Source organism: Rhinoraja longicauda, chromosome 13, assembly GCF_053455715.1.
Source record: "Rhinoraja longicauda isolate Sanriku21f chromosome 13, sRhiLon1.1, whole genome shotgun sequence".
In the NCBI taxonomy this organism is placed as follows: Eukaryota; Metazoa; Chordata; class Chondrichthyes; order Rajiformes; family Arhynchobatidae; genus Rhinoraja; species Rhinoraja longicauda.
Window position 1 is genome coordinate 37,543,221 of NC_135965.1, and position 68,149 is coordinate 37,611,369.

At 41.3% G+C, this 68,149-nt stretch overlaps 1 protein-coding gene across 2 annotated transcripts; it reads right to left on the reverse strand.

Annotated features, from left to right (window-relative positions):
* Positions 1-21,810: 21,810 nt before the first annotated feature.
* On the reverse strand, positions 21,811-54,813 carry per2 (period circadian clock 2). 2 transcript variants are annotated; one of them, XM_078410023.1, is made up of 23 exons: positions 54,519-54,813; positions 51,782-52,039; positions 49,435-49,524; positions 47,228-47,382; positions 46,402-46,523; positions 45,184-45,385; positions 42,573-42,624; positions 40,153-40,295; positions 39,349-39,427; positions 38,898-39,004; positions 38,510-38,663; positions 37,900-38,008; positions 37,664-37,795; positions 36,049-36,139; positions 34,775-34,940; positions 33,577-33,683; positions 32,736-32,894; positions 31,352-31,618; positions 30,193-30,893; positions 28,995-29,160; positions 28,186-28,285; positions 26,116-26,266; positions 21,811-22,736 (listed from the first exon to the last, which is right to left on the reverse strand). In XM_078410023.1, the coding sequence occupies exons 2-23, from the start codon at positions 52,027-52,029 to the stop codon at positions 22,527-22,529; spliced, it is 3,711 nt and encodes a 1,236-aa protein (XP_078266149.1). In that variant the 5' UTR covers positions 52,030-52,039; positions 54,519-54,813; the 3' UTR covers positions 21,811-22,526. The 2 variants fall into 2 exon arrangements, with proteins under 2 accessions (XP_078266149.1, XP_078266151.1); XM_078410025.1 differs by lacking the exon at positions 54,519-54,813 and adding an exon at positions 54,095-54,157.
* Between the last annotated feature and the right edge of the window lie 13,336 nt (positions 54,814-68,149).

The window sequence follows — 68,149 nt, forward strand, 5'->3', positions numbered from 1 at the left end:
TGTTTGAATATTCAGTGAAAATAAAGAGTCATACCTGATCTCTTTGTTGTCCATGTCTGTGTGCATCTGAGAATAATCGTTTTTGGATGTTTTTTCTGGGTGTCCTCGGTGAGATGTGCAATTGGCAGTACGAGTATAATCTGCCATTTGCACAATACACCATGAATAATTGGTAATAAGTGTACTACCTCGGTTTTAAGGAGGTAATTTGGTAGATTAGAACACAAAGCTTCAGTGCAATGCACATTCGTTCTACACCGCATGGGATTTTCTTTAAATTAGATGAACGCATTTAAAATTTGAAACTTGCATCTGATGTTATTGCCAGTTGCATAGAAATATTATTATAAGTAATGCAGTATAAATAATGCAGTGGTACTAAGGGGAGAAATTGGAGATTGGCAGCGAAAGCCCTGAATTATACTAGCCAGAAATAAATATTCTCTTTGGTACTCAAAGTCAGCTTACATTTTGGCAATAAATGGTGCATGTGGGTGATAACGCTGCTAAACCTAAATGGTTACATATGTAAAAGAAAATCAATTTACAATGGCAATATATCTCTCCTGTGAAGCAAAAGAAGAGCTATCAAGGTTGTTCATTTAAATTGCTGGTTTGAATCTGATGGCTTTATGATGGAATTACATTACACATATTGTGTAAACATGCACTCAGAATCACATATATGATTACAACTGGTCTTGAAGCATATAATGTATATTTTAAATATTTTGAATTTTGGAATCTACTTTAATAGATGGCTGACAAAAATTATGAATGTAGTAACCTAATGTTTTGGTTCTTGTTAATTGACATGTGGGATATGGAGAGACTTTATAGAATTCCTAGTATGGAGGCTAAAGAGGAGCCCATCCTTGGGTTTAATAAGACAAAGGATCTTCTTCCTCATATTCCTATATAATGCATCTTTTAGCAATTGCATACATCAATTCATATATTAAAAGCTTACACCTGTTTTTATCATAGTCGTACAACGTAGAAATGGGCCCTTCGGCCCAACTTGCCCACGCCGACCAACATGTCCCGACTACACTAGTCCCACCTGCCTGCATCTGGCCCTTATCCCTCTAAACCTATCCTATCTATGTACCTGTCAAAATGTTTCTTAAATGTTGTGATAGTACCTGCCTCAACTATCTCCTCTGGCAGCTCGTACCATACACCTACCACCCTTTATGTAAAAAGTTGCCTCCAGGTTCCTATTAGATCTTCCCTCCCTCACCTTTAATCAATGTCCTCTGTTTCTCGATTCCCCTACTCTGGGTAAAAGACCCACATAAAAAAGTCCAAATGGACTCTGCATTAGTATTCTGACTTAATATTTGATATTTAGTTAAATGCTTTGTCAGGAAGGTAGGTTATGATAATTAAGAATAGGAGAAATTGAGAAGAAGGAGGCTTAGAGTGGAGCAAGTGTGCTCATGATGTAGACAACTGAAGAAAGGCAATGAGGAGGAATTTCTTTAGTCAGTATGGTGGATTTGTGGGATTCATTGCCACAGATGGCTGTGGAGGCCAAGTGATTGGGTATTTTTAAAGCGGAGATTGGTAAGGGTGTCAAGGAAGGAGAATGGGGTTGAGAGGGGAAAAATAGATTAACCACGATTGAATGGTGGAGGAGGCTCGATGGGCTGAATGACCTATTTCTGGTCCTATGGCTAGCATTTACAAACTGAAAGCACGGCCACCAATATCAATGATGGACATAGGGGAGAACTGGTTGAGTTCAGTGGAGTGGAGAAAGTTACAGATATAGAGGAAGCTGTGTACATGGAGCAATTAAAAATGAGTCATTAAAAAAATAAAGATATCAAAAGGGAACCAAATACCAACTTGAAAGCTTCATGATGGTGGGTGACCATGACGATGATAGTAATCCCTCTCTTTACGATCTCCAAAAACCTTACAGTCACGGAACATTTGCAAAATCCACACAGATAGCACCCAAGGTTAAGATCAAAACTGGATTTTTGGAGCTGAGTGGCAGCACTGTTACCTGCTGTGCCATTGTGCCACTCAGTCGTTCTAATTCATAAGATCATAAGACATAGGAGCACGTTTAGGCCATTCAGCCCATTGAGTCTGCTCCGCCATTCGATCATGGCTGATATATTTTCCCCTCTCAATCCCATTCTCGGGCCTTCTCCCTGTAACCTTTGATGCCTTACAAATCAAGAACCCATCAATCTCTGTTTTTAAATATAGCTAATGACTTGGTCTCCACAGCCATCCATGGCTATGACTTCCACAGATTCACCACACCAATTCATATATCAAATTCATATTTAGAAATTACTTACAATTCATTATTTGCAACTTAACCATTGATCAATTTAAAGACTTATCCCATAAAAGGAAGAGAATCACTAAATGCATAGAGAAATACAATTTATCAACGCAAATATACAGATTGGCACATTATCATGAATGCATGGAGATACCTATTTTATTGATTGATTTTAATTGCTCATTCTTTCTGACTAACACAATTTGAGCAGAACAACATAAAAGCATCATTCATCTTTACACTGTGGATGGCTTGATTTTATTCATGTATAGTCTTTTCTTTGGCCAGACAGCAGACAAAAGCTTTTTCACTGTACCTTGGTACACGAGACAACAATAAACTAAAATAAACTAAACTAAATTAAACTACATTTTAAGTGGCACAGCGGTATAGTTGTTGCCTTACAGCGCCAGAGGCCCGGGTTCGATCCAGACTACGGCAGGTACCAGGTTTTCTTAGGGTGCGTCGGTTTCTTCCCACACTCCAAAGACGTATCGATTTGTAGGTTAATTGGCTTCAGTAAAAAACATAGCAAATTGTCCATAGTGTGTAGGATTGTGCTAGTGTATGAGATAATCACTGGTCGGCGCAGACTCGGTGGATTGAAGGACCTGTTTCTGCAGTGTATCTCTAAAGTCTAAACTAACTGAACTAAACTAAACTAAACAACACATTAAGCACTGTATACTTATGACAATTGTATCATTTCCACAAAGGATTCTAACAGTAATGAGGATTTACAATGGCTAAAAATAATGTTATGCTCTGAGAAACTATCTTGAAATCAACCATTTAAAGCTGAATGCAAATACAGGAAAAGATGAGTGTCATCTGTGAATTGTCAGCTCCCTATTAGACGAATGGTTGTTTTTACGGTATATCAAAGGCCCGACTTCAATTAATTGCATTAAAGAACCTCTTCACCCTGTCTTTTGTAAAGCTATCACCTTGTCTTGTCCTTGACACAACGTGCCAATATTGACACCGATTCTGAAACAAGTGTTAAGAGACAGCAGAGAAACTATAGATTATCCTGCCAGGATTCTGTTAAATGGACAAGGGGTGTCGGTACTCTGTATCATCAGGAGGAAAGTATCACTTAAGTTTTTAAAAGAAAAGAAGAACTTTACTGCTTCCAACTCACGAGACACTAAACCTCTCGCTGCTTCTGTTTTCTCGATGTTTGGCTGAAGTCTGGAGTTGTGGAAGACTTTTGGTTCATTGAATTAGAGAGAAGCATTTTGTGTTGGGTTCACGAGAGAAGACATAGGCAGCATCCCCTCCCCCTCCCCAATTCTGTGGCCGTTTATAAGAAGAGTGAAATTCTCTTATTTTTATTCCACCCATTCCCTTCAAAGTCATTTCAATCTGACTGCAGTAAACAGATGTCCCTTTTGTGTCACTTGCACCATCAATTTCTAAGAATTGATGAAAAAAGGGAGTTCTATAGCTTTCCAATGCAATACTTCACACAGTTATATATTAAATGTCTTCCTGCTGTCTGATTTACCGCAGTATGATTTTTACTAACTTTTAAAAAAAATTGCGATTGAAAAAGTATTCTTGGGCGACATTGTCTTGTTTATCCAGAAAAGCTAGACCTGTTAATCAAACGGTGGCAACTTAAATTTCCTGACAGCATAATTCTGTTAACCTTTATTGAAAGTACAGTAATCAACCAGAAGCACCTAATTATAATGATCATTTATTTTTTTCTCCGTCAGTTAATGCACCGCAATTAGTTAAATGGTTGAAAATATAAGCAGTCCAGTCATGAAAATAATTTGAAGAAAAAACCACACAATACCAAACTCAGGAGAAATGCTGGAGCAACTCAGCGAGTCAGGCAGCATCTCTGGAGAAAAGAAGCAGATGACATTTTAGGTTGGAACCCTTCTTCAGACTGAAGGAGGGTTCCTTCCCGAAACGTCTTTGGTATCTTTGGTATAAAACAGCATCTGTAGCTCCTTCCTACACAAGATTCAGGAGAGCTGATTTACCGCTGAGACTCTGCCAATGTTGGTATTGCCAGTTATTTCCCAAATTTGCCCATGGAGCAAGGAAAATGTGATATCGTACGTCACACATACATTGCCACAATGTCCAAATTATGTGAGTCTGATGTCAAGGCATAGACGGACACAGTGTTTGCAAACAAAATATAACTAACCTTACAATGGAACACAGTAGTTGTTTGGCAAATTCCATGCTCCAAAAACAACTATTGCACCAGAATGTATCCAGTAAGGAATGAATGGATCAATGGTACTTTATTGTCACATGTACCTAAGTGCAGTTAAATTCTTTTTTTGCATACAGTTCAGTAACAATCCTACTGTACATTAAGCACAATCATACTAAGTTCACGGGTGTAAGATCATGGACCACACAGAGTCGGTACACAAGTGTGGCCATGTTTCAGGCACCATCTTATACCTTCCAAATCCAAAGTTTTTAAAAAATGTTAGAGTCTTATCTTGGCCATAAAGTTATGCAACCTATCTGCTTTTGAGGGCCTGTGAAGAAAAAATAAATATTTTATAGAAAATGACTTCCTATGGTTTAACTATCCTGTCACGGTTCTCTTGGTTGTTTTTCTCTAATGGCAAAACCAACATGTAGCAATGTGGAAGAATTAACTGCAGCAGTTGTAGAAATTGAAAACAATTTCCATCATTGAAGCACAAGAGACTGCATATGCTGGAACATGGTGCAACAAACGGTCTGCTGGAGGATCTCAGTGGGTCAAGCTGCATTTGTGGGTGGGGGGGACGGAATTAGGATGCAGGGTTTTGACCCACAATGTCACCCACTCTGTAGAAACAAAGAACTGCAGATGTTGGTTAATGCACAAAAGGACACTAAGTGCCTGAGTAACTCAGCCTGTCAGGCAGCATCTCTGGAAAACATGAATAGGTGATGCTTCGGGTTGAGACTTCTCTTTCAGACTTCGGTCTTGACTCAAAATGTCACCTGTCCAGATGCTGTCGGACCTGCTGAGTTACTCCAGCACTTTGTATACTTTTGCATATTAACCAGCATCTGCAATTCTTTGTTTCTCCAATTATATGACATCAGCTGAGCGGTTGCTGTGAATGACTGCACTATCGCAGGTCAACGTGTCTGTGGAGTGGGCCACTCGCTGGAGGCCCTGCAGCAGCCAGGGCATCGCATGGATCAGATGCTACTGGAGGTCCCACAGAGGTCGGATGAGCAGGTGGACAGGACCGGCCTGCAACGGCATGAAGCGACGGAGCAGTGGTGGAGAGTATTGACAACATCTCCATGCCAATCCTTACATCACTAACCCAGTGCTATCATTATGCCCAAAATAATACACTACATTTTTAACAACTTTGAAACTTGAAGGGTACAAGATGGCGCTGGAAATGCAGTGACTCTTGCCTCAGTCTGAAAAAGGGTCCGGACCTGAAATATCGCCTATCCATACTACTCCAGAGATACCGTCTGACCCACTGAGGTACTCCAGCACTTTGTGATCTTTTGTGTAAACCAGCATCGGCAGTTCCTCGTTTCTCCAAAGTCACAAGACTGATACAAAGCATTACGACATTGCAAGTACTGAAAAACTAAAAGAACAATTTACAGCCTTGACTTTTAGACTTTCGAGAGAAAAAGCAGTGTTAATGTTTCAAATCAAGGATCGTCCATCAGTACTAATCTCATGGCTTTGCTAGCATGAATTTTGGAAATGACATTCGAAGCAGTTTGTAAGAATTAATTAGCAGGATCCCAAAATACAAATGTTTAGTGCTGTGGTCCAACAGTGGCTTGGTAAGTTTATGCGATGTGGCACTTTGTTCTGTATTATGTGAGATTGACCCTAGCGAAGACAAAGGACATGGAAGTCTGAAGAAGGGTCTTGACCCAAAACGTCACCCATTCCTTCTCTCCAGAGATGTTGCCTGTCCCGCTGAGTTACTCCAGCTTTTTGTGTCCATCTTCGGTTTAAACCAGCATCTGCAGTTCCTTCTTACGCATATGTAATCGGTGTCAGTACCTAGAAAAGAGGATTAAAACCAAGATGCTGATTAATTTTGAGCAATTGTTGCTAAAAATAGAATGGAATAAATTGAGTGAGAAAACAATGCAACTTAATCCATGATGTGATTATGGGCACACTTTGACAAAATTAAATTGAATACTTTATAGTCACATGTGACAAGTCAGAGTGAAATTCTTTGCTTGCACACCCAAGGTATGCAAATAGTTGCCACATAAAGGGCGCTGACAATGTGACAAAGTATCCCACACCGGGACCTCCTTTGTTCTCCCACTCCCCCCCCCCCCCCCCCCCCGACAATAGTTTCCCCTCGCTCCAGGTCCACCTTTGTTCTCCTAACGTCTAGCAATAGTTGTTGAGAACTTTCAGACTAGTCTCGCGAGGGTGTAACACTTTCAACATTTTAAGAAACAGAAGAAAACATTTGAGAAAGAAACTTGTTTTCAGTACATTTACATACAATAATCAACAGTGTTCAAACTTTCCAAGGTGTTGTTATTTATTCAAATATTTTTAAACAAATATTATTAACATTTATGTAACTTTTTGGCTGGATAGCATATCATTGGGATAATTGGTATAAAAGACAAGTATATTGAAATTCAGAGCAAAAGGGACAATTAAACACTCTTAAACTTAAAATGAGACACAAGGAGGCCATTTGGCCCATTGGGTCTGTGTCATCCCTCAAAAGATTAACTCCTCTTTAATTCCTTTTGCCACTAACATACACTAAGATGTGATCTACCAATTATCCTACCACCATGTCTTTGAAATGTAGGAGAAAACTGGTGCACGTGTGGTCATGGAGAAAGCGTGCAAATTCTGTACAGACAGCACCCGAGGTTAGGATCAAACCTGGATCTCTGGAACTGTGAGGCAGCAGCACTAACTACTGTATCAATGTGTACCTATCTTAGTTCAATGCCATGTGGAGTATTGGAATATCTACTCCATTAAAAATGTTACTATCTTTGTATGAACTTTAGCTGCCCTGTGGTATAGATGAAAGACTTCTGTAGACAACATTTGAGTTTCTTCTTCCAATTTCCTCCCTCTTCTCCAAATGAAAATACAAACCCATGGTAAACTTTCAAGGGACCATTCTACACATGAAAACAGACCATCAACCAAGAATTCTGCGAAACTATTCTCCTTTTAGATATCATACATGTGTCATCATTAGCATTTCAGGGGAAGCGCTGATGGTGGTACATAGAGTCATAGAGCTATCGAGTCATACAGCACAGAACCAGGCCCTTCAGCACAAATTGTGCATGCCAACCAATAAGCCCAATCTATGCTAGTCCCACCACCTTTTTATAGTTTAGTTTAAAGATACAGAGCAGAAACAGGCCACTTCGGCCCACTGAGTCTGTGGTGACCAGCGATCCCCGCACACTAGCACTATCCTACACACTAGGGACAATTTAGAATTTTTACCAGAGTCAATTAACCTACAAACCTGTACATCTTTGCAGTGTGGGTGGAAACTGGATATCCCACGCGATGATGGGGAGAACGCACAAACTCCGTACAGACAGCACCCGTAGTCAGGATTGAACCTGGGCCCCTGGCACTGAATGACTGCAACTTTGCCCTTGCCCACGTTTGGCCGATATTCTCTAAACCTTTCTTATGCATGTACCTATCCAAATTTCTTTGAATGCTGTCATAGTACTTGTCTCAATTACCTTCTCCGGCAGTTCATGCCACATACCTACCACCCTCTGTGTGAAAAACAATTCCCCTCTCACCTTAAATCTATGTCCTCTGGTTCTTGATTCCCCTACTCTGGGTAAAAGATTGTGCTTGCATCCTATCTATTCCCCTCATGATCTTATACACATGTACGATATCAAAAATTAGGACAGTCAAGCAACAATCTGAAAAATAATAATGAATATGGTCACCTTTTCACTTCCATGGGGATTTCTGAGGGTCAATTCTCACAGGGATTTTACTTGGTCTGCTAATTACTGAGTTTGTAACTAAACTAGACCAGGATGTTGGCGAAAGTAGAACCACCATTGTAATCTTGGGTTGGTGGGAGGAGGGATATTTTTTTTTAATTGTGAATATGTACAATAAGAAGATCAGGAGATTGAAAAGTGCTGGAGTAACTCGAGGGGGTCAAGTAGCATCTTTGGAGAACATGGATAGGTGATGTTTCTGGTCAGGATCCTTCCTGTTGAGTTAATCCAGCACTGTGTCTTATATTTAGAGACATGTTATTTAAATGTAAGAACTATGTATTAATAACAGAGCAAACAGATCTTATCGTGTAGGAAGGAACTGCTGATGCTGGTTTACACTGTAGACACAAAATGCTGGAATAACTCTGCAGGACAGGCAGCATCTCTGGAGAGGAGGAATGGGTGACATTTGGGGTCAAGACCCTTCTTGAGATCTTATTGTTTTGCACAATTACAAAATAGTAAGATGCTGAATATATCCAGCAACTGAATTGTTTCAACTTTTGTGAAGTTGGCATTTGAACAGCCAGGGATAGTTTTTAGAATCTTTGTCATGATTGGGGTCTCAGTCAAATATACACGATGATATACTTTAAAACATTAAAGCCTGAAAATCTCTTGCCCTGTGCAGGTATTTGGAACACTTGTTTCAAAAGATCCTGTCTTCACAGACCAGTTTACGCCTCCTCATTGACGTTTTGATAATAACCAGGATTTAGCATTTTCCTGTCAACTCAAAGGATCATTTTCCTTACCGCCTGTGTCAGGATTCACACTTTCTTTCAAAGGACTGGGAAGAAGTGAAAATTTCACAAGACTCAAAGTGAGATTTCATTAATTTATGAGGCCATTGAAGGAAGCTATGCTGTCTCAAAAAGTCGTTCCAACTCTTTGAAGTAGAAAGCAAGGGGCTATAATTTTCTGACCAGAGTTTCCTTTCTTAAGTTCCCCTCCACACTGTCTGATGCAATATTACTGAATTTCGCTAGTTTTTGTTAAAATAAATTTAGTATACATCTGAAAAGTAAAGGACAGATTTTTCAGCAGTTTATCTTTCTGATTCTTATCTCGTTTTGTTTGGGAATGTTTAATCACATAAAGTTAAATCGCGTAAGTGCAGAGATCTGACTGGAAAATAAGATAATTGCAACTACGAGTGTAGGAAGGAACTACAGAGGCTGGTTTAAACCGAAGATAGACACAAAAAGCTGGAGTAACCCAGCGGAACAGGCAGCATGTCTGGAGAGAAGGAACGGATAACGTCCGTGGAGAAGGAATGGATGAAAGAAGGATGACGTTTCGGATCGAGACCCTTCTTCAGTCTCGACCAGAAGCGTCACCCATTCCTTCTCTCCAGAGATGCTGCCTGCGTTTCAAAAAGTTACTCCAGCTTTTTGTGTCTATCATTGCAACTACTACATTGTTATTTATTTTGTAGGGACTGTCACTTGTTCTATTCAGTGACGTGATTTTCTTTATTTTTCCATATAGGTGCATTATTCCCTATTCATCAGGAATATATATAACCGGATCTAAATATAAAAGTACAACCACATAAGTAAATGGAAACACATTTTTTTTTAAGTGCTCTTTTACTGTTTTGTATGATTCACTTACAGTTTGTGCATTTGAAAGCAAAGGTCTGATTCATAAAGTGCCACAGCAACAGGATAGGGGATCTTGTCTTCCATCATTCAGAGCCACCCTTTTTAAAGCACACCAACATCACAAATATCGGTAACCTGTATGTATATTTGATATAAATGTAAAGTAATTGTATGGATTCCTCCTATTTTTCAATTTTGAACATCAATAAAAACAGGTTCAAGTCAAGTCAAGTCAAGTTTATTTGTTACATACACATACACGATGTGCAGTGAAATGAAAGTGGCAATGCCTGCGGATTGTGCACAAAAAAGAATTACAGTTACAGCATATAAATAAAGTCAATAAAGTTAATATAAAGAAGGCAAAATTTAGTCCCTGGAGTTATAAAAGTTGACAGTCCTGATGGCCTGTGGGAAGAAACTCCGTCTCATCCTCTCCGTTTTCACAGCGTGACAGCGGAGGCGCTTGCCTGACCGTAGCATCTGGAAGAGTCCGTTACTGGGGTGGCAGGGGTCCCTCATAATCTTACTTGCTCTGGATCTGGATCAATATATTTGTTTTATTCAGCTGTATTACAATAGTTTAGTTTAGTGATACAGCGTGGAAACAGGCCCATCTGCCCATTGAGTCCACGTCGACCATCGATCACCCGTTCGGACTAGTTCTCTGTTAAACTACCTTTGAATCCTACACACTGGGGGCAATTTACAGAAGCCAATGAACCTATAAACCTGCACATCTTTGGAATGTGGCAGAAACCAGAGCACCTGGAGAAAACCCACATGGTCACAGGGAAAACATACTAATGACAGCCCCATAGTCAGGATCGAAAACGGGCTGTGATGTGAGCTACTCTACCACTGCACCAATGTGCAAGATACATCTTCTGGATGCACTGGGACGCATCCTCAGTGATGTGACCTGGGGTCATGGGATGTTTCGGGTCTCACAACATCAGACACCCTCGCCCAGGCGACCCAGCCGGGGTTGATCAGGCCTCGACTTGCGTCCCATCAGCAACCGCCCACGGATCAGCCCTCTTAATAACTACTCTGCAGGGGTTGGGAGACTGGTGCGTGGAGGGACTGGGCTCTGTGGGGTGAGTCCTGGCCGGGCTCCTCCAGGTTCAAGGCCTCTTTCTCCTTCTCCGAGCATTTCATTCTTGCCTGATGGCATAAGGCCTTTCCGTAGCTTATTGGGTTTCTTTCTCACGAAAGACACAGGCTGGGGGGCTAACCCATCCTGTCCCGGGTGCCGTTTTTCTGTGCCGTCAACTGTCTCTCCAGTAGTTACCAAACTATTCTTGGTCCCACTGTGCTGCTTATTATTACTTACTACTACTAAGAATAATTACTATTCTTTCGACATAAGAATTATACTCTCATTACAATTAAATGGCACAATTCTTAAAGCTAATTTCTTTCTGATTTTTATCTTAACATCGATTGAAGTTGAACACTACCGAATGATAAAGTGCATACTTGATATCAATGTACTATTGGTGAGGTCCACTAAATCCTACAAGAGATAATGCAAATTTAAATAAAAGGGTAACCATTGAAAAATAATTCCCTTCAAAGAATAAAGTGATTTTGAGAAGCACAAAGTAGTTCACAAAGAACATTCTTTAGTATATCTTTGGTCAGTGACTTCCTGAACATTTGGAGGCTTTTGACTCTATTGACCGATGAAGGTTCTAAAGACTTAGTGACAAAGACACTGACATCAGTCTAACCAGGGAAACTTGATAGTTTGGCTAATTGCCACATAAATCAGGGAAGAAGGACTGAGAAGGAGGTACTTTTCACACTGAAATAAGACTAAAGAAGTCTGTTATAAACATTTATGGGAGCCCGCACACATAGTCAAGCCTATTATCCAGTCAAATTCATGGCAGACAGCTCAATTGATACTTGCAATAATAGACCCTTTGCTGAAATGTAGATCCAAAGCATTATTCATGTTTTCTTGAAGATCTAATTATGTCTTGATTGTGCATTAAAAAAAATGCTTTAAAAATATGGGCAATTTATATGGTAGACTGTTACATTTGCATTGAATTTGCTGGCAAGCTATTTGTTATTTACTAAATGGAATATCTTGTTTTATGGTATTTAGATGCCAAATGAACACGTGTTGATGTTCAGATTTGCAGATTTACATGGAGAGTTTAATCCTATGATTTTGCAGATTGAATTAAAATGTAATTATTTACCTCTGCAGCAGCCAGACACTGAAATGCAAGCCAAAGCGATTTGTTTTTCTGTGGGGATGTTGTTTAGGGAAATGAAATGGTGGAGCAACTTGATAAAATAATCTGGTCAGGACTACGAAAAGTAAAAAGAGTATTGAGACTCAGGTCACTTCAAGTAATAAAGCTTTCAATTACAATTGCTACAAACCTGCTCCTCATTTTTTACATTATATCAACAAAAGTGCAGTTCTGATCTTAAAGGTATTTTAGAATATCCGGGAGCCATTCTACGCCAAAGAGAAAAAGTGATAGGTCTCTTTGAATTAATTCATGACAATATTTTAATCCAGAAAATAATGTTAATTTAAAGAAAGCAAACACTTCACGTCTAGTTTGCTTGCAACCTATTTGCCGTTCCTAAGTAGAATATCTAATTTAATGACATTTGGACTTTAGTTTAGTTTAGTTTACAGGTACAGTGAAAGCTTTTGTTGCGTGCTAACCCGTCAGCAGAAAGACAATACGTGATTACAATTGGCCCATTATTACAGTACATAAGTGAATAATGTTTAGTGCAAGGTTAAGACAGCAGAGTCCGATCAAGGATAGTCTGAGGGTCACCAGTGAGGTAGATAGCAGTTACCACATCCGGGCAGTAAGGGTGGCATGGTGGTGCAGCGATAGAGTTGCTGCCTTACAGCGAATGCAGCGCCGGAGACTCAGGTTCGATCCTGACTACGGATGCTGTCTGCACGGAGTTTGTACGTTCTCCCCGTGACCTGCGTGGGTTTTCTCCAAGATCTTCGGTTTTCTCCCAAACTCCAAAGACGTACAGGTATGTAGGTTAATTGGCTGGGTAAATGTAAAAATTGTCCCTAGTGCGTGTAGGATAGTGTTAATGTGCGGGGATCGCTGGGCGGCGCGGACCCGGTGGCCGAAGGGCCTGTTTCTGCGCTGTATCTCTAAATAAAAAAAATCCGGGTGAGTGAAAGAATCGAGTGCAGCCTGTGGCAGCTACACGGGCGGCCATTGGAAAGAGCCGACCCCTACTTTATCTATCCAGTGCTGCCAGGACACCGGGCCTTCACATGATAAATATAAGAAATTCCTGATCTCCTTGTGCCTTGATCAGACTTTTCAAAGACTTGGAATTTGAAAGATGGCGCCGGAATGCGGTAACTCTCTGCATGCTGTTCCAGAAGAGGATCTATCGTATTCACATATAGTATGATTTAGTTTAGTTTTGTTTAGTTAAGAGATGCAGCGCGGAAACAGGCTTTTGGCCCACCGACTCCGCGCCGATCTGCGATCCCCGCACATATCCTACACACACTAGGGACAATTTACACATACACCAAGCCAATTAGCCTACATACCTGTACGTCTTTGGAGTGTGGGAGGAAACCGAAGATCTTTGGTAAATGTCTTTGGTAAATGTAAAAATTATCCCTAGTGGCTGTGGGATAGTGTTAGTGTGCGGGGATCGCTGGTCGGCGCGGACTCGGTGGGCCGAAGGGCCTGTTTCCGTGCTGTATCTCTAAACAAAACTAATCTCGGAGAAAACCCACACGGACGCGGGGAGAACGTACAAACTCCATACAGACAGCACCTGTAGTCAGGATCAAACCCGGGTCTCTGGCACTGCAAGCGCTGTAAAGCAGCAACTCTACCGCTGTGCTACCCGTGCTGCTGGATTTGACTGGATAGCATGCAGAATAAATCTCTATATCTCTGTATACATGACAATAAATCAACTAACCAACCAACGAACATCCTTACTCCGAGTGCATGGTTTGTGCTTCTTTCAAGTGTTTAGCTTTCATTTACAAGCCAAGTTTGCAACAAGGAAACGTTCACAGACATTCAATAATCAAGAGCGCTTAATTGTCAATTGCACTTGGAACAGAACAATGACATTTCTACTGGATACAGCTTTACAGACACAAAGAAATAGTCTGGCTAGAGATGGTACACTACCTGAGCAGACAGTTAAAGTGGGAGAGTGCAGAGGGCTTGCACTAGCTTTGTGCCAAAAACACCCGGCTGCAGAATCTTGGTGCACACAAGGCCATGGTGCTGCTGTGATTGCTGGAGTGCACAAAGGTCTTCTAAGGATTAGCTGCTGTCACTAGCAGACCAGAGGAAGTAGACTGGACTGCAGAGTGTGGTGCTGTGTGTAAACAAGAATAGGGCCAGGGCACCGGACATAGAATTGTGGTTAGCTGGCTGTTGTGCCAACTATCTCACTCCCAAATACAGGACAAGGTGACGTCACAGCCCCGCACCCCACGTGACCTCACCCAGCTAGCGGCCACATGCTCCCGCTCCACCAATGGCAGCCGCCCGGTCCAGAAGGCGGGTTGCTATGCAATTCCGTTAGGCGGCGGCCGGGCCTCCGGACCTAGACTGTCCGGAGCTGAAATGTCAGAAACCTCGAGTGTCGGAACCTAAAATCTCTGGAGAACACAGATAGGTGACGTCTCGGGTCAAGACCCTTCTTCAGACTGGACCCTAAACGTCACCTATCCATGTTCTCCAGAGATGCAGCCTGATCTGCTGAGTTACTCCAGCACTTTGCGTCCTTTTTGTGTATGAACCAACATCTGCAGTTCTTTGCTTCAGCAATTTGGTTGGACCAAACTGGAAAGACAGCAGTGGTTCAAGCCAACACATCACTATTATCTTCTCAAGGGCAAGAAATGTTGACATTGTCAGCGATGCCTGCATCCAAGCAATGAATAAATAAAGTGCAGACTATGTACTTAACCAAGTGTAGCTAGGCCTCAATTATACACGTTCGGCCTTATTTTTAGTGGTAGCTGGGATGCGCTTACCAAATTACTGTCCGAAAATCGTTCGAGTGAATTTAGGCTTTATGCAACTTTTCAAATTATCTCCCAGGCTGTAATTATTTTTCTATCTGGTCTTGCACTGTTAATTTAGCACTGCCCCGTATGTGTAATGTCAAGTGTTTTATTTTCATATGTCCAAGAACAATGAAATTTTTACTTGCAGCAGCACAACAGAATATGCAAATGTACTCTGTAAAGAATATAATAAACAAGAAAAAAATTCAATATATACACACACAAAAACAAACAAAAAAATAGTGCAAAAAGGGCAGCGCAGTTGCAGTAAACTATTGCACTTTGGAAAGGAAGCAGAGATGAGTTGCTGCCTTACAGCGCCAGAGGGGAAGGGGAGGAGGGAGGGGGAAGGAGGGAGGGAGGGAAGGTGGAGGGGAGGGGGAGGGGTTTGGAGGGGGAGGGGAGGAGGGAGGGGGTGGAGTGGGGGAGGGGGAGAGGGGAGGAGAGGAGGCTGCACCAATGCAGGAGAGGTTTGGGCCCAATGGGTCCACTTGGTCTATTAGACATAAAAATAACCAGTTAGACCAGTTATAGACCAGTTAGTCTGACATCAGTGGTGGGGAAGATGCTGGAGTCAATTATAAAAGCCGAAATTGCGGAGCGTTTGGATAGCAGTAACAGGATCGTTCCAAGTCAGCATGGATTTACGAAGGGGAAATCGTGCTTGACTAATCTACTGGAATTTTTTGAGGATGTAACTAGGAAAATTGACAGGGGAGAGCCGGTGGATGTGGTGTACCTCGACTTTCAGAAAGCCTTCGACAAGGTCCCACATAGGAGATTGGTGGGCAAAAGTTGGTTGACAGACAGAAAGCAAAGAGTGGGGATAAATGGGTCCCTTTCAGAATGGCAGGCAGTGACTAGTGGGGTACCGCAAGGCTCGGTGTTGGGACCGCAGCTATTTACAATATACATCAATGACTTGGATGAAGGGATTAAAAGTACCATTAGCAAATTTGCCGATGATACAAAGCTAGGTGGCAGTGTGAACTGTGAGGAAGATGCTATGAGGTTGCAGGGTCACTTGGACAGGTTGTGTGAGTGGGCGGATGCATGGCAGATGCAGTTTAATGTGGATAAGTGTGAGGTTATCCACTTTGGTGGTAAGAATAGGAAGGCAGATTATTATTTGAATGGTGTCAAGTTAGGAAAAGGGGACGTACAACGTGATCTGGGTGTCTTAGTGCATCAGTCACTGAAAAGAAGCATGCAGGTACAGCAGGCAGTGAAGAAAGCCAATGGAATGTTGGCATTCATAACAAGAGGAGTTGAGTATAGGAGCAAAGAGGTCCTTCTGCAGTTGTTCAGGGCCCTAGTGAGACCGCACCTGGAGTACTGTGTGCAGTTTTGGTCTCCAAATTTGAGGAAGGATATTCTTGCTATTGAGGGCGTGCAGCATAGGTTTACTAGGTTAATTCCCGGAATGGCGGGACTGTCCTATGTTGAAAGACTGGAGCGACTAGGTTTGTATACACTGGAATTTAGAAGGATGAGAGGGGATCTTATCGAAACATATAAGATTATTAAGGGGTTGGACATGTTAGAGGCAGGAAACATGTTCCCAATGTTGGGGGAGTCCAGAACCAGGGGCCACAGTTTAAGAATAAGGGGTAGGCCATTTAGAACAGAGATGAGGAAAAACTTTTTTAGTCAGAGAGTTGTGAATCTGTGGAATTCTCTGCCTCAGAAGGCAGTGGAGGCCAATTCTCTGAATACATTCAAGAGAGAGCTAGATAGAGCTCTTAAGGATAGCGGAGTCAGGGGGTATGGGGAGAAAGCAGGGACGGGGTACTGATTGAGAATGATCAGCCATGATCACATTGAATGGCGGTGCTGGCTCGAAGGGCCGAATGGCCTACTCCTGCACCTATTGTCTATTGTCTATTGTAAAGCATAATTATCAAAGGACAGTTCAACACTGCCTTCTACTTGACACAGTAAAAGTGACCAAATATGTATACAGTTTCTATTTTTTAGAAATTCTTCAACATACTGAAGGTGCTACAAGTTTGGCTGGAAAGCAACCAAAGCAACAAAATATACCCATTCCTTCTCTCCAGAGATGCTGCCGGTCCTGCTGAGTTACTCCAGCATTATGTGTCTGCCTTCGATTTAAACCAGCATCTGCAGTTCTTTCCAACACAAAATACCCACATATCCATGAGCTGTTATCGATTTAAATAACAATTTCACCCTCTCCACTTCACATTAAAATATAGCAATAACTATTTTCTGGCAGATGAGTATCTTCAATTGTAAGTCATGTCCAAGAATTTAAAGTTAGCCACCAGAAATCTTTACACAGTTTTTAAGTTTGGGCGCAATATAATTCTCGAGGATAAATATATTAATAGCTATAATCAAAACAAGTCTGGACTGTTCAACCATCTTATTTAAAGAAAAACTAAAATGGTCTGTAAAAAGGGATCACAAAGTTATGTGGGCATTGACTTGAAGAGTTACCCAGTGCAATGCTGCCTTTTAACTATGTACAATTGGTAATAAATACATTTTAGGTAAAGAATCGTTGATGTCAGTACCATTCTGCATTATCGTATGCTCAAAATCAGTTTCAAGACAGATTATCATTAAGGCTATCAGAGTGCATTGATCTGAAAATATTTTGGAAATACTAACAAACAAGGCGTGGGAAATATTAAAACTGATAATTTTGAAGTAAAACTAATCCCTTGGAAAAGAATGTTCCACAGAACAGACATGGATAAGATTTAATCCCTGTTCTACCTATTGCAACTCCATTTTCTCAGCATCGAGAAAATCAGGGCACTGTTGGTTCTTTATGTCAAAGAAGCAAAGTATTGAAATCATAATATCAAATTTTTGAATAGGTTTCTGTAATATTAAAGAAATCCCACAGATTGTGAAAAATTCAATAACCAGCTCCATTGTATCTTAGAGACTCATGCAGAATCCAACAGTACATAATAGGAGCCTTTCTCCTGTACAGTAATGTAATGGGGCATTGGTGTTTGCAAATGTGATTTTCAAAGATTAGGAAAAGCTAAATAGAAACAAGGCACTTTCGTATAAAAAGGCACCCAGGCACTCGCATTCCATTTACAGCAAAGGTCGGATAGTCCAGTATCCAACTGTCAGAAATGCTGATGTTTCAACATCTGGCTCCCTCATTATTCTGGACTATTAGCCAAGGGTTCAGAATGTGAGCTGGTGGGTGTGACCAAAGGTACTTCGGCTGAATGGTCTGTATAAGTTAGATGTTTTGCCACCAAAGTGGAAGGAAGTGGAAGCCGTAATAAGGCGTGCAAAGGCTTCTTAGGCCCCAGGGCTGAATGGAGTCCCTTACTGGGTATATAAAAGTGCACCTGATTCTTGTGGATGCTCCTGCGTAGAATTTGGGTGAAGCAGGTTATACCAAAGGTTTGGCGTAGAGCAGGGGGAGTTTTCATTCCCAAGGAGAAAGAGTCTTCAGTTAAGTCTGTTGAGGCCTATATGTGTCCTAGTTGTAGAAGGCAAGATTCTCTTTAGCATAGTGGCACAGAGGTTGGCAAGTTATTTAGAAAGGAATAGATACCACAGTGCGGAAAGCAGAAATCCCAGGTTTTGCAGGTTACTAAGAACACCTCAGTTGCTTAGAACACACCAGATACAGACAGCCAAGCTCGAGAGGAGATATGCATGTAATGTTTTTGGACCTGCAAATGCGTTTGGATCTGTGTCACATCGTCTTATTTGGAGTGCTTTAGATTTCTTTAAAGTTCGAAGAGCAGTAGTAAATTTAGTGAAAGCATATTTCCGAGATGTCCAAATGTGTTTTAGTACAGCAGCCTTTATGACAGCGTGGCAGAGACTAGAGATGGGCATTATGGCAGGGTGTACTATTTCCCCGTTAGCGTTTACAATGGCGATGGAGCTAATGATTAGAGCATCACGGTGGGTCGTCGGCGGGAAGAGACGGCTGGACCGACTGCGCCTCCCTCCAATCAGGGCCTATATGGATGGTATGACCTTGGTGACCACACGAGCCGCTTGTATACGAAGGTTGTTGGAGAAGTTAAATGAAAATCGTGAATGGGCTAGATTGAAGATTAAGCCTCATAAGTCACAGAGTACTTCTTTGGCAAGAGGAATGGTACTAGAGAAAAGGTTCTGTGCAGATGAAGAAGAAATTCCGTATATAATGCAAAAACCAGTTAAAAGTTTGGGTAGGTGGTAGAACAGGAAGTTGGATGACACTGAACAGGTCAGCAACTTAGAAAGGATGTTTCTGATGGCTTAGAAAGGATAGAGGTCAGAGCTTCCAGGCAAGTTGAAGTTGTGGTGTTTGCAGTTTGGGCTATTCCTTAGGTTGATGTGGCCATTGACAGTGTATGAGGTGCTAATTTCTAAGGTGGAAAGGTTAGAGAGATTGGTTAGTTCATATATTGGGAAATGGTTAGGAATTCCACAGTATCTTAGTAATGCGGCTTTATATGGGAAATGTATTTTCCATTTACCATTGTCTGGCCTAACAAAGGAGTTTAACTGTGCTAGAGTGAGGTTAGAGTTGCAATTATCAGGGAGTAAGGATACCTTAGTTAGTAATCTGGTGCTGTGTAACTAGAGGGAGGAAGTGGAACTCAAAGCTGGCAGTAGAAGAAGCACAAGCAGCCCTGGTGCATACAGACATTGTTGGTAGGGTGCAGCAAGGGAAAGGAGGCTTAGGGATCAGCACAGGGAACTCAGTGTGGAGTAAGGCAGGTCCAACAGAGAGGAGGAAATTGGTTGTAGAGCAGGTACGTCGTCAGGAGGAAGCAGTGAGATGTGTAAGGGCAGTAGCTCAGGTTAAGTAGGGACAGTGGATGAACTGGAAAAGTGTAGAAAAGAGGAGGTTTAGCTGGAGGGACCTGTGTTGCATGGAGGCGGGTCATGTAAGTTTCCGTATGGGCTATTTATGATGTGCTGCCATCACCACAGAAACTCAAACAATGGGTAGGTGGGGACCTGGCGTGTCCCTTATATTCAGAGGTGGCAATGTTGAGGCATATTTTACCAGGATGTAGGACTCGGGTTGATATACTTGGTGGCATAACCAGGTATTGAAGTGCATAGCTGCAGCAATTGAGAGGAGAGTACGGGTGAATTCAGACATCAGGACTGGGAGTGTAGCGATTCATTTTGCCCATGATGGAGAGAAAGGTAGAGGAGGGAGGTTTGCAGATAGGTATGAGTCAGGCCAGTTACGGGGAGCCAATGTTTGGGAAATGCGGGTAGATTTAGGAGGAAAGCTTCTTGTTCCACAGGAAATAATTACCACTAGTTTGAGGCCTGTTATAGTGTTATGGTCAGTTAGTCAGCGGATAGTGTATTTTATAGAGCTGACAGTGCCTTGGGAGAACTTAGTGGATGAGGCTTATGAAAGGAAAAGGCATATATATGCAGATTTGGCAGCAGAAGTTGAGCAGTGAGGATGGATCATATTGTTTACAGTGCACTATGTTTACATATTCTGTTGTGCTGCAGCAAGTACGAATTTCATTGTTCTATCTGGGACACATGACAATAAAACACTCTTGACTCTCTCAACCCTCTTGAGTATCATATCATATATATACAGCCGGAAACAGGCCTTTTTGGCCCTCCAAGTCCGTGCTGCCCAGCGATCCCCGTACATTAACACTATCCTACACCCACTAGGGACAATTTTTACATTTACCCAGCCAATTAACCTACATACCTGTACGTCTTTGGAGTGTGGGAGGAAACCGAAGATCTCGGAGAAAACCCACGCAGGTCACGGGGAGAACGTACAAACTCCTTACAGTGCAGCACCCGTAGTCAGGATCGAACCTGAGTCTCCGGCGCTGCATTCGCTGTAAAGCAGCAACTCTACCGCTGCGCTACCGTGCTGCCCTACATCCTACTCTACATCCGGTAGAGGTGGGCTGCAGAGGTATCATAGTGAGATTGACCACATCGCTATTTGGAGAGCTAGGAATTTGCAGACAGAGTTGGCGTGAGGCAGTAAAGCAAACATCAGAGGCAGCAGGTGAAGTTGGTGAAGAAATAGTGTCAGTTGGGGGCAGAAAGGAAACGTATGACATGCAGTATGTGTGTTTCTTTGTAATGGTAGTCTGTGCAAATGTATCCCAGTCATGTGCAAGGATGATATTTGTGGTTACAAGCTTAATGATGGGCTAGGATTAGTGGAAGATAGGATGCAGGTGTTTAACATTAGTTAGAGTAAGCTAATTGGCAGCAGCTTCCTTTATATAGGTGGTGAGTGCAGGTATTGAGGGGGGTTGTTCTGGGATGCCAGAACCAACTGTTGAGCCTTCACCAGGTGTGGTGGGCTTAAGTCAACGAAACATCAATGAAGGGAGGTGCCCACTTGATAACTCCAATGATATACTTGCACCTACAGGATTAGTTTAAAAAAAATTAATCTGTAGGTAGCTGGGTTTTTTTTTGTTGCATATGGTGTTATTTATTGCAAGTTAGTGCATTTAGTTAGATAATACTTTGGTTTGGGGCTTTATTTTCTTAGTTGAGCACATCCTGGAGTTATAGCACAAGTACTTTATGTTTTAATTGTAATTTATACTGTGCATTCCACAGGACTGACAAATTGGGTGATTTATGAGAAACAACTTTAAAAAAAGACATGCTAAGAAGTTGATAACATTGTGTGTTTTGTCAAGAGACTTTGCAGAATCAAGCTCTCTGTTTCTTTGCCTTTGATACCCAGCACTTACATCACTGCCTTCATTAAAAAAAATACCTTTAATGAAGTCCGGACCTTATGATGACTCTAAAATCAGGACAAATGATCTCTAAACAACTTTGTTGGTTTATTTTAATATTTCTAATGCTCTGTTTATTGCTTTCATCCAAAATCACAAAGATTAGCTTCCATTCATCAGTGTTTACATTGCTGGACTTTGGATCTCATTGGAATACACCAACAATGTAAAAGTTCCAGTCTTAGTACATATTCAAATTGATGTCCACAAATTAGTTAGAGTGAATAGCTGAAATCCTAGGTCCAGCAATCTGCATGGATTTTGTTTGAACTTATAATTATTATTATCGCCCATTAAAAAAATCTCTTGTATACATCTCCACACAGTGGAACATTCTGCTAAATTGTCTGTTCCAAAGAATATGACAACATAACTATACTGGCAGTTAAAAAACTTTGTAAATTGGATTACAAACCTCCACAAGGATATTTACCTAGAAGCTGAAATGAACAAGCATCAAGTGACTATAAAATTAATTTTATGGCTAGATTATCAAAAACTGCTGATTCATTTACAACAGACATTGATACTTTAAGATTCCAAGAATATCAGATACAATAATATTGGATTCCATGGACATGTACATAAAAAAAATACTGTAGATACAGTCATAAGTAGATCAACCTGACACAACTTTTAAATAACATGAGGTTTTTTTTCCAAAGAAATCTTCAAACTGTTATTTCTTCAACTTGTTAAGGTGAGATGAAATTTTCATCGACTCCCAAAAAAGAGCTCTGTGCATTCATACCGAGAAAGTACATGTCCTTTTGCACACTTTGAAGACCTCAACTTGCAGAGTTTCCAAATGTGTTTGTTGCTATTGCCAGGTTGGGGTCTGCAATTTCTGAAGGTTTTTGCCCTTCATTTGAAACGTTCGAGACCTGAAGGCCAACAAGTCCTGGCTCATTCAGTCCACTAATATCTAGATTATGGATTTCCATATCCATTCTTGGCAAAATGTTCCGTGATGCATTTTTCGCAGAGAAGATCTTATCCTAAATTAAGAAGAATTACAATCAAATGTATACACAAGACAAATTCCACACCTTCCATACAAACAAAATCATTAAGAGTACAAGCAATGTCACATATTATTTTTATTTTATTCTTACCATTACATTCTTACCATTACATTCTAAAGAGCAATCCCAAAAATAGTCGTCATTTTTTTAAATTAAAGCCAACATTAGCTTCAAAAAGAATCAAAATAAAAGTAGCTGACACTGACTATATTCAGTTGAAACATGAAAGCCAAATGTCCATGTTAATATTTGATTTGTGGAAACAAAGAACTACAGATGCTGGTTTACCAAGGAACGACAGAAAATACAAAGACGTACACCAAAGACGTACAGGTATGTAGGTTAATTGGCTGGGCAAATGTAAAAAATTGTCCCTAGTGTGTGTAGGATAGTGTTAATGTGCGGGGATCGCAGGGTGGCGCGGACCCATTGGGCTGAAGGGCCTGTTTCCGCGCTGTATTTCTAAATCTAAAAAATCTAAAATACTGGGGTAACTCAACGGGTCAGGCAGCATCCCTAGAGAACATGGATAGGTAACATTTCAGTCTGAAAGAGTCCCGATCTGACCTGAAACATCGCTTATCCAGGATGCTGACTGGAGTCTGACCTTAATAATTAATTTATATATATATAGTATAAGAAAATAACTGCAGATGCTGGTACAAATCGAAGGTATTTATTCAGGTCGGGCAGCATCTCGGGAGAGAAGGAATGGGTGACGTTTTGGGAATAATTAATTTCCTTGTCTGCCAAAACGTTGCAGACCCAGTGGCTATTTATTTTAACCAATTGTACAATACTGAACTAAATGCTGCAGGAAAGCAGTGAACAAAATGATTCAACAGGCAGACAATTATGTGTAGGAAAGAACTGCAGATGCTGGTTTAAAACGAAGGTAGACACAAAATGGTGGAGTAACTCAGCGGGTCAGGCAGCATCTCTGGAGAGAAAGAATGGGCGACGTTTCGGGTCGAGACCCTTCTTCAGGCAATTATAATGGTTACTTTGTAAAGTCCAATGCTTGTTGGAAGCAATCACAGCTTTATTTGATCAACTCCCTATTCCCCAATTACATATATGTGCAATAAATGCATTTGCCATTTTTTATTTTGTTAATAAACAATGACATTAAATTGAGAGCCCAGTCCACTTATGACAAAATTCCTAGTCCACATTTATTATTACTATTTAGTTTTCTTCAGTGATCTGTTACAAGGAGACAGGTCAAATTTGTCTTGGTTAAAAAGGTGTTTAGTTTTTCTTAAATACCTGCATACAATTGCTCTCTTTAATAAATTCTGGCATTTCAGACAAGACGTTGATAATCGATCCCAACCTGCTTTTAGTGGGTGATTCACAAGGAGCACTGTCAAGTCTCAGATTCTTAAAATAACAGCTTGAGGATATTTAAATACAAAACAGATCCGAGTGCTGTCAGTTTTATTGCTGTTGCAGAGCAGGTTTGTGGTATTTTCTTTATGGATGAAAAAAAACCCCAGGAGATTTGATTTTCTCCCCCATTCACAATGGCAAATGTTGCTTGCACGCTGGTTTGGTTCAAATTTGAGTTCAGATACTTCAGTTGAAGTTTTCAGACTGTGGGTTATTTTGGCTGCTTCACGGGTGTCACATAAGCAGATCTAAACACAAATGTCGTGTTTGTAAGAAGGGTCTCGACCCGTAACATCACCCATTCCTTCTCTCCAGAGATGCTGCCTGACCTGCTGAGTTACTCCAGCATTTTGTGTCTATCTTCGTGTTTGTGAATTTACTACAATTTGTGCAGAACAAAACAATTTGTGTGCTCTACAAATGTGTGGGAGTAAATTAAAAATATAAAATGTTGGTATAATTTGGTTAGGCAGCATCTAGAACTAATATTTTAAGCTATGAATCATTCATCACAACTTGTAGGAAGAGAGCTAATGGACCTTAAAGTACAGATGGGGAGAGGTGTGAAGCTTAAGGCAGAGAGTTGGGACAATCGACTTGTGTTTGTGAAGCAAGCAGGACTTCTAAATTCTCGATGAAACAACCTGAAACATACAGCACTAATTTCTCTCTCCACAAGGGGCAGCACAGTGATGCAGCAGTAGAAATGCTGCCTTACAGCGCCAGGGACCTGGGTTCAATCCCGACATCGGGTGCTATCTGCATGGAGTTTGTACGTTCTACCTGTGACCGTGTGGGGTTTTTTTTGCACATTCCAAGGACGTGCTGGTTTGTAGGTTAATTGGCTTCTCCAAAATTGTCCCTATGTGAGTAGGATAGATTTAGTGTATTGGTAATCATTGGTCAGCACAGACTCGGTGGGCCAAAGGGCATGGTTCCACGCTGCATCTCCAAACTAAACACTCAAGTTGTTTCCACAACTTTCTCTTTTTACTCAGATTTCCAGCATTCACAGTGCACTGCTTTTCCAAAAGTTTGGAAATGTGCAAATAAAACATTTTTCATGCTTTGTATATCACTCAAGAATTAATTTCTACAATTCATGTATTTTACTTCATTTGGAATTTATTTGGAAGGGGATAGGGAAAATGATGATTTTTTAAATCCTGCCTTATTATTATTTTTATTATGGGAATTTGCCCGAGTTCAATGTATGTGCTCCTATAAAAGCAGTAGAACCACCTGCTTAAGAAGTTTTTCATTTCTGAAATTTAATCCCCAAGTCTGAGTGCAAATGAAGTATCATATTAAAACTTGGGATAATATTAAAGTATGGGAGATTAGATCACAACTCAAATTTTCAAACAGGGTTCATACAGTTGAGAAAGCCTGTCTAGACCCTTTTAACTGCTTAAAAAGGGAGGGTCTCAACCCGAAACATCCCCCTTTCCTTCTCTCCAAGGATGCTGCCAGTCCTGGATCTACTCCAGCATTTTGTGTCTATCTTAAACATAAAATAAGTTTGGAAAACTGCAACAAAACTCAAATGCAAAACATGGCCTTTAATTTAACCCCATTGTTGGCAATCCACACACAGGACAAAGGCTGGTTTATTGCAGAGCTATTAAAAAGTCCCATGGTGCGGTCAATGACGTTCAATAAATCGGATTTGCAATATATTGTTGAGCCATAGAAGCAGCAGCTTTATCAGGTAACATGGAATGCAGGTGATAAAAATGGGCAGATTTTATCATGAAAATATAATTAATCTTTCCTGCCAAGTTAAGAAAGTCATATATGAAGGAAAAATAACTGCAGATGCTGGTTTAAATCGAAAGTAGATCAAAATGCTGGAGTAACTCAGCGGGTCAAGCAGCATCTCTGGAGAGAAGGAATGGGTGATGTTTCAGGTCGAGACCCTTCTTCAGACTCAAGTTAAGAAAGTTAAAAATGGACTTACCATGATGTCAATGGTCTTTGGTGGTGCACCCGTTTTAAACCAGGGAAAGACCTCAGCAATTTCTTGTCTTTGTTTCTCAGTAAATTTGTGTTGGTTTCTCTGCATCAGTTTCAGCTTTTCCCTGTCCTCCTTCAAAACGGTTTCAATGTCCCTGATTTAAAGAAAGGCATGCTGATTATACTGCACTGGGAGATAAATATTCTAAAAACAAACATCAGCAATATATGTGCTTGACATATGAATCCCAGCCATCTCTCTACAAAATGGTTGGTATCAAGGTCACTCAGAACTAAAATTTCACTGCACAATCCATGCATGATGGTTAATGCATTTGCCATCTTAACGACCATGTAACCCATTTAAAACAATCAGTTAATGCTCCAGATAAAGTGAAGGATAAACCTGAAGAGAATTGGAAGCAGATGAACACATTAACTGTTCAAATACTGAAATCACACTTAAGCACATCTTAAATTCAGGATTGATGCTTAGGATTAGGAATCAGTTTAAGTCAGCAAGTCGAGCGAGGGTGATGGGTGATTGGAACTAGCGGCAAGCTAGAAGATGAGCACCAGAGTTTTGAGCAGCCCATTTAAAAAAGAATCAAGAGGGAAATGCTGTCAAGATGACATAGGAAAGGTCAATTTGTACGAGAGCTCCAGTAGCAGATGGACGGCTACTCGAGTAACGTCAGGTGATTCTAAAGAGTTGGAAACAGGCAGCTCACTGAAAGCACAGAGGTACAAGGTCTCAGGATCAAATTCCACAAATTTCACTTTTATGCAGTAGTGTTTCCATTTCATGGGCAAAGACTGGGGTATTAACTTTAATGGTTAATGTTGGCAGAATAATGCAGAAATCAGACACACAGCTACAATACATATAATTTATTATGAAATAGATAGTGCCGAGTGATTCTCTTGTCTCTAGATTTCAGAGGACTATGAATTATTTAATGTTATGCTGGATCTTTCTTATCCGAAACCCAAAGATCAGATTACAGGTGTTGCAATTAAATTATTACCTTGTAACTACAATTGGGCATCTTTTACTCTTCAGACAAAATTGCACTCAGAGATCAATTACATTATTTAAACACTGCCAGGAATAGAAACCCTGTAAGCTCCAACAGATTAGTGTCACTGACACAAACCTTGAACCTTAAGAGAATTAGTTGATGTCACCCAGGGCAAAGGCTGAACACCGCACACATGGGGAAGTCCTTGAGGGCAATGAAGTAGAACTTTCAAAATATCCCAAAGATATATCCACTAATTGTCATTTGGTGAACTTGACCTCGAGTGTGCATGTGGGATGCAAACTAGACTGGACTTATATTGGATGTCCTCCATGGTTGAACAAACTACCACCCAGCTACCAGCTAAACCACATGCCAGTGCGTAATAAGTTGATGTAATAAGAGAATTGCCAGCAATCGAGGAAACGTATGGCAGAAAGGAAAAGCGCCTTCACCACAAGGGGAAAAGTGGAGATTTAATTAAAAATTCTATTGGAGTACAACTCTGATAACCTGCCATCTAACTGCTGGATTCACCAACATCATTTCTCACCAGGCCCATGCTCCCATGCTCCCCTTACTCTCAGAGTCCCAATTCCCTTTTAAAATTCACTGGAAAAATTATGTCACCATGTGACACCAAAAATAAGTGAAGTGTTTTGAGGTAATAATGAGAGTGATGTCCATAAGAAAAATCTCAATCTAGCACCAAGTTCCAATTGTGCTGTATTAACAAAGTTTTATTGTATTCAAAGCACTGCTTAGAAAACATGTAGGGAGAACCAACAGGGAGAATACTCAAAAGTATACATTTTGAGGATATGTGAATTGGAATTGCACTGACCAGAAAGAACCTATTTATAGTATGGCCTCGGTTCATGTGAAGCCAAACGGCAAATATTCACTTAGCACCTCACCCATCTCTTTGGTTTCATGCATACATGATCTTATTGATCTTTAACCTCTCCCTAGGTATTCTTTCACCTTAAGACAGAACAAAATGGAGAGCTTTTGAAGTTCCAGTCAACAAAATCTGGATTTTCGGCACTTACCTCAATGGTAGTTGATAGGTCATCGTGGTCCCCTCATCAATTTTTTTATTGTGAGAGTCGCTGCTTCCAAAATATTTGACGCTGCTCAAGCAGCTACTACCTAATCATGATAAACAAAGAAAAATAAACCAGTTAGTAGCTTGACTAAGCAACAGAATAAAAAGACAAGGAAACTGAATCAATAAGAACAACATTTTAATTCTTTCACAGGATCTGGCTTTGCTGCCAAGATCAGCATCTATTGTCTGCCCCCAATTGATTTGGAGAATTAGGGAGGAGTCAGACCTTCCACTTTATTTGGCTCTCCACTTGAGCCACTTTCTCGAACTGTTGCAGTCCTTCTGGTTTGGTTTATATTAGAGATATAGCATGTTAACAGGCCCTTAGGCCCACTGAGTCCTTGCCAACCACTGATCACCCATGAACCACTTGTTGCATGTCGATCCACTTCCCCATCCACTCCCGACATATTAGGTGCAATTTTTCAAAGGCCAGTTAACCTACAAGCCCGCATATATTTGGTGAAAATGCTTTTAGAGTGTAGCCATGGTGGGAGATGGATTCTATTAAACAGGTTCACTCGCTCCAGAGCAATTGATGGTCTGATCTAATGTGCAGTTTATTCTTTTTTGTCACCCAATCCCAAGAAAAAGCAACCCATCAGTTAGCTTACACAAGCTCTTAAGCAAAGAAAACCAAGGTCAATATTGATCTTTCGTTTTTTTAAAAAGGAATCGATCCACTGATAATTCGGGGACAGTAATTCGTGTTACATCATGGGTTAGGTCAAGACAAAAGGACAAGGTTACCTGTGTCAGTTCCGGACATTCCACAACCATTGGACGGAGAGCCAGACCTTGTCGATTCCATACTCCCCGAGCCGACAGAGCCGATGTCAGACTGCAATAACAGCTTCAGCATGTCAGTAGAAGTGGAGCGAGAGTCATTGTTCTGGGCTTCAGCATGGGATTCATTCTTTCGAGAGCAAAAAAAAAACCCACACAAAATGTTCAGACCAGACGGGTAATATATTATTAATTAAAATGTCAAACTACTGCATAGTGAATTAAAAAAATTGTAGCAAACATGGTATAGAGCACATGGTGTTACTGAGTAATGGGGTACCAGTCTTGGGTATCGTCAGGAGAATGTAGGCTCATAATACTGTCGAGGAGACAATACGATGGACCACAAGTTAATGGCAAACGTCTTAAAATTGTTGCTTATTCACCTTCTTACAGTGAAAATACAAAGTACGGGGAGGGGGGGGGGGGGGGGGAAAGGAAGAGAATGAAAGAGGATGCAACATATATGCAATTTAAAAATAACGCAGGAAATTATAAAGGAGATGTATGGGTGAAATTTAAAAAATGGGTCAATTTTAAATCATATTTAACAGATTTTCCAGACACAATGTCTTCTCCCCACCTTATTCTGGGACAGAGCTTTAGAGACTGGGCAATTGGCATCATCTGCCATTGCAGTCGATGGCCAACAGTCAAGGGATCAGTTGCTAGGGTCAAGGTGTGTGTGGCATGGAAGTGTCAGGTTTATAGATTAGTGGTTGAATGTAGAGTCGTTGGAAGATGGCTGTGGGGGATGGGATGGATGCTAGAATTGAGGGAGTGAAGTGGATCGGGAACAGGTAGGGGAGGGAATGGAAGGGTTACAATGACCTGGTAGGCAAGTTCAAATCCGAACAGGACCTCACAGGTTGGGAGTGGAACCAGCTCAGAGTGGTCCCTTGGCTAATGCTGAAGGCCTCAGGAGTACGAAGAATATCTTCTTCTAAACAAGCACTCACATCTAGGGGGTGAGCAGGCGCACATCAAAATCCTAGTGGAAGTGGCAACCAGGCACATCTCATGCACACGTGTATCAGATGCAGGGAGGGCCCAGGAGGAAAGCTCAGAGATTTTATGCTATTTACACTGTCCTCAATATTCTTGATTTATTTTTTCGCAGAAATTTAATCCAATTATTGTTTTTAATTTGTAAGCCACTTACAAGATTTGCTGCGTCCATTGCAATGGTGTCCACATTTGTACCGTTCATGTTGTTTGTCATTGCTCCCTGGATCGCCATTAATTCATCTCCAGCTACAAGTCCAATTGCTTTCGAAGATCCGGGCACCTCGTCCAGCAGGTTCAGCTGCAAAGGTGAACTGGAACTCGGATGGAAATTTAGAGGGGAAGTGTGGCCTTGTTGCCCTTGAAGCCCTGGTGCAGGCGGCTTCTCATCTTCCGCTGGCTGGCCACGAGGGTGCAGTGCAAAGGCTGGCGGTGCCTGGAATGAATTCCATGCAGGCAAAAAGTTTGGTTGCGAAGGGAATGGCTGCTTATTTGCAAATATTGACTGGCACACCGCCTCGGGCACCGGAGACATGACGAAATTGGGCAACACAACTGCCACCAGCGGGGATACGAGGGGCACGGGAAATGGCGGAGTCTGAGGATTGTAATGAAGACCCTGAGCAGCAAAGTTGGCCAGAGATGGGTCAGTTACAATAGGCACACCTCCAGCTGTTGGAAACACCGGCAACTGGTAGGTAGGTATGACTGCAATAATTGGTGTGGGCCACGGGTGGAGTCGATGATTGGTGTTGCGCTCGCATCCTTGCTGCTTGATTCGCTTCGTTTCAGGCTTCCTGTTCTTCCCGCTTTTTTTGTGCGCAGGCTCCCCACGGTTCCACTCAAACCCTCGAGAGCCTACAAAGGAAACAAGTGGGACAGTTGTAAGCATTTCCTTCAAACCTTATTCTGGACATTTTTATATTGGAAAGCAAGTGACTGAAGATTGATGAAAGGATTGACATAGATACTGGTCCCACAACTCCTGAAATGGACTGTTTAAAATTGAAGCTCAAACAAAGATTCTCCACAATTAAAACTTATTTTAGCAATCAGAGACAAGACATTGGCAGGTCATCCAAGAAGCAATTTATAAAAGTTCTATTAAGGCAACTTTGGAATGACTATGTTAACAGGCAAGGCTCCATGAGAATTTAAAAAACATTTTTTTTCATAGGATCATATGCTAAATTTAGCCTGAAATGCAACATGGTACATTGATCCTCAATTGCCTCTTCTATTAGATAATATACCACAACGCATTTTGTATTCTTACAAGTAAAATGAGTAAAAAACCTTATTTGTACAAATCTTACCACGATCCCTTGAATATCCTTTGTGCCGATATTGCAAAGAGGTTTTGCAAGTTGCTCCAAATGGTTTTAGTTTACTCAACTCCTTGAACTTGGTCAAAAAGATCTGCTCTTCTTTTTGTGTGTGAGCAGCTAGACGTTCTTTGGTGAGGCCGTGTTTTTTTAATGCTTCCTTTTCCGGGTTCACAGAAGATGCTGTGGTGACCAGCATAGCAGATCTCATGTTCTCTGCTGGATCTGTAATGCCAAGTCCATCCTCCATTAGGATTTCTGTCAAGATTTTAAGTTTAAAATTGTATGTGTAAGAGGGTGTTTTTTTTCTGCATTAAGACAAGTGCATCAACAATAATGACATAATAACTCCCCTAACGAGAAGGTGCATGAGTTGGTCAAGCATTATTTTGACCGTGGAAGCATTGCTGGAATTAGCAACCACACATCTGGCAATAGGTAGTGGGGAAACAGATACACGTGTTGTGTGTACACACATAGGTAGCAATCAGAAACATTGTGGCAGAGCCTGTGGAACAATACTATGGAAGAAATATTGTTTCTTCCATAGGGCACCTCAATTGGGGAATAAAAATTACTTGTGTCTCAAGAACTTACATTTTTCTACCATAAATCACACTAAAAGGGCTAAAATCACAGTAAGTTCTGTTCATTCACCATCTTGGTGCCTGATAATCTAACTATACTGGAACCAGGCTCACTAATAGTTTACATTTAAAAATCTAGTTCTTCCAAACAGTATTTTCCACCTCTAGTCTCCTCTGGCATCATTGCTGTAGTAATCCATGCTCCTCTAATTTTGGTGCTTCACTGTGTCTCTTCATTGCTCCATGTTGGAAGATCATGTGTTCAGCTGCCAAGGCCCTAACCCATGGAAATCTCTCACTAAAACTCTCTACCTCCACTCGTTTCCTACTTTAACATGTTCACAACATCTAGAAACAAGGAGCTGCAAATGCAGGTTTATACACAAAAGGACACAAAGTGCTGGAGTAACTCAGCATGTCTGCCTGACCTGCTGAGTTACTCCAGCACTTTGTGTCCTTCACAAACTCTTACCTCTTAGAGTTTAAGACTTAGACCAAGCTTCTGAGCAATGGCCCAACCATCTCGTTAAGTAGTCCACCATTAATGACATTTTAATCATTTGAGATGCTGCAAAATTTTGCTACGTCATGTGTGCTAAAAAAAAAGTTGTGGGTGCCGGGAAATTATTAAATAGTGTCTTTGGTCACTAAAAATCAATATTCCTCTCCTTCCATTCTCGGGTCAGGACATTAGCTAGCTTCACAGAAATGCTTGCAGAGCGTGTGTTAACCAACTGATTGTCTTGCACCTCCTCTTGAGAGATCTTTTAGAACGTGAATTGCAGTACCTGCATCTGCCTGCCGTTTCTTATCTCCCACGTGAACAATGGTGCTGCTGCAGCTTCCTCGGCTGGTGATGCTCGCTGCCTTCCTTCGCAAGGCGAGTGGTGCCAGAGGTGTTCCAACAACTGCTCCAGAAGGCATCAGCTTTGCAGATTTTAACGGAGCTACAAGGAAAGCAATGTTGCAGGTCAAATACTCACATTTAAACTTTACCTCAGATGGATGACTTTGTGAAACATTCTGAATTTTGCTTTCGATAAACTCTGAGTGGTTACTAAATAACTGAGAAAAGTTGGGCAAAAAAAAAAATGTATACAAAACAAAATAATGGAAATATTTAACAAATCAGGCAGCATCCTCGGAGATAGAAACAGAGTTAATTTTTCAGATCTTGATCAGAATTGGAATAATAATGGTATCACAAAATGATGGAGTAACTCAGTGGGTCAGGCAGCATCTCTGGAGAGGTTTCAGTTCTGGAGAGGAATCTCTGATGACGTTTCGGGTTGAAACCCTTCTTCAGACTGATGTCAGGGGGGGGCGGGACCAAATAATAATAGATATTATATAGATAAATAATAGAAGGAATAAAAATCGTTTCTTTCTTCAGAGATGCTGCGTGACATTCTGTGCACTCCAACATTTTGTTTCCAGCATCTGGGTTTGTTTTTAAAGCAAGAATGAGAGGCTAATAAGCCTCAGAAACCTCATGACCATCACCCTTACTGATTAAAGCTTTTAATCAAGTCAGACGTTCCGTACATTCTGTAGCTTGGTGGGTAAATTTTTAACAACACTAAACATCTCAATTTCAGACTTGGTAAATACAGCGCCAGCATGAAATACCTTTAGAATCATTCACAATGTTAGCTTTTTGTTTGTCATCATCCGATGGCGATGAAGATCTACGCTTCCTTTTTGTAGTCCACGGAAGATGGTAGCCATCCAGATATCTGCGAAAGTACCAAAGAAACACAAATCAATTAGGTAACAGAAAAGAGAGAAACAGACTAATTCGGCATATTATTTAATCACTTCCCTCTCAACTTTAAAGCAGTATTCTGGTGTATCTAAAAAGGGCACAAGACGAAAGGTGTGTATGTGCGTTTAAAACATTAGTGATAAAGCAACTATATTTTCTGATCTTACAAGTCAAAAGGGTCAATGTGGCTCAAAGGTGCATTCTTGCCTGAACTCAGAAGGCCACCAGGCTGACTTCTGAACATAGTTGATGCTTTCAGTGTGGCATTGAAAGTGTGCCACACTGTCAAATGTGACTTTTTCAGATAAAACAATAAACCTTGGATGTAAAAGATGCCGTGCACTTTTTACACTTAAATAGCAGAGGATATCCAAATCTAAATACCTGCCACCTTCACGTGAGCAAAAGGATTGTTACATTTGCTGAAAAGTCAACTGTCATAATTCAAAGGAGGCTCAATACGTATATGTTTCAACCTTTGTCACATGCTAAAATATTTAAGGTGATTGAAGCTTGTTTTATTTGAAACTTTCTTGTTTGAGCTCTGGGTGCGCAGCCTGCTGGTTGCCATTACTATTGCTGAGCCCAAGATTTCTACTGGAGCTGGTTTTCGTTTTAAGAAGATGCAGCATGGCAACAGGCCCTTCAGCCCATCGAGTCCAAACTGAGCAGCGATCACTCATACGCAAGTTCTATCCGACACACGAGGGGGGAATTTACAGAAGCTAATTAATCTGCAAACTCTCGAGTCTTTGGAATGTGGGAGGAAACCAGAGCACCCGGAGAGAATCCACATGGTCACAGGGAGAACGTACAAACTCCATACAGACAGTACCCAAGGTCAGGATCGATCCAGGTCTCTGGGGCTGACTGGTGTCTGTTAACAACCTATGTTGGGAAAGATGAAATGTACTTCACAGAGATCCAAGTATCTTTGTGGCTGCTTTCTTAAAGGCCAATCATGAGAGTTGTCACTTCACAACTGACTATAAAATCCAGGTCAACTAATAAAGCTTTGTAGTTTTGGTAAATACATTTGTTCAGGTCCAGAGTGCCACTCACCTTATTACACTGTCCAGACAATTGATTTGCTGATAGCAACATCCAGAATGTTCCTCACATCTTGGTTCATCCACGAACATGTTCTTTCCAGCACTACTTGTTCCAGTACCCTTGGATGTGCTGGCTTCAACATCTTTAGTCTGGCTGCTTGTCTCTTTTTGTGTTCCTGCAAAATATACGCCATTCACATTGGTTTTGAAATAGGATTACAGCTAAAAAAAAAATGTTTCAGAAAGATGCCCTCACATGGAATACAAAAAAAGGTAGGCAGTTTTTCAGCCGCAAAAGATTAAAAACTAAATGACATACCGTATACAGTTTGAAATAAAACCCTTTTCCAAACAAGTTTTTTTTGTGTTTAACCATTGTCAGAGGCAGTACAAATGCAGCAAAATATTGAAATACTTTTAGAGTTTCTGTTCTAGGCTTCATGATGTGCGCACACACTTGGAAGAGATGCTGAGCTTGTGTTTTAAAAGCTGATGCTTTAGATTACAGCGGAACTGGTGTTCAATGAAAATGTGAATTGTGGTACAGCTCCTTGTTATGACGACAGACTTATCCAATCGAGCTGTTTGTTCTTATCATTGGAGTCTGGACTCACAGAAGATTATTCAACCATTTATGATGAGTTGAGGATCAAAATACTAATAATCGGTACATTTCAGGTAATCCAAGGGCAGAGGTACTTTACTGAAATATGGCTCCTCGGTTTCAGGGAGAAGGTCCACTTTTAGAATGACATGCATTGGTTTACAAACCCATAAAGCCTACCAATGCTTTTATTTAAACAAAAACAAAGCATAAAATTCTGAAGTGAGGAGAAATCAAGTCTTTTTAGTTTTCCATGAATTAAAAAAAAAAAATCAGGTCATATTTATTTAAATTGGCTGTTCCTTCAAATACATCAGTCAAAATGAAGCTAGATGTATTATAACCAGACTCCCTTCATCTAATTTTTTTGTGTGATGTTGGTTCTCAAAAATGGTACGAACTGAATATTGAAAAAGAATACATATTCAAGTAAAATTGTAGTCCCAAAGTATTTAAAGGCAAATAGCAACAAATCTTTACATTGTTCCTTTCATTGATGTTTTCTATGTAACCCCAAATGACTACATCGTGTCCACATTGACAGAATAATGCCTACAGTGAATGAAACAAGCACAGCTGTAATGGCAAATGTCATTCTTGGACTCGAGGTGCTTTACACTCAGAATTAGTTTAAACCATTTACGTATATGCCTCGACTGCAAAATAATTAAGTCTATTACCAGTTTTGTGTCTACTCTTTATTTTGTTGAATTCTGTCTGTCCTCGAATTCTTCCTGTGTGGGGATCTTTACCAGCTTTCTGAACCACCATCTGGAAGAAAGAGATAAGGGACTAAAGGTTAATAATTTCCTCCAAAAATTACTGACTGCTCATTACAAGAGCAGACTCTGCTTTTGACACACAGCAAAACTAGATAGAGAATAAAACAAAAGGACATTTAAAATTCAAGATTAGTACTAGGTTAACTGCTGAATGAACTAATGATGGCAGAAAATCATTGAAGCAATATTTTCAACTGAATTCAAAGAGTAGGCGGCACGGTAGCGCAGCGGTAGAGTTGCTGCTTTACAGCAAATGCAGCGCCGAAGACTCAGGTTCGATCCTGACTACGGGTGCTGTACTGTAAGGAGTTTGTACGTTCTCCCCGTGACCTGCGTGGGTTTTCTCCGAGATCTTCGGTTTCCTCCCACACTCCAAAGACGTACAGGTATGTAGGTAAATTGGCTGGGTAAATGTAAAAATTGTCCCTAGTGTGTAGGATAGTGTTAATAGTGTTAGTGTGCGGGGATCGCTGGGCGGCGCTGACTTGGTGGGCCGAAAAGGCCTGTTTCCGCGCTGTATATATATATGATATATGATATGATAGATGAAAATATGATGAACTCCAGTGCACCATTTTCTATATGGGAGTTGACAAACTTGTTTCAGTGGTATCATTGGAGTCTCAAAGCCAATTGTTCGCTAAACAAAGTGCCATCCTTTAACGTAATCTAAAACAACATTTCCATACATTGGTAAGGGGGAGCTTAACAGTAAAAAGATACCTTTCCATTGGGCATTTAAATTGAGCCATCTCAAGGCAAAAGATTCCTTGGATTTTTCAAAAAATGGCACAGGTGCCCAACCATTTTTTGGCTCAGTCAATATCACTAAAATAGATTATTTCACTGCCATTTTTGTGCAAAGCTAACTGCTATCTTTTCCTACAATACACTTTTCCTGCAATACAACACGTTAAAAATAGTTAAATTGATTTCAAAGTAATTTGGAATATCTGGAGATCACCAAAAGGCGCTATACAAATGCTTTTGAAAGTCACTATGACTCACGATTAGACATCCTTTCAATTCTTAAGAGTTTGACAAAGAGCAAATATTTATTTGTCTACAAAGCTATATTCATTTAATTGGCTGTCTACTTGTTTTAAGAGCAACAATTTCAGGCTTATCGATGGACAACATCACCTACATGTCTGATAAGCATTAAAGATCAATAAATAAATGTAATTCCTACTGAACAAATATGAAATGAATACACAGCCCCATGATACTGGAGAATTGAAATTACAAATTTTGAAGGACTCTATATCCTAACTAAACTAAAATAGAGACCCAAAAAACCTGGGATACAGAATAAAAATTACTCTCATGAAATTTATATGCAATAAAAATAAACGCACAATTTTTTTCAACGTGCATTTCTGATGTGTGCACAGATGACGCAGCATTGCATTAAGCTGTGATACCAAACATTTCTAGGAGCGTAACCCCTGATTTATGCATGATAATCAACATATCTGTTTGCATGAATTAGCTTGTGGAAGAGATGACTTACCAGTTTGTCCAATTGGCTCTCTTCATTGATGTTGCCATTAGTATCAATGGAAGAGGCAATTCTGATGATCTGTGCATGGGATCCATTACTGTCCAAACTTCCGTACCCACTGGAACGATTATCGTAAACTGGCTAAAATAAGAAAGCATAAACTGTCGTAATAGAATTCAAAGCACCGAATTAGATACAAATTGCATTTAAATCTGAGAACACTCATCAATGTGAATTAGTTTTACCTGCAGCAAGAGCCGTTGAATCTGCTCAGTGATGGTCTGTATTTCAGGATGAAATGCCTTCAATTCACCACAGCCCGGAGCAGCAAACACATCTTCATTCAAAGGACCTCTACATATCAGAAGTTGAAGGTGAGATACAAGACTTGAGTACCCATTTTACATCTGTCATCATTTACTACATGATTTTGAATAAGTACAATTTCAAAGATTATGTTGCTACGGCCCATTATTTAGGCAAGTATTCATAATAATAGTTCCAATTTTGTTTTTTGAATACTAGGGCAGTGCTAACTGTAGTCAGAGCAACTGGATTCACAAAATAATTACTTCATAATTTCAGTCCATACCATCACCCGATTAATTAAAAGTATTTAAAATAATTCATGACTTTAGGATAACATTTTTCCTTCTACATTTACACCCCTTGTTCTGCACATCCTTGCCACATCTCTTTTCTTTAAACAATCCCTGTTCACATCTCAGTTAAAAATATTAAAAAGACACTGAAATAATATCACATCATCAAATCAGTAACTGCTAGATACAATTCTAATTTGTTGCAAAATGTTTGAATTGACCAATCTTCATGATAATAATCCAAACCACTCACCTTCGGACTTTGTGTCTTCCGATAATGAAGGATACTTTTCTGCTCCAGGGATTGACGAAACTGGACCAACTGGTGTCAATTATGATGTATTCACCATTTTGTGTGCAGAAACGGACTGGCGCATATTCAAAAGGTTGCCCAGCATTTTTCAGTACTGAAAGAATAAAAAAATAAACACTTCACAAAAAACTGAAATAAACCAAGTAGCTGTTATCTACATCTGAAGAACGGTCCCAATCTGAAACATCACCCATCCTTTTTCTCTAGAGATGCTACCTGACCCGCTGAGTTACTCCAGCACTCTGCGTCTATCTTTAGAAGTTATCTATGCTCGAAAAAATGACCAACATCAGATAATGATGATTAAATATTATATCTGCAAACTTACTCTTTTTATGAATGTTTAGCATGAGAGGTTGATCATCAGGGTGTAGATGCATCATTACGGGCATTCCTATGAGATCCTGAGGCAAATAACCTAATAGAGGGACAGCCCTGTGAAAGAAAATTGAATAATTTAATATTCTGCACAATGCAATTTACAATAAGATATTAAAAACGCATTGAGTCAAATACAAGGCTGTTTTACTAAAGTTAAACAAAAAAACTAGCAGAACTATTACCCAAAACTCATTAACTGAAGCATTTAATTGAATTTAGGTATTTTTACCATTTGCCCAGTAGGGGGCGAAACCAAGCTTTTAAAACAATTTTGTTCAGGTTTCGAAGATGGTAATTTTAATTGGAATTTAATTTTGCAAAAGGTTTAATACAATTTAGATTAAAAAAACAAATAGTTTCTTTCCGCCATTGCTGAGTACCCTCAGTTCTCTACATACCTCTCTTCAACGTGCTGGAACACACAGCTGGGCGAGTGAGTGGTGGTGAAAACCCTCTTATCATGGGGAATCCTTGGTGCTGATAAAACAAAATGAACCAACTTTTAAAATACGAAGTCAAACAAAATTTCCCCTTTTAGTCCCACTTGGTTAAACTAGCCTTGGATCTTTCCAATGGCATATATTAATTAAAAAACTTCAAAACATAATGCTCAGTCTGCCAAGTCTCACACTCAATGCAGTCAACTACAAACGGTGTGTTATACTTTGAACCAGGTCATACAGCTTCTTGGAATTTCAATCTATTAATAAGTATCAATTTGGTTTTACATATAAATAAATGCACAAGAACTGCAAATACTGGTTATTACACAAAAGGACACAAAGTGCTGGAGTAACTCGGCAGGTCAGGCAGCATCTCTGGAGAACGTGGATAGTTGACATTTTGGGAAGAAGGGTCTCAACACAGGACGTCACCTTTCCATGTTCTCCAGAGATGCTGCCTGACTTGCCGAGTTGCTCCAGCACTTTGTGTACTTTAGCTTCTAGCAAATATTGTACTCTGAAGAGTTGCATGTAGTCAGCCTGCCATTAGGTGGCTGACCATGTGGCCTTTAAATTAAAAAAATGTTCTAATCACTCATTATCTGACTTGTTCTTCCAGTTTTCCAGCTAGCCAGAAAAAGCTGGTTGAATTTGGTTGAATCATTTAATAACAAATATGATATTGCGGATTTGGGGTGAGGTGAAAACACCAATGAGTGTTTCCTTGCTATAGATAAATTTTGTTGATCATAATCTCACCTTCATATCCCGAATGCACCCTTTCAGCAAGCATCAGGCAGCATAGTTGGTCATCGTCATCATCAGATGCCCGAACCTTTGTGAGATAAGGCGTCATTTGAAAGGGATAATAATGGGTGCTCCGATCTCGCTGTTGGTTTCCACTGTGAAATGGACGGTGACAGTAAAGTCCAGAGTCAGACCAAAAATAATGAAAACAGGTGACTTGCTCCAGCAGTGCACATCTGAAAGGGCACTTGCACAGCATGAAATTATGGTAAGAAACAGTTTCACATCACTCTGGTTACTCCACCAGGTTCTTTCTGGTGTGTTACGAGTTTTGCATCAGATGAACCCAAGGGGTGACATTTCATATGCAATGTTCCTTTTTGGGGATTGTGAAGGAAATTAGCCCACATTGTCCTGACAGTGACCATCACGTTTTTACCTGACTGAAACCCCATTAAGGTCATTGCAAATGTTACCATTGGCCATCAGACCCACAAACCTCTCCGTACAATCTAATCCTCTCTCACGCCTAACCCAGCAATATCACACATTGAAGATTGGCTCAGGCACCAACTCTCTGCTCCCTTGGCAGTCTGATCTCCAAATCTCCACCCAGATTTCCCTCCTCTACCAGCTACTGACCCTCTAATTTCCAACACCCTTTCTTGAATCTAGTCCTATGATGACGGATCTACTGAATCTACTCCATACTCATTCTCTATTTAGACTCTTTATACTGACCACTGATCATTCTTTCACACTAGTTCGAGGTTACCCCACTTTGTCATTCACTCCCTGCACACTAGGGGCAATTTACAGAGGCCATTTAACCTATGAACCCGCATGTTTTGGGGCTATGGGAGGAATCCAAAGCATCCAAATTAGATTTTAGATTTAGAGATACAGCACAGAAGCAGGCCCTTCGGCCCACACTGCCAAGTGATCCCCGCACATTAACACTATCCTACACCCACTAGGGACAATTTTTTTTTTTTTACATTTGCCCAGCCAATTAACCTACAAACCTGTACGCCTTTGGAGTGTGGGAGGAAACCGAAGATCTCGGAGAAAACCCACGCAGGTCACGGGGAGAACGTACAAATTCCGTACTGATAAATGTCGGCTTTTTGAAGAAGTCGGCAATTAACACATTTGTACCATGTTTTCTGCATCAGAAGTGCACCTAAAATTCAGAAACATGGGCGAGGAACTATGGGCAGTCCTGAATTTGTGAAAGGCCCCTTAGAAATGCAAATCTTTCTTCAAGTGCTAATTTTTCAGAATACACATTGAAGTTTTATATAACCAACTTTAGAGTTACAATACAACATTGGGTACATACACGTACAAGGCACATGCTCACACACACCACATACATTTGTTATATAACTATTGCAGCTATAATTAGCATTCAGTTCCAACCCTTTACCCTCAGGCTTGTTATATAATTAAATCGTGTCCTCACACTTTCTGCATGCTATTAACCCGTTTCATGTCAAGTCGAATAGATTTTATTGTCATATGAACAAGTGTAGTGAGGTCAGGTACACTGAAAGGTACATAGTCTAAAGCAACAGACAAGCAGCCTGGAAGCAGAGAGGAAAGTTGGCTTCAAGGTGTTAGAATAGGATGGTTAGATGGCTCCTGATTGGTACTGCGGTGACAGGGGAGAATGACCGGGTCCAAGGATCATAGCAGGTGGGGAATGTGAACTCAGCGCTTAAGTGCTCTTAAGGATCTTAGAGGAAAGTAGTGGGCTCCAAAGGATTAGAAGGAATCGAAGGAAATAGAGCTTTGCAAAGTTGTGGTTTGGGCCTAGGGTGGCAGTAGTGATGGGTGAAGGTGTAGTTTGGGCACAAACAGAACTAAACGACAAAAGACAGGTACTGATCCAACAGGGATCTCAATCCAGCATGGCACTGTGAAGCCCTGGGCCTGCTCACGAGTGGCCACACACAGGACAATGTGGCCCACATTCACTTGAATTGATTCCAAAGGATCAGTGCATTGGGAATGACATCAAGGACGTGACGGGCAAATCACTTCCAGGGTTGCCTGGGCAAACATTTGGAGAAACTCAACCTCAATCGTGCATTTCACTCCAGGTCAAATTGATTTCATATTGCATGGTGCTGGAAAAACAGAACTATGCATTTGAATTTCTGGGTCAATATTTCTATCCATTTTTTAAAACTGCAGTTTTTTTGCACATCTTAGAGGTTTGAGATTTTCTCTGAAGTCTACAGAGCCAGTCATTTTCATAATTCTTTGGTCATTCTTGGTCCAATCCCAGGTACGAGCAAGGTTACATGGGTGATGATCATCATGCAGATCAGGTCAATGTTCTTGTGTACAGGACTCAGTGCCACTATTTTCCTCGTGTAACCCTTTCACTCGTTGGTTCATTCCTCTCTAATCTTTCCAGTACTCACCTAATCCGACAGAAGAACGACTTCTCCTGCATACAATCGAACGGGGATGAACCTGAAAGACAGCAACAGTAACAAGTTAAGGAATTGCACTAAATGGAGATAGAAAAATCTAAGTATCTGCTCATACAGTTAAACACCACTTTATTCATTAACAAAGTCTTTTGTGAAGACGAAAGTGTGTAAAAAGATCAAATATGATGTTGTCATATTTGGTAACAGTTTTATCAAATGGTGTGATAATCTTTCTGGTATATTCTGCATGACTAAACCAGGTTCGGCCAAGTTTACAAGTAACACATGGTTAATAATCTCTAAATGAGAAGGAAAACAGGAGGATTGGAGGCGAGCCAGAAGGAGGGAAGCGAGAAACCACATCTTTGTGGTTCCCTTTGCAAATGGAGCTGAAAGAAAGCATATTCAGACCATTTCTTCCTCGAGGTGAACTTTGGGCCCCAAGGATCTTCAGTTTGCCACCGAGTCTGGAGTCTTTGACGGTCTCACATTGACAGCGCCATTCCGAGTGAGACGCAATAGGGAGGTGACGGTCAGCTCAAACAAGGTGTGATGCATATCTTCTTCTGGGAGGATAAGGAAGAAGGGAAATGCAGTCTTGCTGGGGTGGGTTTCACCACCAAGAATGAACTAGGTTGGATCTGCGTGGCACTCCCTGCGGGATAAATAAAGCTCACAGCCCTCAGACACACTCTAATGCAGTGCATGTGTCCTAATCCAGATGAATGTTTGCAGCAATCTTGAGAAAACCTTGACCATTTAAATAAAATGGCCAGCAAGCTCAATCTACTAGTTTTCTCTCATGCTATTCAGCGAAGACTGGAGACCCAAGGAGAGACTGGAGCAACAAAATCAACAGGTAGATCGACTTATAAGCATGAATATTATTAAACTGGCATCATCAAATAATGCTGGCATGATTTAATCGCATAATGTGCGATCAATAGGGGTGGAAGTTTGGTCATGGTGGCATTTGCTTTGATATGAAAAGTACACAATATTGGGCAAGCAACCATCATGCCAAAATTGATAAAATTCAAAAAAAGAATGATTTGGATTAATGTCAGTCATTCAGCACGGAAACAGGTCCTCCGGCCCACTGAGTCTGCCTTGGCTATTAAACACCCATTTACATTAATCCCATTTTATTCCTTCCATCCTATCATCAACTCCCTGGCCCCCAGGTTTTTCCATTAAGGGCAATCTACAGCAGGCTATTAACCTATCATCAGCATATCTTTGAGATGTGGGAGGAAACCCTCACACTCAGAGGTTTAATGTGTAAACGCTACACAAACAGCTCAATATCGACCCTAGGTTGCCGGAGCATGATGTAGCAGCTCTAATAGCCATGCCATTGCACTGCCCTGGGGATTATTCTGGGATTAGGAAATCTAAGCCATGAAAATTTAGGACATGGTCATTGCTAAAGTAGACAAAAGCAGCCTACACACCTGCGTCAGCAGAGGACTTATGAGGCAAGGGCCCAAAATGATAAAGCGAGACAAGAGATTAGAGGAAACCTTGTAGTCCCCTGACAAGTGACTGTACAGAGCAGGCTCTCCAGTGCTGTTAAAGCAGAATTCATTCCTCAACAAAGTGAACAGTCACTTAGGAAGTTACACTGAAGGTTGGAAGAGCAACAGAAATATTTAGAATCACCAAGAGAAACAGGCATTGGCCCAATAAAGCTATGCTCCCCAAAATCATCTTCTTCCCCCTTCATCTAACCCTAGCAGTAAAAGTGCTTCTCCCTCATATTAATCTTGCATTTCTTTAAACGAATCAATGGAACAGTCAGTTCTGCAATTTAGTTACTTCTAGTGCATGGTTTCTCGACAATGAAACCCACCCCAGGAGGACGGCCTTCCTTTTCTAGTTTGCCCTGCCTGAAGACGGTGTGCTTAGTATCTTGTTATTTAAGATGCTGAGCACACCAATGATCATTCAATGTAAAAATGTCTAGGTCTCCAAGCATTGATAACAAATCTGAACTCCCACCAAATTTATATAACTCAGCATTTTTCAATGAGAAATGGCCTATTTAACTTTCCTCTTAAAATGCACAACTTAAATACGCGGAAAATAATTTACTGATCACACACACCACAAAATGTATTAATGCTTTCCCTTAATAGGTCATAGTGGCCAGAGTTAAAAATAATAAAAAATCTGCTTACGGGGGGCAGTGGGAGCAGGGAAACTGAATAAGAAAGAAAGAAAAAAGTTTGTTGTCTCTAATTGGCAGTAGCCAGCTAGGGCAGAATTGTAATGATGGATAATTAGCTCACAGCTTTGCTCAATTCATTTTATGAATTAGAGACAGCTCAGAGAGAAATTAATACGCAAATGGTCCTGGCAGAATGACGAACAAAGACATTTGATGATACAATTCATCCATGGAAAAAGTAATAAATGACATATATTTTACTGTTTCCATCTAGGGTCATTTGGAAAAATTATGTAAAAAGACAGCTACACTTTTCCAATCTATGAGCAAAACAACTGCTAGGAGAATAGCGGTTTTCAATGGAGACCATTATATAATGGTACCTCAAAGGCTTTAATAGGATCTGCCAATATCATGATGCACACTCACCAGCAGCTTGGCACATGTTCCACAAAGGAAGTTGAGATGGCTTTATAGAGCTGTAGAAAACTCCAATATCTTGTGGAGCAAGGAGTTCTGTGAACTTCTTGCTTTTGAAGACTTCATTATTGCAGTTCAGAATATAGGCAGCTTGGTCAGAGATGTGTACAATCTGGCCCGTGATTAAGGAAACAGTAACAGCAAAGATATCCTGAAAAACAGGAAATTATTATTTTTACAATTACATATTTATGAATTCTGTATTGATTATATAGAAATCAAGGTCGAGTTATTGGCTCAGTAGTGTGCATCCTATGCTGTTAGTTCTAATATACTGTGTTGGAAAGAACTGCAGATGCTGGTTTACACCAAAGATAGACACATGAAAGGTCTCAACCTGAAACATCACCTGTTCCTTTTCCCCAGAGATGCTGCCTGACCTGATGAGTTACTCCAGCATTGTGTCTAGTTCCAATATACTTTTATAATTAGAGGAACAAATTTCCCTCAGAACTTGTACTGATCTGCATTGCAACACTAAATGGATTTTAGCACTATGCCTGCTTGCATCTCTCATGGGCATTTCAGCTTGCTCCCAACACAGAATTCAAATTATGAACTTTAATCTCAGTAATCCTTCATTTGAGAGAACCCTCTTCAAGTCAGAAGATTTGTTGCCCATTCCAGGACAATGAACACTTAAATCTAAGCATATACCTCAACGGAGCAACAAGTATCATTTTGAAATGGGAAATTAAACCGAGGCCTTGTTTGCTCCCTCAGGTGAACACAAAAGATCACAAGGTATTATTTAGGCGAAGAACAAGGAGTTATTCAGTATCCTGATCAGGATTTATCCCTCAGTTATTATTTCTAAAATATCCTCATAACTGCCACTTATGGAAATTTGCTTTGGTGCGTTTCCAAAATTAACAATAACTGTGACAGTTCAAAATGAATAATAACTGTTACAGACCACGAAAGGAATATGAAAGCAGCTATATAATCCCAAATCTTTCTCTTTCAATCTTGTTGACTTGTAGCTTTATCCAATTACCTTTGTTTCTTCTCCTTCAAAGAGGCAAATAATTTTGAACAACCTCAAACTCGCTTGGCTTTCTTAATTGTGAACCATTGACAGGTTTTGCATTTGACTTGGTGCATACGAAACACTTCATGCTCAAAGCTAATACAGATTATGTACTGAATATATTAAAAACAACTTACAGCATTCTTTGAGGTGTATTCAGAAATAATATTTTCTACTTCATCAATGGTGAAGGAGTTCATGCTCAAGCTATTTGATTCAGTGTCATCATTCATGAGGAACTTGTAGTGTTCTTCATTAGCTGCAGAATAAATTGACAGACATTGCTACCAAATATTTAAATATGGCCAATATTATGCAATTATTTTAAAGAAAAAGCCCCGTTAATACCTTGTTAAAATCTCAAAATGTTCACAAAACAAGAACCATCTCATCCTCTGATCTAGCCATTATCAGACTTTTACTGAATACATTATCAGACATCGAGGGGATCTAGCCAAATTATAGTATTTAAGTGAAATCTGGAATATTCGATACTCTCCTCCATTGAAATAAGAGATAGAATGGAGACTACTGAAAGTCAAACGAAATGCAAACACTGGAAACAGAAATAAAATCCAGAAAATACTCAGGTCAGGCAGCATCAGTGGAAAGAGAAAGGAAATCGACATTTCGGATTAAAGATCCTTCATCAGAAATGGGAAAGATAAAACTGGTTAGTTTTAAGTTGTAGAAAGGATGAAGGTTGGCTGGATAGGACAACGGGATTTTCTCGACTAAAGTGAGGGTTGGGTTAGCCTCATTTTATAGTCTCTCTCTCCCCCTCTCTCTCTCTGACTGCTCCCATTAACCGAATGACCTAATTTCTGTCAGAGGTAAGTAGGTTTTCTTATTTCAAATATTCTTGTGAATGTGTTATTCTAGCTGGATTGGATACACATAACAATGTCTTTCTCATGCCCACAACTTCAAATATGATTCTCTTTCGAAGTATTAGAAACCTACCCTGCACTTGTTTTATGCACTCCAATGCATATTTCAGTGTAGAAAGTGTCCTAGATTTTCCTTTGGCCATCTTTTCAGAAGGCAGGTGCCTTTTTAAGCCTGTAAATGCTTTTAACAACTCTTTCTGTGTCTTTGCTTTAGCAGATTGGTCGCTACTGCAATAAAAAAAGAAAAACATACAGCTTTAATTTCATTTTCAAAATAGTTTCAGACAAATGTTCATAGTTATCATATGCTACAATCTTGTACAGTACATTTGGTTCAGTAAACTTAACTTTGAGGAGAAAATGCAAAGGTTTATGGAACTGTCTTTTATTGAGCAGCAGCACTCAATTACACAGAGAAAAAACAACAGCTCCCTAAATGTTTATTTAGATTAAACAAGGCATGCATATCAGCAATAGTCTATTTTCTTCTCCTGTATCCCTGGGTCATTTGGAGGTAGTAAAAATCATAAAGATCTTCAAAGGAAGGTGAATTGGGGGGAAAAAAGTAACTTGCTATTAAATTGCCTCAATCATCTTGGTAAATAACTTGCATGAACTGCTTAGAGAAGGAACTAACCCATTTTACTGTAGCAAAGCAAAATAGCACACATGTCAAAAAAGGAATTTGTAGTCTTTAGGGCATTCAGCACAAATAAAAATATAATCTGCTTGAAATAAAAAGAATGAATCATAATTGTAGAATAGATTGGGTCAAGCCAGCAAATAAAAATAGCATCCAACAGAGGAATAAAGCATGTAAAATATCTAAGCAGTATAAGAAAATAACTATAGTTGCTGGTACAAATCGAAGGTATTTATTCACAAAATGCTGGAGTAACTCAGCAGGTCAGGCAGCATCTCAGGAGAGAAGGAATGGGTGACGTTTCGGGTCGAAACACTTCTGTCAGTCTGAAGAAGGGTCTCGACCCGAAACATCACCCATTCCTTCTCTCCCGAGATGCTGCCTGACCTGCTGAGTTACTCCAGCATTTTGTGAATAAATACCTTGTAAAATATCTAATGTAATTGTAATAAATCAATGCAGTGCCTTTCTTTGTGATGATAAAGTTCTAACTTCAATGCATTTCTGAAAGCACGCAAAAGATACTTTTGCATCTGTACAAATGTACCACCAGCTTTTGCTCAAAGTTAATCCATTGTCCAGATCTATGGATGAGTGAGGACAGAGTATGGCAACATGGTGAACAGAGCAGGGAAATAAATACACAAGAAACCAGGTCTACAAACTTGTTAAACTCATATTAGATTCAATTGATATTCTTCTGTCACCAAAAGCCCGCAGGAACAGTACATTGCAGAACATTAATTTTCTATAGTTTACTTTATTTGGGGAGGGCAAGAGGGTTTGGGGAGAAATGCAGGTATCACTGCCAAAGACTCCCATTTATTGTCAATACTCAACTACTGTTGTGAAGATAGTGGTGGCTGCTTTCTTGAAGCAGTCCATCTGGTACTTGCACAACTCTGTTTGGTAATGAGTTCTAGTTAATGAGTATGAACAGCAAACATGTTTATAATCAGGATAGTAGGTGAATTAAGGTTTCTGCAGATAACGGCATCCCATCCCAACACCTTACCCTTTCTAGTGGTAGAGGTTGAGAGTATGGGAGTTGCTGTCGGAGTGGCCCAAGCACTTCTCAGAGTATTTTCCCCAAGGGGCACACTCTGCAGGCACAGTGCCACGGAATTAGACATCATGGGCTGCTTTTTATTGGATGGTGCCAGGTTTCCTCATTATACTTGAAATTTGCTCCTACCTAGGCAAATGGAGAATGTCCATTCACATTCCGGATATGCTGAGCAGATAGATGACAAAGTTCCGGGGTGTCAGAGGGCAAGAGGCTCAGAGCTGGGCCTCAGCCTCCAACAAACTCCTGCGGCTCCAGGATCAGTCCAGCCTCTGATGATTGGAATTCCCCCAGGATGAAGAGGGCAACAGGTGGGGAAAAGTGGTGGGAATGACCTTACCTGGCAGGAAAAGTGTTGGAAGCAGAAAGGAAAGTGGTTCAAGCAAATGGCGAGTGGATTAGAAGGAACTTTATATTTTGAAAATTTAGTGCATCGTACTAACAAAAAATTGGTGCCAAAACCTTGCAATCAAAAACGGGAAGTGTTTTGTCACTTTGAAGAGCACAATTATCTCGAAATGTTACAACTGGACGGTTAGTGAGGATAGGGACTGGGGAACGTGACACCTACCTGCAGCCACTTGATGAAAGGTTGTCCTGTTCTGAGCTAGCACTGATGAGGCTCAATCCATTTGAGCTGCAGTGGCCCTGAGAATTGGAGCTGTGTAACAAAAAGTAAAATTGCCTTAGTTTTTGATTTGAAGATCAACAATCATCCAAGCTCTAAATGCCTGAAAGGAAAAAAACATTAAACATTTTGGGGATACAAGAAACTTGGAATCTTGAGCAAAACACAAGAAGTGCTGGATGAACAACACAGGTCAAGTAGCATCTGTGGAGGGGATGAGCAGATGACATTTTGGGTTGCAACCCTTCTTCAGGCTGATTGAATCAAACTGCAGAAGGCTCCCGACCTGAAATGCCATCTGCCCATTCCTCTCCTCCCCCCGCACAGATGCTGCCCCACCGCCGAAAAACTTCCTTTCACTTGATTCACACTGAATATTACCAACACAAAGTTTATGCAAGTTTTAACGAGGGGGTGCACAGGCTGCTAATGATAGTTTATGAAAGTTTCTGCCCATCTTACAAATAAAACCACAGACATTCATGGACAAAGTAAACTTTACCATCATCTCAAGCTCATTAGGGCTAGCAAAGCAATTTCCCCCTCTAAACAGGTCCAGAAATGCAAAATGACAATAAAATCAAGGGGCTATTGCTTATTTGGGATCATATTTATTCATGAAGACCAAGTGGAAATCAGATACACCACCCGAACTATCTATTTGAATCTCAATGAAATGCAGCAAAAATACAACTCCTGTACAGTTCAACAGCCAGTGGAACAGTTCCACAAATCTAACCCTTGTCGTCAAAGTTCATCAACATTTTTCTAGAATTGAAGCAAATACCCATTTCAGACTCACTTCTCCACACCAACAGAAAAAGGATTCTAGAAATTCATAATTTTGTAGCAAAAGAGCAAACGTTTTCCTTGCATGTTTATTCTCCCCCCAATTACCCTCCATAGATGTTTTCAAACCTGCCGAGTTCCTCCAATATTTGTTTTTTTCCCTCAATTCTAGAAGAATGTTGATGAACCTGATAAACTGCTCTTGACTACTTATATAACATAGTTGCAACACATACGAAGCCTGGCGATTAGCCTCGAGCTCAGAAAGTGCATGTGAGCGGCAGTGTTATGTAACTAGGATTAGGTGTTCCTGCGGTTGCTTCCTGACTATTCCAATGAGTTTTAGAAGGTTACGATACTGCTCATATAACATTCATTTCAAGAATGAAATCTTAAATCAGTAATATTTTTCAAACCAGAAGAAATATTATATTTTTGAACAAGCAAAGCAAGACAATAACTGATCTAATGCAAGACCTATAAAATCCAAAGCACCCCACCCTACCACTTGAGAATAGGGAGAGCCAGTGAATCAACATATTGCAATGACAATGATTATTATTTAGTCAAAAATTGGTTCTGGTTTAACATCCGTGATACAGATCTTCATAAACAGGGCACCATGTTATTTCAGAAGAGTTAATTTATAATTATGAATTCAAGAAATATTCGAAAAATGTCCAGTTAAGGAAGGCATGTGCTTTAGCTCAATACCACACCAGGCAATGCTTGCGAGGCTCAATGATAGGTTAAGCTTAGGGAGAAGATATTAAGCTGGCCTACAATTCTAATCTTCATCCAGTGACGAAAACTTTGTAGAGATGCTGAAAGAACACAGACCGTGCAGAGAACAGACATTTTGTTATGTGTGTCAAACACAAGAATTACTGGAGACATTTCCAAGACATGAATCCATGTCAGGGAAATTATTCAATTATTATCGAAACACTAGTTTATACTTCGTATATTCTGTTAAATTTACTTTCCTCATTGGTAACTAGCAAGAATCCCACCGTTGCCCGACACAAAATCAAGGTAGTGAGTGAAAGGCAATAGCTTGTCAACAGTATTTATTCAACAGGTAAAAGAAGTGGAGGAACACATGCGAAAGCTAGGGTAATAATGGAGGGCTTGAGCTGAATTTTTGCAAAAACTTAATTGTAAACTAAAATATGCACTACTATTAAAAACAAAATTTAAAAAAAATTATATGACTTGTACTTCAGTCTGTTATTTAGCTCAGAGATTAAAAGTGCCAAACAAAAGCCTGGGAATTTGTGATTAAAGTCACTTGTCAAATAGCATTTTTTGAAATGTATTCATTTCCAAAAATGAAGGTAGCCCACTCATTTTCATAATACAAGTCCAGTAGACACTGGTTTCATCTTCAATAGGATCTGCAGACATGACAGACGGCACAACCGAATTACCCATTTTTGGTTGCCCAGCACTTAAATGCTGGAGCAGCCAGAGTACTTTCTATCAAGTTCAATTTTCCTACCTTTGGCTTCTCTTTACTGAATCCAAGTGCAAAGCGGAATCTTTTTCATTATGGCTGGCAGTGCTGCTTGAACTATCCGAAAACTCATTCCCATTTGAATCGATCCCACTGGAGCCATTGCTTTTCATGTTCACATCATCGTGCATCTGCTGCTCTGCTTGATCCGGTGTTTGATCCTGAATATTGCCGCTACTTGGATGCAGCACCAATTCTGCCTCTTGGAATCCAGGTTCTGAGTAAGTGGCCATTCTCTGGAGTCTGTATAAAAATGAGAAAGCATTGGAATCATAACCAAGTCATTGAGTACGGGAGTCAGGAAGTCACTTTTCGGGACATTGGTTTAGTTGCTTTTGGGGTATTGATTGCTATTCTGGTCACCGCATTACAGGAAGGATGGGGAGGCTTTGGAGAGGGTGCAGAGGAGGTTTGCCAGAATGATGCCTGGATTAGGAGGTTTTAGCTACTAAAACTAAAGCCTAGGAATTTGTGATTAAAGTCACTTGTCAAATCGCATTTTTTGAAATGTATTCAGTGTATTTCCGAAAAATGAAGGTAGCCCACTCATTTTCATAATACAAGTCCAGTAGACACTGCTTTGAATATACTTGGATTGTTTCCTCTAGAACACAAAAGGTGGAGGGGAGACCCCAACAGAAATGCATAAAACTATGAGAGGCATAGATAGGGTAGACCGTCAGAACCTTTTTCTCAGGATGGAAATATCAAATATGAGAGGGCATAGCTTTTAGGTGAGGGGGGGGTAATGTGAAAAGGAGATGGAGGGGGAGTGTTTTTTTTCTACATCCTCACAGAGAGTGATGTACCTGGAATGAGCTGCCAGGGGTAGTGTACTATGTTAGTCGCATTTAAGAGAGTTTTGGATCGGGACATAAATTTGCAGGGAATGGATAGATATAGATCACATGAAGGCAGCTAAAAGCTGGTCTCAGCACCATGTTTGGCAAAGACATTGTGGGCCAAAGGGTCTGTTCCTGTGCTGTACAGTTCTACTGTTCTAAATATCACATTCATGACAGATTAGAATAATGCAATCATTCTTGCCAACATTTGTATACATGTTTCAACAGTATTAACCAAAGATAACTTTGAGCAAAGATGATAACGGGATAAGTGACAAATGGCCATCCAGCAAAAAAAAATTGGCTCCAATTGTTTGGGCACTGTGGGAGCAAAGGTAGCTCCACTTTGGTGATCAATGCAAGTGGCATATTTGTAGTGCGAGTCCATTGTTTGCCATGTAGGGAAAACCCCAGGCAAGTGCAGCACTGGTATGGAAGATGTAACATTTATCATATCATATCATATATATACAGCCGGAAACAGGCCTTTTTCGGCCCTCCAAGTCCGTGCCGCCCAGCGATCCCCGTACATTAACACTATCCTACACCCACTAGGGACAATTTTTACATTTACCCAGCCAATTAACCTACATACCTGTACGTCTTTGGAGTGTGGGAGGAAACCGAAGATCTCGGAGAAAACCCACGCAGGTCACGGGGAGAACGTACAAACTCCTTACAGTGCAGCACCCGTAGTCAGGATCGAACCTGAGTCTCCGGCGCTGCATTCGCTGTAAAGCAGCAACTCTACCGCTGCGCTACCGTGCCGCCCTGGATTTGGCAGCACCTGGATTATTTAACAGAATTATGAATTATCTGCAGGCTTGTAATAATTGATTTATAGATTGCTGCCTCCATAATGCATAAGTCAGGGGTTTCTCCCCCTGTGGTACCAAAATATTATTGGTCAAATTCAAATGCACCCATTCAAATACAGCAGTGGTTGTGAGGCTAGGCTAGGTTTGGCAGTGGGATTAGTTGAACAAGTAAACACAGGAATAGTGGACCGAATGGCATTCTTTCTGCCGTTGGGATTCTTTGAATGTTCCAAACTGCGGCTTATCTGTTCAGAATATTTGTTCTAAATACTGTATTTTACAATTCGTTTGTATTCTCACATTTCTTACACTAAATTGGCTCCGGCTGTAACGACACGAAACAAAAACCGAGTTTCACAATAAACTTAATCATCGGGTATCAGAAAACTGCATAACACCAATCACAACTTCATGTTCCTGATAGTTTTTGTTTAAACTAGCAGGGCAAAAACATTTATCAGAACAAGTCTCGTCTTTCGGCGCCGGCTGAAATATCGATTGTACAGTTAAATGGAAAAAACTTAGGAAACCAAAATCGATCAAAGTTTTATACCTTTACAACTGAGCACGACAGAAAGACTGAACTCGCTAGCACTTTACAACTGGCTGTATACCACCAGGTCGCCTTAACTTACCTCGCTGAGTGTTCAACGCAGATCACTTCACGGTGAATATAACACCACCACTGTCTAGGACCAGATCACCTAATCTCTCTCCAAACACGTTTCCTCAGCATCAGAGGGATTGCGTAACTTGCGTAACACAACAGATCTACTGATTAAAAGCCAAAAGTTGAAGACCTTAAGATTGAAGGTCTGAAGAACGGTCTCGACTCGAAATGTCACCCATTCCCTTCTCATCCAGAGACGCTGCCTGTCCCGCTGAGTTACTCCAACATTTCGTGCCTATCTTTGGTGTGAACCAGTACACGCAGCTCCTTCCTACACCTTAATCATTCTGACCGCAGTGAATTCAATCCTTGTATATTAAAACCGCGAGACCTATTCATCGGGTGAACCGTGATCTATCCAGAGGCGCGGAAAACACAGCAGATCTTACCCCGTTTTCAGGGAGGTGAGAAGAAACTCAAGGAAGAAGCAGAACAAGTGGAGCGACAGTCCGGTCGGGCAGCGCTCGTGCTGCCGGCAGACCGACCGACGGCTGTGGACTGAGGCGATGGCTGGGGCTCGCTGTACTCGATCCAACTCAGCTGCTGCAACTCGACCCACTGTTTTGTAACTCGCTACACTGTAACAACTCGGCGGCGGCGGCGGCTGCGGCTGCGGCTGCTCGCTACATTCACACCGCTGTTGTAACTCGCTACACTGTAGCAACTCGGCGGCTGCTGCTCGCTACATTCGCGCCGCTGCACACACCAGAGAACGTGACGGGCCCCGCCCCGCTTCCTCCCCATTGGTCAGCAGCTCTCGCGGAGAACCGCCCCCTCCATTGTTACGTCGGTCTCGGCGGGCGGCGGCGCGTTGCCATTGGCCGACGGACCTGGCCATCGGTCGCCTCACGTGGAGTGTGCTGTGTGTCCGGGAGCCGCCGCCGCAGCCGCTGCTGTAAATCCCCACCGCAGCCGCAGCTGTAAATCCCCACCGCAGCCGCTGCTGTAAATCCCCACCGCAGCCGCTGCTGTAAATCCCCACCGCAGCCGCACACCACCGCCTCGCCGCTAAGTAATTGCTCTTTTTAAAAATATATCGCAGTGGGACTGTAACATAGGCCGCCCAATCACACGGTCTTGCAAGCATGGGTGCGGCTACTGTTGTGTGGCTGGCACTATGGTGAGGGATAATATGCAGACAAAAACAATGGTCCAGAAATTGGTCCCAGGTTCCCAAGTGGATACCCTGCGAGTGATATCCTGGGAGCTGCGTATTCCTTCTGATTCGAGTAATAATTTGCAATGAAGAGAATCAAAGAGGATAATGTCATAAAAAATAATAATAGAGGCGCGATTTAACTCCACGTTTCAACCTTTAAGAAACAATTAGACAGGCACATGGATAGGACGTTTAGTCTGGGGATATGGACACAGGCAGGTGGGACGAGCGTAGATGGTGTAGCATGTTAGCCAGTGTGGGCAAATTGGGCGAAAGGGCCTGTTTCCACGCTGTGTTTGAGTCTGGGTCTGAAAAAGGGTCTCGACCCTGAAACATCACCCCTTCATTCTCTCCTGAGATGCTGCCTGTCCCACTGAGTTACTCCAGCTTTTTATGTCTATCCACGATGTATGACTCTATTTCAGATCTTAGTCCAAATGTTTATGGGTTAGGGTTCATCAAAATATCTCTTAACTGAAATTTCTGCCATCACCATCCTTTCAAGGTATGTTACTAACTTCCATCAAGCCATTGGTAGCTTCCCCATACCCCACGGCCCCAAAGCAACTGTCGTTTCTATGTCAGGGTCAGCGGAAAGCCGATACCTTTTTCAAGAAGGGTCTTGACCTGAAACGCCACCCATTCCTTCTCTCCAGAGACGCTGCCTGTCCCGCTGAGTTACTCCAGCATTTTGTGACTACTTTTTTCAAATTATGTTTTGTACTGAAGTTCAGTTTTTTGCATAGCCTTCTTTCTTTTGGAAATTTGATGTGCCATTTAAAAACAATAGTTTATTGTATATTTGCCTTTTGATGCGGCTCCAAGCAAAATTTGTTATTGCACCTGTAATTCAGAGTACTTGTGCATATCATTTAAGCATGTCTTGGCTTGACACTGGTGCGGCAGGCAGTTCTGCTATCTCATAGCTCCAACAACCTAAGTTTGATTGTAACCCCTACTGACGTCTATGTGGCAATTGCATGTTTTCCCTCGTCCAATTTCTCTTGGGCTCTCCAATTTCCTTCGACACCCCCAAGGTTATCAGGTAATTAACCTTTGTAAGTAACTCAATTTCTAGGCAGTTGGTTGGAAGGTTGCAATTTAGTTGATGGACGTGTGAGAGCGAAGAGTGACTGAGGGGGATAGTTGGGGAGTAGGATTACTGGGAATGCTCTCAGAGCAGCATGGATTAAATAGACTGAATAGCCTTTGTCTTTAAAAAATATGAATATTATGAAATATGAACTTTCATCATTTACGGCAAAACCATTCCACCTAGTTATTAATTTTACTGTCAATTGAAGCAGGTCCTTTCTAATCACCCTATTTATATCTCATATTATACAACACATTTTAACTCAATGTCCCTTTAGCCTAAAAAACATCTCATTTCAGCTCATTCTGCATCGCAATCAAAAATAAATCTCTAGTCCTGGGAACATTCCCATAAATCTGCTGTAAATACTCTCCTTATCATATCAACAATGGCAGCATCCAGTTCGACAAGTGTGGCCTAAAGAATCTTATTCTTTTCTAGCACTACTTCCTTGCATCATTTTTCTGTGCCATGATCAATAAAGCATCACATGTTGTAAAACAGCTTTTTAGAGATACAGCATGGAAACAGGCCCTTCAGCCCACCGAGTTCATCATCTGCCACCATCAGTCACCCGTACACTATCTGTCACCCATACACTAGTTCAATGTTATCCCATCCTATACACCAGGGACAATTTACAGAAGCCAAGATCTGCATTCTTCTGAAGACCAGATCCCGGGCATTCAGGTCTGGTGATGCAGAGGTCTATAAGGAGTCCAGTTACGACCTTGACAAGGCCATCAAAAAGGCCAAAAGGGACTTCCGCTCAAAGCTGGAGGATGGGGCGAATGTTCGGCAACTGAGGCAGGGCTTGAATGCCATCACCTCCTACAAGGCAAAACCAGGAGGCAGCTCAAGTGACAGCGAAGCATCGCTCCCTGACGAGCTCAGTGCATTCTACGCATGCTTTGATAGGGAGAACACTGATGTGTCTTCCCGAACCCCCATACGCCCTGACGGTATTACAGTCACAGTCACAGAGGCCGACATCAGAAGATCCTTCAGGGGGGTGAACCCTCAGAAAGCGCCTGGACCTGATGGTTTACCCGGTCGAGTTTTCAAAACCTGTGCAAACCAACTGGCTGGAGATTTGCGGACATTTTCAACCTCTCATTTCTGATGTCTAAGGTTCCCACCTGCTTTAAGAAGGCATCAATAATACCAGTGCCCAAGAAGAGTAAGGTGACGTGCCTCAACGACTATCGACCAGTGGCACTAATGTCTGTGGTGATGAAGTGCTTTGAGAGGTTGGTTATGGAGAATATCAACTCCTACCTCAACAAGAACCTCGACCCATTACAGTTCGCCTAACATCACAACAGGTCAATGGAGGATGCGATCTCACTGGCTCTCCACACCGCACTGGACCACTTGGACAATATAAACACTTTTGTCGGGCTGTTGTTTATAGATTACAGCTCAGAGTTCAATACCACCATTCCCTCCAAGCTGGTTACCAAGCTCACGGAACTGGGTCTCTGCACATCCCTCTGCAACTGGATCCTCGACTTCCTCATCCAAGACCACAGTCTGTTCGAATTGGCAGAAATACTTCTTCCTCATTAACAATCAGTACGGCAACACCTCAAGGCTGCGTGCTCTGCCCCCTGCTCTACCCACTCTATACTCATGATTGTGTAGCCAGACACAGTGCAAACTCCATCTTCAAGTTCGCCGATGACACCACCGTTGTTCGACGAATTACAGATGGTGATGAGTCAGAGTATAGAAATGAGATCGACCAATTAACCAAATGGTGCCAGCACAACAACCTGGCTCTCAATATCAGTAAAACCAATGAACTGATTGCGGAATTTGGAAGAGGAAAGATGAGGACTCACAATCCTGTGTTAAATATTTTATTTGTGGATTTTAGCTCTGCATTCAACACCATTGTGCCAGAGCTACTACACTCCAAAGTCTCCCAGTTGACTGTGCCTGAACCCCTCTGCCAGTGGATCATCAACTTCATGACAGACAAGAAGCAGCATGTGAGGCTGGGAAAGCACATCTCAGACACGCAGACCCTCAGCATAGGAGCACCGCAAGGCTGCGTACACTCCCCTCTCCTTTACTCTCTCTACACCAACGACTGTTGTAGAGGAACTGAAGGAAATTTTCATTAGGCGAGAAATAGTATTGGGTAGACTAATGAGACTGAAGGATAATACATCCCCAGGGCCTGATGGTCTGCATCCCAGGGTCCTCAGGGAGGTGGCTCTAGAAATAGTGGACGCATTGGTGATCATTTTACAATGTGCAATAGATTCAGGATCAGTTTCTGTGGATTGGAGGATAGCTAATGTTATCCCACTTTTCAAGAAAGGAGCGAGAGAGAAAATGGGGAATTACAGTCCAGTTAGCCTGACTTCGGTGGTGGGAAAGATGCTGGAGTCAATTATTAAAGAGGTAATAACGGTGCATTTGGATAGCAGTAAAAGGATAAGTCTAAGTCAGCATGGATTTATGAAAGTGAAATCATGCTTGACTAATCTTCTGGAATTTTTTGAGGACGTGACAAGTAAAATGGATGAAGGGGAGCCAGTGGATGTAGTGTATCTAGACTTTCAGAAAGCCTTTGATAAGGTCCCGCACGGGAGATTGGTGACTAAAATTAGAGCACATGGTATTGGGGGTAGGGTGTTGACATGGATAGAAAATTGGTTGGCAGACAGGAAGCAAAGAGTAGGAGTAAACGGGTCCTTTTCAGAATGGCAGGCAGTGGCGAGTGGAGTGCCGCAAGGCTCGGTGTTGGCACTCCGCAACTATTATTGATTTGGAAGAGGGAATTAGAAACAACGCTAGCAAGTTTGTGGATGACACAAACCTGGGTGGCAGTGTAAACTGTGAAGAGGATGGTAGGAGGTTGCAGGGTGACCTGGACAGGTTGAGTGAGTGGGCAGATGTGTGGCAGATGCAGTATAATATAGATAAATGTGAGGTTATCCACTTTGGCGGCAGATTGCTATCAAAATGGAGTTAGGTTAGGTAAGGGGGAGGTGCAGCGAGACCTGGGTGTCCTTGTACACCAGTCACTGAATGTTGGCGTGCGGGTACAGCAGGCAGTGAAGAAAGCTAATGGAATGTTGGCCTTCATAACAAGAGGATTTCAGTATAGGAGTAAAGAGGTTCTTCTGCAGTTGTATAGGGCCCTGGTAAGACCACATCTGGAGTATTGTGTACAGTTTTGGTCTCCTAATTTGAGAAAGGACTTTCTTGTAATTGAGGCAGTGCAGTGTAGGTTCACGAGATTGATCCCTGGGATGGCGGGACTGACATACGAGGAAAGATTGAAAAGACTAGGCTTGTATTCACTGGAGTTTAGAAGGATGAGAGGGGATCTTATAGAAACATATAAAATTATAAAACGACTGGACAAGCTAGATGCAGGAAAAATGTTCCCAATGTTGGGCGAGTCCAGAAACAGAGGCCACAGTCTTAGAATAAAGGGGAGGCCATTTAAAACTGAGGTGAGAAAAAACATTTTCACCCAGAGAGTTGTTAATTTGTGTAATTCTCTGCCACAGAGGGCAGTGGAAGCCAAATCACTGGATGGATTTACGAGAGAGTTAGATAGAGCTCTAGGGGCTAGTGGAATCAAGGGATATGGGGAGAAGGCAGGCACGAGTTATTGATTGCGGACGATCAGCCATGATCACAATGAATGGCGGTGCTGGCTCGAAGGGTCGAATGGCCTCCTCCTGCACCTATTTTCTATGTTTCTATGACTGCACCTCCACAGACTCCACTGTCAAGCTTCTCAAGTTTGCGGACAACATAACTCTGATTGGACTGATCCAGGATGGGGAGGAATCTGCCTACAGATGGGAAGTGATACAGCTGGTGTCCTGGTGCCATTGCATCAATCTGGAGCTCAATGCTCTTAAGACAGTGGAATTGATAGTAGACTTTAGGGGAGCTCCCCCTCCCCTCCCCCCACTCGCCATCATCTGTGGAGTCATTTAAGTTCCTTGGAACCATCATCTCCAGGGACCTTAAATGGGGGGCCACCATTGACTCCACAGTCAATAAGTCTCAACAGAGGATGTACTTCCTGCAGCAGCTGAAGAAATACTATCTGCCACAGGCAACGGTGGTCCAAATTCTATACTGCCATCGTAGAGTCTGTCCTCACCTTCTCCATCATGGTCTGGTTTGGCTCAGCCGCCAAGCACGACATCCGGAGGCTGCAGCCAAGCACGACATCCGGAGGCTGAGAAGGTTGTTGGCTGCAACCTTCCCCCCCATTGACGAACTGTACACTGCAAGGACCAGGAAGCGAGCGGGCAAGATCATCTCTGACCCCTCTCACCCTCTTTGAAGACAAACTCTTTGAAGCACTTCCCTCTGGAAGGCGACTCCGGACTGTCAAAGCAGCCACAGCCAGACATAAAACCAGCTTTTTTCCACGAGTAGTAGCTCTACTCAATAACCAAACGTCTGTAGTCTCTTTTTGTTCTGGTTTATTTCATTCACATGTTTAGACTATAGTGTTTTTTTAAAAATGTTTATGCTTTATTCTTAATTGTTTACTGTATGTTCGTGCTGTTATTTGCGAGCGGAGTACCAAGGCACATTCCTTGTATGTGTACATACTTTGCCAATAAGCTTATTCAATTCAATTAAATTCAAATCAGAGAGTCAAAAACTTCAAATTCCTGGGCGTGCACATTCCCGAAAATCTTTCCTGGACCCAGCACACTGATGCAATTATAAATAAAGCACATCAACGCCTCTACTTCCTGAGAAGATTACAGAGATTCAGTATGTCAGAGAGAATTCTCTTGAACCTCTACAGGTGTACAGTAGAGAGCACATTGACTGGTTGCATCACGGCCTGGTTCGACAACTTGAACTGCCCACTCCATCATTGGCTCTAACCTCCCCACCATCTGAGGGGTTTATTGGAGTCGCTGCCTCAAAAAGGCAGCCAGCATCATCAGAGACCCACACCATACTGGCCACACACTCATTTCACCCCTGCCATTGGGAAGAAGGTACAGGAGCCTGAAAACTGTAACGTCCAGGTTCAGGAACAGCTTCTTCCTTACAGCCATCAGGCGATTAAAAAATACAACCTCAAATAAGCTCTGAACTTCAATAGACTATTATTAATATTATTATTATTATTATTATTATTATTATTATTATTATTATTATTATTATTATTATTATTATTATTATTATTATTATTATTATTATTATTATTATTATTATTATTATTATTATTATTATTATTATTATTATTATTACTCCCCAGTGCCCATTCTCAGACCCCCCCATTCTCTCTCCCCCAGACCAACTGTTACTCTCCGCCACCCCTCTTTCCCCAGCCCCCCCATTTCCCCCACTCTCTCTTCCCCCCCCACCACCAACCCCCACCCTTGCTGTCCCGCTCCCCAGTCCCACTCTGCCTCCTCCCACCCCCACTCTCTCCTCCTCCCACCCTCCCCGTCGCCCCCACTGTTACTCTCCCCCACCCCCCTTTCCCTACCAGCCCCCCCCCTGTCGTGCCGGCGAAAAGCACTTAGCGAAAAGCACTTAGCGATGGACTTAGGGTGCTACATTGTTGCGAAAAGCACTTACAGAACGCTGTGAGAAGCACTTAGAGATGGAAAAGCAAAGCACTTAGGGACCGAAAATGTTGCGAAAAAAGCACTTATTGAACCTACATTTTTAAAGTAGTATTTATTTATTGCAAGTCACTTAACATACACAGATCAGCATGGGGCCCCTATGCTCGTGGGGCCCCGGGCAAGTGCCCATCAGGCCCATGCGTTAAGACGGCCCTGGACCCAGGTGGAAATGGTCTTTCTCTGAGAGCCCTTCTTCCCCACCAACATCGAGCAGTTTGAGGGGTGTGTTCTGTTCTGTTCATTCTCTCAGTCATGTCCCACGCCTTGGGGAATGCCTGCTAATGGAGTGCAGAAGCTATGAAATCAAAACAACACAGCTCTCAGAACACCACTCCTCATCCTACGAAACTATGGGAAGCACCGATCTCTTGTAAAATACCAGCAGCCGTGAATAAACTCAACCGCAAGCAATAGATGATCGCTAGAAATAGAGCGAGCCGTTCTTTCCTGCTGCTTAAACAACTGTTCAACTGCAAGGAATTATCATGAACACCAAGCAACATGATAGTACCGGCATCAAATGCCACCATCTACCCAACTACAGTGGTTGTTAGCTCCATACCTGCATACTTAACGCGGTGTAGTTTTGCTGCACACATTTTGCAACCCATTCAACATCCAAGGTGTTCAATAACAGCATGTCATAGCATTACATTTTGCAATAATTTATACAGTAGAATATTTACAAGTAATATCATCAAAGTTAATGTAAAATCATCTGACAGAACTTTTAATAAAATCCTTCAATTAATGCTGAACTTTAATCAATTTTTGAATGTAGTCTGCCAAGAAAATAATAAAAGAGCTATTAACCTTCAATACAAAAGAGCAGAAAACTGAAAGATCTGGACTGCAACATAAAATTAAATGCAGAAAACCTGAAACGGCTGTCAGTAATTCCCTGAATCCTCACAGGGTGCCTTGTACACCAGTCTTCTCCACCATAATCTTTTGAAACCTGCTACTTGTTTTTTTAAATGCTGCATTCACTGTAAACACCTTGAAAATGAAACACTTTATTGCAAAAGTGTATGCATTTTTAATCGCCTAACAAGTCACAATGACTCTCTCTCTCTCTCCCTCCCTCCCTCCCTCCATCCCTCCGTCCCTCCCCCCCCCTCTCTCTCTCTCTCTCTCTCTCTCTCTCTCTCTCTCTCTCTCTCTCTCTCTCTCTCTCTCTCTCTCTCTCTCTCTCTCTCTCTCTCTCTTGATTTTTACTATTAACCCACCAACTCCCACAGTTACCTTAACTACACCTTCTCTTGCCCTGCCTCTTGTAAGGAAAGAAGAAACTTTCCCTTTTTCCCCATCTCTGCAGCATCTCACCATGAGGCTCTGGAATGTCCTCTTTCAGTAAACAAGGCTTTCCCTCCACTGTTGGATGATGGAGCACTCATTTGCAGTCCCTCCATTTCCCACACTTCTGCTCTCACCTTACCTCTGCCCAGACAGAATAGGAGTAGTGTTCCCTTGGTCCTTACTGTTCACCTGACCAGACAATGCATTCAGCATACAGTTCACCCTTTGACTGGAGTGGATATTGTTGGTTAGAACCACGCTACATATAATGGCATCCTAATTAAAAGGCTGAAGTCCCCTATAATACAAACAAATTTCTTGTTTGGCTGGAGATAGTGATCTTGCCATGGGCATTATTTAGGACCAGCCTTCGGTTCTTGTATGCTGCGTTTAATACAGACTTTTGGGTTTGACTCAGAGATTTTAATGCTGTTCATAGGCTTATCAAAGTTTTGCTAATTATACCTGTTTTTCTACCATATAATGCATCAAAACAAATAGAAGCCTACATTTTCTTTCAGAGAACTTAATGGCAATGCTGTCAATAGATTACGGATTTTTTAACGTTTACTTGAACATTTGAAGCGTTATGACTTATCCTATAGCAGTCTGCTCATTTTATTTGTGTTTTGTCTACACTGTCAACAGAGTTTTAGTAGTTCAATTTGACAGGCCTGAGGGTTGAGAACATTCTGTTCAAAATGTTGCCAGCCTGTTAATTGACAGCCAGTGATAGTCTAGCACCAGTCAAAGGAAAGAAGACTGCATTGTCCTGAGAATGATGTACCATAGAAAAAGACTGGACTAACCACATCCTGAAGTTGCAAGGACTATCCCACTAGCCACACTCCTCTTCTTTGCCTCATGGTCCTGCAACAATTTTTCCTTTTGTGTTTTAATCCAGTCCGGTCAAAAATGTTACTATTGAATGTGTTTCATCCATGTCTTCAGAATGTAACAATTCACAATATTATTTTTATTCCGCTTATTATGTTGAGTTCTTTTGGCCAATCAATTTAAATTGGCGTCCTCTAATTACTGACCAAGGTGCCACTGTAAACAACATATTTGCTCCATAATGATTTTGAACATCATCCATTAAACCACCATAGATGTAGTCCTTTTGATCTAAAGAGATCAACACCAACATGTCCAGTTTCTTCACATACTTGAAGTCCTTCATACCTGTTACCATGGACCTTACCTGCACCTCCTCCAGCATTCTGCCAATATTGTACCGATACAACAATATCACTAAATTAATGGATAATTTATCTTGTTGATATTTCTGGGATTTTGGTCAGCACATGATTGATACTAGCTCCAGGGTACAAATTAGTTGGAGCCTTCACCTCCCTTACATCAGCGATTGCACTTTACTAATTTATAAATTGTCCTACCTACCTAACTGGCGTGGTCCTCATGTAACTTGAGATCCAGAGTAATGTTTGTGACATTCAAAAGCTTCCAGAAACATTCAGCAAATTAAAATATATATATATTTTAAGTAATTTACATTGATAGAAAACTTAACCGTGTCAAATACTAAACAATACTTAAAACACTCACAAATACCTTCAAAGAAAATGAAATCATCTGATTCTGCTAATATCTCTGGTTTTCATAGCTGTTACTCATCAATTTGGTCAATGGCCATGCATACTCTCCATCGTAAGAGGAGAACTGTACAACCTTGGCTCCTTCCTGCATTGGGAACACCAGCAGCAATCTGACCGATTGCACTTTATCACTTCTTACACTTATGCAGAATTTCACACAATCGATTAGACGTGTGGGAATGTTAGCTGCTACATTGGGTAAATGGTGACACTTTTCCACAACATCCAATCCAACAAGTATATCATTTGGCACTTTTTATTGACATTGGCACAGTCATCATAGTCCTTACAGACACCCGATGATGTTCCTAAATGAAGAGCGGTGTCTCGCAAATTGGCAAAAGCGTGACAGGATTCAGCCAGAGTATCAGGTTGCAACGTCGTCATTCTTCGATGTGTTGCACTAGGGGTAGTATTACAATGGAACACAATCAGATCGGATGGACATGGGGGTCTTCAACTGATACTGGATTTCATGAAGTGTTTTGGCAGCCTGTCAAATGAGGTTCCCTGCGCATTATCTCCCATCCGTTCACACCTAATAAATCAGTACGCCTCAGTGTTGAATACGAGTTGGAAGAAAAGAAAACATACTTGTTCCTGTGGTGTTCTTTTCTATGTTGACACGATAAATTGCTATGTCCACCAAAAAATAATTATTACTGAACAGAAATTTTGCATTCATTATTTCTACCAAATTAACACCAGCGAACATAATGATACAAGTTGTGTAGGAAAATAACTGCAGATGCTGGTACAAATCGAAGGTATCACAAAATGCTGGAGTAACTCAGCAGGTCAGGAAGAAGGGTCTCGACCCGAAACGTCACCCATTCCTTCTCTCCAGAGATGCTGCCTGACCTGCTGAGTTACTCCAGCATTCTGTGATACCTTCGATAATGATACAAGTTCTATCTAAGTAAAAAATAATTTCCAATAAACAAAGCCTTTGCTAAAATAGCTTCCTTGAAGCTGGAAAACTGGAATATCTTTTCAAATATTGCATTACCAAAGGAGAATGTGAGGTACTAAGCTAAATTTGGTGTTAACATGATGCAAACAAATTAAAAAAAAAATTAGAATAGAAGGCAAAGAGGAAGTGTCCAAAACATATTCCGAAAGTCAAAGAGAATTAAGCTAAGTGGAATTCACATGACAGAACTCAAACAGTCCAAACCTGACATTCCAGTTTAGTTGTTCAAACAGTTATATAAGAGGGTTTACCTCATGAATGTGTCAGTGCTGTCGTAACCTGTCTAGTATGTAAATGAAGAGAGTTGACCAGCTACTTGCCAATACCTTTTTCTGAGTGGGTATGCTGGCGCATTGGTCACGCTCAGTCTGCACAACTATTTGACAACATTGTGGAAAGGACAGGCAAGAGAGCAAGTTTACATAACTTCTCCATTGTCACGTTCTCTGTGTTATGCCTCCATATGGTGACACGTGGATCTTCCAAGGCTCAGGCCAAAGCTTTAGGGGAACTTTGCAGAGGTTTAAACTTCAGTCAGGTGATAGGCTGCTCTGTTGAGAACATTCTGTTCAAAATGTTGCCAGCCTGTTAATTGACAGCCAGTGATAGTCTGGCACCAGTCAAAGGAAAGAAGACTGCATTGTCCTGAGAATGCTGTACCATGGACTAACCACAACCTCAAGTTGCAAGGACTATCCCACTAACCCCTCTCCTCTTCTTTTCCTCATGGTCCTGCACGATTTGTTGCACTTGAGGCGGTATTACAATGGAACACAATCAGATCGAATGGACATGGGGGTCTTCAACTGATACTGGATTTCATGATGTGTTTTGGCAGCCTGTCAAATAAAGTTCCCTGTGCATTATCTCCCATCCGTTCACACCTAATAAATTAGTATTCCTCCGTGTTGAAGACGAGTTGGAAGGAAAAAAGAATTACTTGTTGCTGTGCTGTTCTTTTCTATGTTGACATGATAAATTGCTATGTCCACCAAAAATTAATTATTACTGGGAACAGAAATTTTGCATCCATTATTTCTACCAATTTAACACCAGCGAACACAATGATACAAGTTCTATAAAAGTAAAAATTAATTTCCTATAAGCAAAGCCTTTGCTAAAATAGCTTCCTTGAGGCTGGAAAAATGGGATATCTTTTCAAATATTGCATTACCAAAGGAGAATGTGGGGTACTAAGCTAAATTTGGTGATAACATGATGCGACAAATTGAAAAAAATAGAATAGAAGGCAAAGAATTAAGAGTCTTTCATAAAAGACATATTCCGAAAGTCAAACAGAATTAAGCTAAGTGGAAGTCGCATGATAGAACTCAAACAGTCTAAACCTGATATTCCAGTTTAGTTGTTCAGAACCAATGGATTCTAAATGTGTCCACTGGAATTTAAGAATTATGTAACAATACAACACCCCAATTTTTTTTTTTTTAATATCAAAAAATACTTTATTCAAATAATAAATATCATTCACAAAACATATTTTTAAACAAGCCTATCCGACATTTCCGGAGGTTACATTTGATACAGACATTCACTTAGACATTTACTTACATTTAGACATTTACCCAGTATCCCTTATTTGGAGGGGCGTCTCTCTCCACCACACCCTGCCCCCCATGTCCAGCAGCGGAAGGACCCTAGACTGTGGTCCTCCCCCACAGGGCCTTAGCGTTGGCTGCACCAAGCTTCAGTGCGTCCCTCAGCACGTACTCCTGCAGTCTGCAGCGGGCCAGTCGGCAACATTCCTTGACGGACAGCTCGCTCCGCCGGGAGGTCAACAAGGATCGGGCAGACCAAAGAGCGTCTTTCACCGAGTTGATGACCTTCCAGCAGCACTCGATGTCAGTCTCCGAATGCGTCCCTGGGAACAGTCCGTAGAGCACAGAGTCCTCTGTGACGGAGCTGCTCGGAATGAATCGTGACAGGGACCCCTGCAGACCTCTCCAGACTCTCTTGGCAAATCTACACTCTTTGAAGAGGTGGGCCACCGTCTCCTCTCCGTAGCAGCCGTCCCGAGGGCAGCGTGCGCTGGTAGTGAGGTTCCGGCGGTGCAGGAAGGATCTGACTGGGAGGGCTCCCCTCACCGCCAGCCAAGCCAGGTCTTGGTGCTTGTTGATGAGTTCTGGCGATGAGGCATTTTGCCAGACAAGCTGGGCTGTCTGTTCTGGGAACCACGCCACAGGATCCATGGAGTCATTCCCCTGCAGTGCCTGCAGG

Coding starts and splice junctions, on each gene's coding strand:
- per2 (XM_078410023.1), bottom strand. CDS start 52,029: ATGGCCACTTACTCAGAACCTGGATTCCAAGAGGCAGAATTGGTGCTG. Junction 36,140..37,663: donor AGAGCCAATTGGACAAACTG/GTAAGTCATCTC, acceptor TCTTTCTTCCAG/ATGGTGGTTCAGAAAGCTGG. Junction 30,894..31,351: donor AGGATATTCAAGGGATCGTG/GTAAGATTTGTA, acceptor TTTCCTTTGTAG/GCTCTCGAGGGTTTGAGTGG.